General features: G+C 46.3%; 1 protein-coding gene across 1 annotated transcript; it reads right to left on the reverse strand.

The window, feature by feature from the left end:
* Positions 1 to 7,337: 7,337 nt before the first annotated feature.
* S100A5 (S100 calcium binding protein A5) lies at positions 7,338 to 39,787 on the reverse strand. The gene is made up of 3 exons (XM_048510122.1): positions 39,693 to 39,787; positions 9,173 to 9,330; positions 7,338 to 7,558 (listed from the first exon to the last, which is right to left on the reverse strand). The coding sequence occupies exons 2-3, from the start codon at positions 9,308 to 9,310 to the stop codon at positions 7,415 to 7,417; spliced, it is 282 nt and encodes a 93-aa protein (XP_048366079.1). The 5' UTR covers positions 9,311 to 9,330; positions 39,693 to 39,787; the 3' UTR covers positions 7,338 to 7,414.
* Positions 39,788 to 60,406: the final 20,619 nt, after the last annotated feature.

The following is a 60,406-nucleotide window of genomic DNA, read 5'->3' on the forward strand; positions in this document are numbered from 1 at the left end:
TGCGCCGTCATCCCAGCCAGTTCCCAGACAGTCCATGTGGACGGTCCCAGCATCGTCGAGTCGGCGTGGATTACGCCGACCCGACCGCTTCCGCCTCCGTGCGGAAGCGGCCAGAGAAAGGAACAGTGACACCAACATATGTCTTCAGTTTCAAACTATTTTCAGCCACAGATTTAGGGGCCATAAAATCCCAGGAAAATTCCCCGGGGTTCAGGGAAAAGTCTTATGAAGCAGCAAAATTCCTAATGGGCATATTTCAATCTCACCAATGTACATGGAAAGACATGACGATTCTAGATTCGGTGCTGACAGAAGGAGATAAAAGGTTAGTTTTGTCAGCTGCTAGAAAGAAAGCAGACTCAGAAAGCCAAGGGGCTTCAGGTGTAAAAGCTCTCGAATTGGATCCCCAGATTGGTTGCCCCGCCGGTTCTGACCCGAGATGAAATATTAATCACCCTGGGCAAGAAGAAGTGTTGTAAAAGTTTTATAAGTTCATCGAATATAGCCTACAGCAGGGGGTTCCTAAAAAAACCAATCTTGCAGCACCCTAGGACATCAGACAGAATTTTTAAAAGTCCTTTGGCGACTATTAAGCCAGGATTCAAATAGCTTTCAGAAATAATTCCGATATTGATCCTGATGATGTTGCAAATAATAGAACGCTGGTTAATTTGTTCATAGCAAACTGTGCTCAAGAGATCAAAAACTCCAGAAAGATTCTGGAAACCTGACTATTTATTTATTTATTTATTTATTTACTTACTTACTTACTTACTTACTTACTTACTTACTTACTTACTTACTTACTTACTTACTTACTTACTTACTTACTTACTTACTTATTTTTCAGACTTATATACCGCCCAACCCCCGAAGGGCTCTGGGCGGTGAACAACATAAAATTCAGATACAAAAAACAACATAAAAATCAAATAACACGAATTAAAACGCAGCAATTAATACATAATTCAACATAGCAATGCCCGCCAGTCCCTCTTAGACCCTCCCGAGAGGAGAGAGAAAAAGGGATGGGTCCTACAGATGGTAGTAGACCCTATCCATAAAAAGGAAAGAAGGGGGGGCATTTCAGCGGCTGGACACTCCAAAAGCCCGGCGGAACAACTCCGTCTTGCAAGCCCTGCGGAACTCACCAAGGTCCCGCAGGGCCCGGACAGCGGGAGGAAGAGTGTTCCACCAGGCAGGGGCCAGGGCTGTAAAAGTCCTGGCCCGAGTGGAGGCCAGCTGCATCATGGAGGGGCCAGGGACTGTCAGCAAGTTTGCCTCCGCTGAACGCAGAGGCCTAGTGGGGACATATGGGGTAATGCGGTCCCGAAGGTATGAGGGTCCCAGGCCGCGTAAGGCCTTGAAAGTGAGCACCCATTGCCCAAATTCTAGAAAAAGCATACATTACAGTCCATCCAAGGAACTGCAATGTATGCTTTTTCTAATTTTCTATTTTTTAAAAAGTTGTATCAACTTCTAAGCTTTAATGGCCTACCCTACTTTCAACAACTGCTAGCGAGGGTATGTTAAGAGACAGGGGCAGGGGATTTGCGGTTTCATCTCCTTTGTTTTGGAAACCCTTGCTCAATCTGGTGCTTGCTAAAACACACTAGTGTCCATTTTTTATTTTTAATAAATACTTTTAAACCTTAGATGTGGAGAACGGTTCTCTGAACCACGAATGCCCCACTGTCTTGATTGCGCTAGCTGAATAGGAGGGGAAGGAAGGCTGAGCAGCTTTTCCTCCAGAACCTCCAGCCTGTCCTGTGTACTCCAAGAGAGGGAGACCAAGGGAAACTGAGGCAGAGGCCTCACAGTTGGAAAGGAAGGTGGGGAACCCTGACCTTCCCCAGCGGACAATTCCTCTTAAGAACATAAGAACATAAGAACAAGCCAGCTGGATCAGACCAGAGTCCATCTAGTCCAGCTCTCTGCTACTCGCAGTGGCCCACCAGGTGCCTTTGGGAGCTCACCTGCAGGAGGTGAAAGCAATGGCCTTAAGAACATAAGAACAAGCCTGCTGGATGAGACCAGAACCCAAAAATCTCAGTCCAACACTCCTACTCACAGTGGCCACCAAGGTGCCTTTGGGAATACATGCAGGATGTGAAAGCAATGGCCTTCTGCTGCTGCTGCTGCTCCCGAGCACCTGGTCTGCTTAGGCATTTGCAATCTCAGATTGAAGAGGGTCAAGATTGGTAGCCATAGATCGACTTCTCCTCCATAAATCTATCCAAGCCCCTTTTAAAGCTATCCAGGTTAATGGCCATCACCCCCTCCTGTGGCAGCATATTCCAAATAAGAGCATTGGTCAGGTAGTGGCAGTGGGTTACCTAGAGAGGGTTACCTAGAGAGAAATCAAGCCCTCCCCAGGAGAAGTTGGCAACCCCTGGGAGAGTGCAGAGAGCAGAATAGGGCACAGCAGCATATTCCAAACACCAATCACACGTTGTGTGAAGAAATGTTTCCTTTTATTAGTCCTAATTCTTCCCCCCAGCATTTTCAATGGATGCCCCCTGGTTTTAGTATTGTGAGAAAGAGAGAAAAATTTCTCTCTGTCAACATTTTCTACCCCATGCATAATTTTATAGACTTCAATCATATCTCCCCTCAGACGTCTCCTCTCCAAGCTAAAGAGTCCCAAACTCTGCAGCCTCTCCTCATAAGGAAGGTGCTCCAGTTCCTCAATCATCCTCGTTGCTCTTCTCTGCACTTTTTCTATCTCTTCCATATCCTTTTTGAGATGTGGCGACCAGAACTGAACACAGTACTCCAAGTGCGGTCGCACCACTGCTTTATATAAGGGCATGACAATCTTTGCAGTTTTATTATCAATTCCTGTCCTAATCATCCCCAGCTTTTGCCTTTTTCACAGCTGCCGTGCATTGAGTTGACATTCACATGGAACGATCAACAAAGACACCCAAATCCCTTTCCTGGTCTGGTCTGTGACTGATAGCACTGACCTCTAGCGAGTATGTGAAGTTTGGATCATTTGCCCCTATGTGCATCACTTTACATGCATCATTGAACTGCATTTGCCATTTCTTAGCCCACTCGCCTAATTTATAAAAGTCTGCTTGGAGCTCTTCGCAATCCTTTGCGGTTCTCACCACCCTACATAATTTGGTATCACCTGCAAACTTGGCCACCACGCTACCCACCCCTGCTTCCAGGTCATTTATGAATTGGTTAAAGGGCACTGGTCCCAAAACAGATCCTTGGGAGACACCACTCCCTCCATCTCTCCATTGTGAGAACCTCCCATTTACAAAAAAAACAGGACGCTGGTTTTCGTTCAGCTTCTGGATCCCTCCCACCGGCCCGACACCGGCTTGGTTTCCTTGGACAAGGTTCCCAAACTTACAGCAGTGGCAAATATTTTCAATACACAAAGCGCATTGGGTGCTGATTTCCATTTAATCAAAAAGCCCGTATACGCTTCGGGGAAGTCATCTGTTTGGTTTAAGCAGGAAGAAGAAGAGTTTGGATTTATATCCCCCCTTTCTCCTGCCAGGAGACTCAAAGGGCTGACAATCTCCTTGCCCTTCCCCTCCCTAAACAATACCCTGTAGGTGGGGCTGAGAGAGAGCTACGAGGCTGTGACTAGCCAAGGTCACCCAGCTGGCGTGTGTGGGGAGTGTACAGGCTAATCTGAATTCCCAGATAAGCCTCCACAGCTCAGGCGGCAGAGTGGAGAATCAAACCCGGTTCCTCCAGATTAGATACACGAGTTCTTAACCTCCTACGCCACTGCTGCTCATGAGTGACTGAGGCTCTAACAGGGTGCTATAAAAGGAATCGTAGGCCGGTTTTTTCACAGCAAAATTGTACCGATGTTAGCACCGGGAATATTTCATGGTCTTTGAAGCTGCGCTGGGTCTGCCCCTGCGTTGTACCGCGATTGTCCCTTTTTGCACCACCATTTCCCCTAAACAACGCACATCTCCCTCCACCACCCCCTCTACCATTCTGCTGAAGGAAAACCCCAGGAGAAATCAGTCAAGGGAGTGAAGAAAATCCTGGTGCGGGGCAAAAGTTTCCGCCGAAATCAACCCTCTTTGGCAGACCTCAAGTCAGGCTGGAAGCCGCAGCCTTTCCCCGGCACTTTTCCATGGAAAGTCTTTCCTCTGCGCTCCATCCCACGGCTTAGTTGGCAGAAAAGCACTCTGCACATGCTCCATTCATTGCAGTGTTGTGATTGATCGGCTGAATTCTGGAAGAGCCTCCAGACTTAGAGGAAGAAGAGAAGTCAAAGAGGGCACAAGAAGAGATGTGGTTTTCACCCTTCATGGGGAGGCAATAGCCCAGACTCTGAAATGATTGTAACGCAACGTGGATGGGAGGGTGGAGTCTACTTGCCATAGAGAAGTTACTGGGACGCAATCAACCAGATGTTGTTTAATAAAGCAGGTGGGCTCTATTAAAGAGGCAGGACATTTTTTCTCCAGGTTTGTTGGCAACCTTAAGAACTATCCTCGGGAAGAAAGGGGGGGGGGTGAGAACCTTAAAAGTTACGCCAGGCATCAAGGAGTCGATTCCTCTGCAGAAGACAGGAAGAAGGCATAAAGGACTTACCAAGAACAGATCAAGAGGCAGGTGCTGAGTTCCAGAAGATGGAAGAGAAGTGCTTAAAGATCTGCAGCCGGCTTTTATAGGCCCGGACTCCCAGGAGGAGAGTCGATTGGAGTGGGGCTTCCAAGCCAGCCCCCCAACTCGTCACATTCTCCGCTCCACCTTAGCTGACCGCTGCTTACTCAGTCCCACACTCCCTCTCTTCCTGCCCAGATTCGATACAACCTGCGCCATCGTCGGCTTTGGCTCCCAGCCAATTCTGCACACAAAAGTGGCAATTCCAGCCGGCATCCCATGCCCCTGATGGCCGTGCCCTCTGACAAATCGCAATTAAAAACCAGGCACATGCAACAAGGCCCGTCTTCCCACCAAAGCCGGATCCGCCCCTCCCGTTACAGCACTTGGCTGATCTTGGCCTCCGTTACACACGTGTCCTTTTTTTTTTGGCTGCCGCAGCAACAGAAATAAATTTTGGGAAATATGTAATTGCCCTGTAAACCTCATAAAACAGTGATATATCACCCACTGTTCAAAGCAGGCCTGGCCAGGAGGGAATGCCATTCTTACTGTGGGGTTGGGAGATTACACACACGCACACGCACACGCACACGCACACACCCTTCCAGCTGCCCACCACCACTCATAGGAGCGGCAGGAGTGGGGAATTGTACAACTGTGGTTGCATGTGTGTTGCTATGTCATTTCCAGGGAAAATCCAAAAGTAATGTAGGGCACGTCTAGCAATATCCAGTAACAATATGGTTTTACAATAGAGTTGTGGCAATTCCTAGAGATGGCGATGTAGCAACTCAGTTGGTATGAGTGGGGGACTCACGTCCTTCTTTGTCAGGCTGTCAGGATGTGTTCTGCCATCCAAGAGATGGGCTTGAGTATGAGGACTCACTTTTGACTGTGGGGAGAGGGTTACTTTGATATGCTAATACAGCGGTTCTCAACCTGGGGGTCGCGACCCCTTTGGGGGTCGAACGACCCTTTCACAGGGGTCGCCTAAGACTGTCGGAAAACACATATTTCCAATGGTCTTAGGAACCGAGACCACCTATGTGGTACAGCAGTTTTATGGTTAGGTCACCCCAACGCGAGAACTAATATTTAAAGGTTCGCGGCATTAGGAAGGTTGAGAACCACTGGGTTAATAGACCATTTCCTTTCTTTTCCTTTTCTTTTGATGCTTGCAACTGCCTAAAGACTAGATTAGTTTTACCTTTCTGCATGTATTTTGAGATGAGCATGCTCAGAATCCGGCGAAGATCTAGGGTAGACTTTTCTTTCTTCAAGCCAATCTGTTCAGTGCCAATTTTCCTTTCCGCCGAGATCCGGGAAAGAAGGTGATTTAGTAGAAATTTGGCAGACAACTTGCCCAGAAATCACCAGAAGGCTGATTGGTCTATAGTTAGCTGGTAGATTGTGATCACCTTTTTAGAGCAAAGTGATAATGGTGGCCTTTGTCCAGGAGAAAGTGACCTGACCCGAGTTATTCACCATGGTGAATAGGACAGCTAATAGGGGAGACCACCAGCCGACGAACAATTTGTAGATTTCGGCTGGGATGCCATCGGGGGCCAGGTGCGTTGTTGGATTTAAGGTCATCAATTAATAACCTTATTTCATCTTCAGTGACTGGAGGCCAGTAGGGAACATCCCCGGTAAAAGGAAAGACTTTCCTATTGGTGGTGTCTGTCACATTACCAGACAGGTCACAGAAGTACTTATGCCAAGTTTGAGAATCAATGTTGGAGATAGGAGGAACAGATGTGTGCGTTCCGTTAGTGACTAGGCACCAGACCAAGGGCGTAATGCCCATTGGGCAAAGTGGGCAGTTGCCAGGGTTACTTACTGTGGCGGTGACGCCAAAATGCAGAAATTACGTTTGTGGATTTTGGGGGTATTTTAGTGGGTTTTGCGTTTTTGGCCTGCAGGGGGTGTGGTTTTTAGGCTAGCAGCACCAAACTTTCATGGATGTTTCAGGAGCCTCTCTCACAGTGCTTATCACCATGTTGAGGTTTGGTTCAGGCAGTCCAAAGTTGCTGGACTCCCCCCAAAGGGGTGCCCCATCCCAATTGTTTCCAATGGGAGCTAATAATAGGAGATCCGAGACTACATTTGAGGGGTCCATAACTTTGGACCCCCTGAACTCAAACTTCACTAGAAGCTCCTAAGGAGTATCATCAGAAAAATCTCTTGCTGACCACCACCCAGGTTTTGTGAAGTTTGGTCCAGGGGTCCAAAACTATGGACTCCCAAAGGGTGCCCCATCCCCCCATTTGTTTCAAATGGGAGTTAATAGAAGATGGGGGCTACACCTTTGTGAGGGTCCATAACTTTGGACCCTGACCAAGCTTCACCAAACATGGGTGGTATCGATAAGAGAAGTCTCCCTAAAAGGTACCCTGAGAAGTTTGGTGCTGCTATGTAATGCACCTGACATGCCAGCACCCCAAATTCCCCGTTTTTCCTTTTAACCCCCCCCCTTGCTGGCATGGATTTAAAGGAGGAGAATCTGAGGTCCCAATTTAAACATTGAAAGTGATGCTGTTTTGAAGGTGGGGAGAATCCACTTTAAAGAAATAAGCATCTCCTTTCCAATGTTTGAAATGTATTATTCAATCATGTACCACGATGTTCCACTTTAAATAACCACCACGTTTCCAACTTTTTTCTGTACGAAGGGGCAGCCGCCAGATTTGGAGACCAATGCATCCAAGCAAGGATCCCTGAGGAGAAAATAGCTTTCAATGTCACTGGAGAGAAAACTCTTTTATTTTAAGCTGCCGTCTTGACAGTGCAGGGCCTGAGAGAAAGGTACGATCTCCCCCTATTTGGCATCCTTCTGGAAGAAATCATTGTAGGTCATACAGAGGGCAGAGAGGAAGCCGGTATACTCCTTGAAGTCAATCTCGTCATCCTTGTTCTTGTCCAAGGTCCCCATAAGCTTGTCTATCCCGCCGTCTTTCATCTTCTGCAAAAAGAAGGTTGGACCAAAGAAAGACAATGAGAGAAAGAATGACATATAGAGGGGAAGAAGTCGTTCAAAAAAAATAAATCTACACTGCAAGATTCAACTGGTTTCGAAATTGGTTGAGGTAGAATCTGGGCTGGATTTGAACCCAGGGGACAGCCTCTCCGGGGAAACTAGACTGGAGGATTCTGGGTTTAGGGAGCCCCTGTCATGGATTATTTTCTCTACTACCCTGTTTCCCCTAATATAAGACATCCCCAAAAAATAAGACATAGTAGAGGTTTTGCTGAAGTCTTGAAATATAAGGCATACAAAGAAGTGAGACATAGCAAAGTTTTTTGTTTGGAAGCATTACAGATCGAGACAGACCTAGGGAAAAGATAAGACATCCCTGAAAATGGAGACGCAGCATCTTTGGGAGCAAAAATTAATATAAGACACTGTCTTATATTCGGGGAAACACGGTATCAATCAAAAGGAAATTATGTCATCTATTTAATCATGGTCACTGAATTTTTGAAAAACTGTTCAACTTGTTTCAAACTAGGAACTGTAGTAGTGGGGTACTCTGGAACAAGACCTGGGAGTCCCAAATTCAAATCCCCTGGAACTCCCAAGAGCATTTGGGGGTGGAGCAAGGGAGGGAGAATGTGTCGTGTGGACAAATACTTAATTAGCAGAGTTAATGCAATAATGAGGCACAGACCAGTTGCTTTACTGAAATAAAGTTTACTTACTACAGGGAAGGGAAACTTGGAAGAAAAACAATAAACATCTTTTCTTACTAGCTAGCTTCCAACAGCCAGCTTGCTGTAGACTGCTATTACATGGCTACTAAGCTATGGATAGAGTGAACTGAACTGAACACGTGCAGAGTGCAACACAAAGAACATATATCTAAAGCCTACGTGCAGACCTGCCTGTAGCCCACCCAACCAATAGGTATCAATTACCTGGTCACTGACTTCTGACCTCACTAACTAATTAGCATGCATGAACTAATTAGCATGCAACTTCATTACTGGATTGTGTGACTGGCACTAGGATGTTCTAGGAATTCCTACCCACCTGTACAGTAAAGAGCATAGAGATTGGGGTTAATGCCTAGAACATCAGGAATGTGGCAACAGGAAGTGATGTCACACACCCCATTTTTTCCGACTGCAAGGGGACACAGCAGAACAAAGCTGATGGGGGGCCACCTGTCAAATGTCCTAATCGGCTTTAAAATACAAGGGAAGCCATTGTCCTGGAGGAAAGAGGAACTGGCGGAAGCCTAGTGATGCCATAAAACCCGCCTTCCAATGCAGTCATTTCCTACAGGTGAGCTGATCTCTGTTGCTTGGAAACATGGGCATAGCGAGGGAGGCAAGGGGAGAAGCTGGAGCCCAGGCAAATGCAGGGCAGCAGTGCAGGGTTTAGGAAGCCCCTCGGCTTCCAAGTAGCTTCACCCATGAGCTCCCCATGGAGTTTGGGGCAGGGCACAGCTGTGGCAGGCACAGAGGTCAGGGTGAACCCCAGTCTCCATTGTAAACAGCTACATCCCTTCTCGGAAAGCAGTAGTGACCGCAAGAGGGCCCCAGAAACCCCGTCACCAATCTTCTCGCCACTTGCCTCCCCCAGAGCAAGCTCCTTCTTCACCAGTTCCTTCAACTCCATCTTGCTGAGAGTCAACTTGTCGCCTTCCTTCCCAGAGTACTTGTGGAAAGTGTACACCAAGGTGGCCAGAGCTTTCTCCAGGGGGGTCTCCATTGCACGCAACTAGGCCGGACCTGGAAGAGGCAAAAAGTGAGTGAGCAGCATTTCAGAGTTGCCCCAAAGGTCCGGCGGGCTGCCGAGTCAAACTTTCTTGAGGTGAGGCAGACGAGATGGCCAATTCCAGGTGAGGAAATGTCATGATACATAAAAAAAGAAAGGTTCACAAAAGGTTCATCTTCTAGTCGGCAGAAGTTTGCCCAACACAAAGGGCCGGAGACAGTCAGTCAAGGGGCAAGTGGCTACAGTTGACCTTTAACATGATTGGTGAATTCAACTGTGACTCTAGACCATAGGTGTCAAATTCGCGGCCCTCCAGATGTTATAAACTACAGTTCCCATAATCCCCACCAACATGATGCTTGCAGAGTTATAGAGGGCTAACTGTAGTTATAACATCTGGAGGGAACAAGGCTGACACCTGTTTACCTAGAACCAATGAAGGAGAGCCCCTATTCACAGGAAGTGGGGGGTGGGGAAGGTATCCTTGTTGAATGTATAAGGTTACAATGCATTGTGTCACGAAGACAAGGTCAAAGTTTAATCTCGTTGATTCTGTACAGCAACTTTGTTCTTGCTGAAAGAGTTCTGTATAGTCTTATAGTCTTGTCTGGGATAGACTTGTGTAACCTTGCAACTATGCTAAGTAAAAACCTTCCAGGATTTGGAAAGAACACATCTTTAGCATTGGAAGTAATTTTTTTCCCAAAGGTGCAAGGAGGGCTGCAGTGAAGTGCAAAGACTACTAGACATTTCCCTCATGCCCACCAGAGTGACTCCGCTTTTAAACTCTACTGATAGGAAAGTACTGGGAGGGAGTCTGTGGGGGAGGAGCCCATAGAACCCTCTCTCCCAAAGCCACTGTTTTGCCCCAGGGAAACTGATCTCTCTTGTCCAGAGAACAGTTGCATGTCCAGAAGATCTCCTGGTCCCAGTTGGTTGGAAACCCAGCAAGATGTAGTGGTTAAGAGCAGGTGGACTCTCATCCAGAAAATCAGGTTTGATTCCCCACTCCCCCGCATGACCGGCGAACTCTTATCTGGTGAACCGGATTTGTTTCCCCACTCCTACATTCCTGCTGGGTCACTTTAGGCCATCCCAGTTCTCTCAGAACTCTCTCAGCCCCACCTACCTACCTCACAAGGTGTCTGTTGTGAGGAGAGGAAGGGAAAGGAGTCAGTAAGCCGCCTTGAGTCTCCTTACAGGAGAGAAGGTGAGATTTTCTGAAAATCCAAACTCTGCTTCTACTCTTCTACAGCAGATTAGGCCTAATATCCATATTGCAATGTGGCACAAGAGGCAGGTAGGCACATAACAGCATTTACAGGACTACCAGGATTTGTAGTATAAATTGTTCCAGAGCCTCAGGCGATTCAGCAACTGTGGTATTAAAAAGAGTTCAGCCCAGTTCCTAGAAGAGGGGTACTGGCCCTGGTGGGAAGCCATTGTTTGTTCCCCACTACAACCAACTTTGCTCAGCTCAGAGGAGGCGGAGATCATCCTGTGCCTCTTAAGCGGCTCCGTTCGGATTGGCTACATTTCTCGGACATGTTACGTCTATCCCCACACCCGTTATTTAAAAAAACTGCCACAGAGGAATGGAGGGCAGACGAAGGTGGCATTTTTTGATTAGCCAGCTAATGCATGCCCAGAAACACTCAGCTTCCATGGTGGCTGGTGGGGGGACTCCTGGCACAGAGATTCCCCACTTTACTCAGAATCGAGCTGAAGTTCAGGCGTGGCTCCCCTGAAGAAAAGTGATGGATTCCCAACAGTCGGAGGTGGCTTCATTCCACCACTTGAAGTGACTGGTGCAAAACCCGCGCATTAGTCCCAGAGTGGTTGTCTCTTGAACACCTGCCTGGAATTGAGCAAACAAGACTTGGGTTAGATAGCTCAAGTCGCGAATGAATATAAGACTCAGGCCCTGAGCCAGGTTCAAATGTTCCACTTGTGGCCGAGGAGGCTCTGGAATATTCCTCTTCCTCACAGCTAACCCTATTTCTTTGGGTTCTTTAAAAGAGGCCCGAGGAAGGAAGGAGAACTTTTGCTCTGTAAGAAGGAAGGATAGGCTAAAAAAATGGATAGATTGATTCTGACCCAAGATCCACCCATCAAATTTCCCAAACCGTCTCCACCACTAGACTGCCCGATTCGACTCTCAACTGTAAAACTCCAAAGAAACCAATTATATATTATATTATATATTAATACCATGTATATTAATCACCAATATTATATAATATATATATTACCGTGGTGGCGAACATTTTGGCACTCAGATGTTATGGTTCATAATTCCAATCAGCCCCTGTAGCACATGGTCAAGTGGCCATGAGGCTGATGGAATTGTAGTCCGACATCTGGTGCCGAGGTTCTCCTACTGTCTCTGCCATATAGCAATGTTAATGCTTGACCAAGGAGTTCTGAGTGCCACATTTAAAGGATATTGAAAGAGTTAGAGAAATTACAGAGAAAGGCAACCTTGAGGATGGATTGAGGGACTGGGCGCCTTCCTTATGCAGGAGAGCTGCAGCGTTTGGGGCCTCTTGGTTTTGGAGAGGAGGCGATCTGAGGGGGGATATGATTGGAAATCTATAAAATTATGCATAGGAGGTAGAAAATGTTGATGAGGTGCCTACATGTCTACTAGAACCAGGGGCGTCATCTGAAAGTGTCTGAGGGTAAGAATTAGGACTAATAAAAGGAAACATTTTTCCCATAGCGATGTGTAATTCCAAGTGCAATTTGAAGATGCTGCCACAGGAGGGAACGGTGATGGCCACTGCTAACCTGGATGGCTTTAAAAGGGGGGCTTGGACAAAATTATGGGGGAGAAGTGGATTTATATTTTCACAATCTTTGTCCTCCTTGATCTCAGTTTACCAAAATGCCTTAGCAGACCAATTGCTCCCGGCAACTTAGCCATGTGAGGCATTACTTTCACATCTACATGTGAGCTCCCAAAAGGAGCACCTGGTGGGCCACTCGCGAGTAGCAGAGAGCTGGGACTAGGTGGACTCTAGTCTGATCCAGGTGGCTGAGCATTTCTTATGTTGTATGTTTGTGGGGACTTGCTTGCTTTACTCGCAGCAGGTAGGGAAAGGGCTTTATGGCTGGTGGTTTGTTTCCAACAGGTCCTGCCAAACCAGCCTACATACCGTCTTTGGATCTCCTCAGGATTGTAAAGCCTCGATCCTCTCTTAGGTTCCTCCTCCGCGATGACAGTAGGGATCTGGGCAGGATCTGATATAGCCATGTCGCCATTAAACAGGGCTGGAGCATGTCTAGTTTCCATGAATGGGCCGCTTGGTACAATCTGTGCAGTGTGTGACTTGATGGCTAATTAGGGACGTGCCCGCAGAATATTTGAACGGTTCCCAAGAATGTTAGTAGGCAGTTTACCCTGCAGCATGGGTTGTGGGATTGCGCTGTGCTTGGGCTGGGTGTCTCACCAAGTAAATCTTAACAGAGACAACCGGGAGGAAGCAGGGATGTGGCTATACCCTGCTGGAATGGGCTGAACAGAGATGTAGCGGGGGGAATGGGCCCAGCCCCAGCCCCAACTCCTGCACCCCGCTTACCTGGCTGCCAGCCCGGTGCCGGCTTCTGCCGGCCTACCGCAGGCCCACCAGGTGCCCCTCAAGGGGAACTTTGGTGGACTCACAGCAGGCTGCTGGTCCCCCCCCCCACACACACACACACACCTTTATTAGAGGCTGGCCTCTGATAGAGGTAGGGAGGCTGGCAGAAGCCAGCGCCAGGCTGGCAGCCTGCCATGAGCCCGCCGATGTGTCCCTCGACTTTTTGTTTGTTTGTTTGTTTGTTTGTTGTTTGTTCGTTTGTTGTTTGTTTGTTTGTTTGTTTGTTTGTTTGTTTGTTTGTTTTGTTTGTTTGTTTGTTTTGTTTGTTTGTTTGTTTGTTTTGTTTGTTTGTTTGTTTGTTTGTTTGTTTTGTTTGTTTTGTTTGTTTTGTTTGTTTGTTAGATTTTTTAAACCGCCCATCCCGAGAGTACTCTAGGTATTATATGGAGCCTGCAACAACAATACATAATAACATTAAACACAGCAGGCTAAAAACAACATTTTACACATAAAAACTAAGGTAATTTAAAACAATTTACAAATCTTGAGGGGCACTCAGGGACTTCCAGGGCTCTCAGCGAGGGCCTGCCCGTTATTATTATTGTGTCAGGCTGTTTTCCACTCCCCCGCGTCACGTTTGTCCCCAGATGGCCTCAATTGGCTCTGCCTCTAGGTAGGAAGCTGGATTCAAAACTCTGTCCGGGAATCTGATGCCATAAACCTGCATAGGAGCGTGTGTGCTGGGTGTCTGTGTAAACTACTGTCAATCACACAGCTGACTTAACAGCAACTCGGTTAGGTTTTCAACCCAGGAGGTGGTTTGCCACTGCCTACCTGTGCACACTTCCCATCCAAGTACTAACCAAGGCCGCTCCTGCTTAGATTCTATAATCTGATGAGATCAGATTAGTTCGGGCTATCCAGATTAGGCCAATGCATGTGCTGTGCACTGTTAAATAAAGCACATAAGTGAAAAAAGGGTGTTCCTTTTCAGGAAGCCTCTGGGATAATTCCTTTTAGATAATAATAAACCCATCCCCTACTGGATATTTGTTTATTTGGGTGCTGTGTGGTTTCCGGGCTGTATGGCTGTGTTCTAGCAGCATTTTCTCCTGATGTTTCGCCTGCATCTGTGGCTGGCATCTGTGGCTGAAGATGCCAGCCACAGGTGCTAACAAGCATGTCAGGAAAAGCAATACTACTAGAACACTCCTGTGTACAACCAAATACTACACATGAACCCGACCGTGAAAAGCAACCGACAATACATTTGTTTATTTGTTTGACTTACACACCACTCTTACAATGGAAGGTATCTGATGAAGGAAACTTTGACCCTCAAAAGTTCATACCTGGAAAATCCTGTGGCTGCTGGCCTCAAACTTTCCTGGGAGTAAGAACCACTGAGCTGACTTCAGTGGAAATCCATGTAGACCTTGCTTCATTTCTAATCTTTCTTTCTCGTGGACACTCTGTGAGGATTATGCCAGTGAAAAACACTGACGTAGGTTAGGTTGAGGGGACCTGGCTGACCTAAGGAGCAGCAGTGGCGTAGGAGGTTAAGAGCTCATGTATCTAATCTGGAGGAACCGGGTTTGATTCCCTGCTCTGCCGCCTGAGCTGTGGAGGCTTATCTGGGGAATTCAGATTAGCCTGTACACTCCCACACATGCCAGCTGGGTGACCTTGGGCTAGTCACAGCTTCTCAGAGCTCTCTCAGCCCCACCCACCTCACAGGGTGTTTGTTGTGAGGGGGGAAGGGCAAGGAGATTGTAAGCCCCTTTGAGTCTCCTACAGGAGAGAAAGGGGGGATATAAATCCAAACTCTTCTCTTCTTCTTCTCTTCTAAGGCAACTCCAGTGGCAAAGTGGGGAAATTAAAACCAGTTTTCCCAGATCTATCCACTACACCTCACTGGCTACCAATTTTGTGTCACTCAGACTAGTCTATTTCGCAGGGTTGATGTCAGTGTAAAGCCAGGTCTGATAGCTAGAGGGGAAGAAGAGGAAGAGGAGGAGTTTGGATATATACCTTTTTCTCCTGTGAAGAATCTCAAGGTGGCTTCCAAACTTCTTTCCCTTCCTCTTCCTACAACAGACACCTTGCGAAGTAGGTGGGGCTGAGAGAGTTCTGAGAGAACCACGACTAGCCCAAGGTCACCCAGCAGGAATGTAGGAACAGGGAAACAAGTTTGGTTCACCATGGAGCAGTGGGGAATAGAGTCCAACGCTCTAAACCACGATACCACGCTGGCTCTGAGAATGGTATATTAGACATATAACTACCAAAGCCAGAAAACTAGATTAAAAAAATTAGAGAAACAGCACAATGGTAAATGTGGTTACCAAAATGAGCAAAGAGATGAAAAGAACAGTGAGACATCAGTGGTGCCCCCCCTTCCCTTTTAGAAAGCCCCTTCCTGAACAATTCTGTTCACTTTGCTGGCTGTGATTTGTTATTAGCCAGACTGTCAGCTCCTCGGGGCACAGAGAAGCACAGAGTCTTTGCATAACAGAAAGTGGATACCTTCCCAGGTGGGGCCCAGTGGCAAAGGAAGAGCTCAGGAGAAGATGACATAAAAGAAGCTTGGGAAATTGACTTCACATAAGGAGGAGAGGGAAATTGCACAATTAAAAGGGGTGGGAGCGTGGATCAAGGATGGGCAGAGATTCCCTTGAGAATGCCCGCAATCTCTAAGGGAATGCACGCCCCGGCAGCATCAGCAAATTGTGGGTATCAGCCCTTAGAGCTCTCTGCTTGGGTAACATTCAGCTAAAGCAATATGCTTTACTTGGGACTGCCCTTCCTCCCTCACAACAAACACCCTGTGAGGTGGGTGGGGCTGAGAGAGCTCCGAGAAGCTGTGACTAGCCCAAGGTCACCCAGCTGGCGTGTGTGGGAGTGCACAGGCTAATCTGAATCCCCCAGATTCCACAGCTCAGACGGCAGAGCTGGGAATCAAACCCGGTTCCTCCAGATTAGATACACGAGCTCTTAACCTCCTATGCCATTGCTGCTCCCTGTAAGCGTATCCTTTACACTGTAAGAGTATCCGCACATGCGCAAACATCCTCGGTGTCCCGTGTTCTGATTGACTGTTGTTTCGAGGTGGCAGCTTGCATGAAAGTCTCTGCCCTGCCTTTCAATTGCTGGCACCCGACCCCTCCTTAACACTGAACTCAAAACTGACTGTTTCCCTCCCAAGGTCCATTTTGGGTTTTGGCCACACCCACAAAAAAGGCTGCACTTCTGATTGGTTGACCCACAGAGAGCGGGAAAACAAAGCCCCCCCCTGCCTTTTTCCCAGTTCTGGGTAGATCCCAGGGCCTCAACACAGCAAGTGGCAGCAAAAAACAACGGGGCACAGGATCACATCACACTGCCACTCACATTCTCATATTTTTGTGGAAAATGAGAGACTTCCACCTGCCCATGATATGCCCACTAACATTCAGCCCAAAGCAGAGCAAGGGAAAACTGCGCTCAGGGCACTCACGTGCTCTGCTTCCCTGTGTCAGCGCTGCCAGCCCTTGCCCCAGAATGGCCCCAGAATGCCCCGGCTTGCCCCCACCACGGCCCAGCCACGTCTCCACCACAGCTCCACCTAGGGCACCCCCAGAGGTGGGATCCAGCAGGTTCTCACCAGTTCCCGAGAGTGGGTTACTAATTATTTGTGTGTGCCGAGAGGGGGGTGGCTAATTGGGTCTGCTTTTCCGTTAGAAATTCCATTAGGTCCAAAAATCATAAAGTCCTGTTGTTTCCTTTGTGGCTGGTTAACGAAGGTAGAAAATGGGATAATTCTCCCCGTTGGGCTGTTTTAAAAACATGTTTTAGAAATATGGTCAAGTTCCTTGTTTAAGGAAAGTATCCTTCTTTTGATTTCTACAAACAAAATCAAGTATTTGAAAGTATTAAGTATTTGACAGGCAGTCAATTAGAGGAGAAGTAGTTGTTTCTGTTGGCAGTAGACGATAGGACTTGCTAGAATGAGTTTAAATTATGGGCAGAAAGATACCAGCTGGAAATTAGGAACTTTTTTTTTACAGTAAGGGTTTTTTACAGTAACTGAGAAATTATTAATGCCCCGCCCCTGGAATGCCCGGCTACGCCCCCGTCGTGCCCCACCCAGCCCCATTGGCGCTACGCCACTGTTTGAATCCCACCACCATGGGAACCTGTTACTAAAAATTTTGGATCCCACCACTGGGCACCCCCCTGCCCTGTGGGCACTATGCCACTGGCCCAAAGTGCAAATCTCCCTAGCTATGCACTCTGAGCAACCAGTCCATCTACAGAAAGGAAAATGGGGATATTTGGGGACTCCACTCCTGATTAACCCAGGAGAAAGGGCACCTGGTTGACGCCATGAGCAGAAAATGTACTCGGGGGAACATTTCAGGAAGGGCGGACTGCAATGGTCGGTGGCTCAGCAGGGTTTGAAAACTGAGTCAAAATGGGAATTAATACACACATATATATATGCTAGCTGTAGTTAGGTTTTAATTTAATTTGCTGCAAATTAATCTATTAAAGTTGTGGGCTTTCATAATGATCTCTCTGACTGGAAAACTTCAGGCAGACACACGGAGCAGCAGTGGCATAGGAGGTTAAGAGCTCGTGTATCTAATCTGGAGGAACCGGGTTTGATTCCCAGCTCTGCCGCCTGAGCTGTGGAGGCTGATCTGGGGAATTCAGATTAGCCTGTACACTCCCACACACGCCAGCTGGGTGACCTTGGGCTAGTCACAGCTTCTCGGAGCTCTCTCAGCCCCACCTACCTCACAGGGTGTTTGTTGTGAGGGGGGGAAGGGCAAGGAGATTGTCAGCCCCTTTGAGTCTCCTGCAGGAGAGAAAGGGCGGATATAAATCCCAACTGCTCTTCTTCTTCTTCTTCTTCTTCTTCTTCTTCTTCTTCTTCTTCTTCTTCTTCTTCTTCTTCTTCTTCTTCTTCTTCTTCTTCTTCTTCTTCTTCTGTGGTTATAAACTATTCCCCCCACCTTTGCAATGCTTCTGCTACAAGAGAAGAGCTAAAACATCAAAAAATTGGATTCACTCTCTGGGTTGTTTCCACATGTAGAGGAAACGGGCCTTTTATTTAGACAACATAATGAACAAGTGTTAGATAGAAACTTGCTTTCCCATGGTTTTTCCTGTATTAGGGGCTAGGAATGTGTAACCTCCGAGTTCCTCTCCGTCGCTGACAGTCACTCGGTCAGTTTGAATAGATTTGTTTACTTTTATCTCGCATCTCCTGGCTATTCCCTGTACCCAGCCTGGAGTTGGTAAGACACTCTGATACTTATACAGGCACTGTAACACCAACAACAACCTTTATTTGGCATTTAAAAATAGGTTCTAGAGCATTGCCAGACATTTTTGAAATACAAATCAAGAGTACATTCAAAGCGCAGACAGGAAGACTGTATAGAGCAGTATACATTACTTAGAAAGTTCGGTCACTTGTAAAAGAAATTTTGCTACTTTTTCCAAGAGCACGACATCTGTGTTGTTTAACAGAAGTTCCACAACAGAACAGTCAGAGTCACGTTCAGATTTGTCTAGGAGAGAAATTCCTAACGCCCACATATCTCGGACAGTCAAGAATAATGTGAGCAAGAGTCTCCACTTGATTTTTGCAGTGTGGACAAACCCGATCCTGAAGAGGTATGGATAAGTAGCGACCCTTTGTAATGGCCGATGGGAAGGTATTGGATCTGGCCCTTTACAGGTACTGTATACAGTACTGTGATACTGATACTGATACAGTGCTGTGACTCGGATCTGGGGATGCTCCACAGGCCATGATGGGGCCATCTGGCCACAGCTCAGGGGGAGCACCCCAGGTAGAAGGGTTCTCACCTCTCCTGGGCTTGAGTGTGGAGTAGGTCACCCATGCAGGGACTGCGGACCCAAACCAGGTCCTCCGGTCCAGTGGCTACCTTACGAGATGTATAGTCCGGAAATGGAGAGGAGCCCCGAAGATCTCGGCCCCGAAGATCTCGGCCGCATTGGGGTAGGTTTTAATTGGGGTTTCTGGACGCCTCTTGTTTATTTATTTATTAACTGTTATCCGCTGTTTTATAAGAGTTTGTAGGTTGTTTTATTGATGATTATGGGATGGAGCTTATGTATTTGTATTTTGTGTATGACCTGCTTCTGCTTGATGTTTGAATTGTGTTGTTCACCGCCCGGAGCCCTTTGGGGATTGGGCGGTATAAAAATTGAAGAAAGAAAGAAACAAAGAAACAAAGAAACAAAGAAATAAATAGATAGATAGATAGATAGATAGATAGATAGATAGATAGATAGATAGATAGATAGATAGATAGATAGATAGATAGATAGATAGATAGATAGATAGATAGATAGATAGATAGATAGATAGATAGGTAGATAGATAGATAGATAGATAGATAGATAGATAGATAGATAGATAGATAGATAGATAGATAGATAGATAGATAGATAGATAGATAGATAGATAGATAGATAGATAGATAGATAGATAGATAGATAGATAGCGACTCAGGCAGGTAGAGGGAAAGACCTCTGACTTAACAAAGGGCTGCAGTGGATTAGTCCCAGAAGTGTTGGTGGACACGGGGTACTGCTGAGGGCGGAGTGGAGAGTGAAAGGGACAGGACGTTCTGATTCGGCCTGTCGAAACCCGCTCTGCAGAGGGCAGTTGATAGAAATGGCATTCAGGCGTGGTATTTTCTCCTGTTCCTTCTAACTGCCCTGCCCCAGGGCTTGTATCTGTAGGGTCCCTCCCTCCGTGTTGGAATGTGTGCCAGTTGTAAATTTGGAAGTGGCTTCTCCCTGCCAACGGGCACAGCCCTGGCCTGTGCGTTCCCCAATTGGAAGAGTTTAAAACTCAAAAATCATTCAATATTTATAAACTGGTTTGCATTCCTTCGAGCGGAAATCTTCATATGCAGCATTTTTAATTTATTTTAGCAAATTATATTTTCTGCAATGATAGAAAGTCAATTTTAAACGTTTTGGGAACTTGCTTTACAGATTAAAAAAAGATATTTCGCTTCAAGTAAGGCGCTCACTGCATGTAGGAGTCTGCAATTTGGAGGTGCTTGATTTCTAGAAGGAGGAGGAGGAGGAGGAGGAGGAAGAGGAGGAGGAGTTTGGATTTATATCCCCCCTTTCTCTCCTGCAGGAGACTCAAAGGGGCTGACAATCTCCTTGCCCTTCCCCCCTCACAACAAACACCTTGTGAGGTAGGTGGGGCTGAGAGAGCTCCGAGAAGCTGTGACTAGCCCAAGGTCACCCAGCTGGCGTGGGTGGGATTGTACAGGCTAATCTGAATTCCCCAGATCAGCCTCTACAGCTCAGGCGGCAGAGCTGGGAATCAAACCCGGTTCCTCCAGATTAGATACACGAGCTCTTAACCTCCTACGCCACTGCTGGAATTGTTTTATTATAGAATGCTCCTAGAAGTCTTAATTGTGTTTCGTTTTCTTAAGAAACAATTTTGTAATGTTAGCTGTGTGCATGGAAACAAAATTAAAGTGCAACATTACTGAAGGTTAACAATTCTGAATGGTCAGGCATTTTGTTTTTATTATATGTTTTTTGTGAATGGTGCCCACATCCCATTTCCAAAGTGGCAGCTACTGTGCCAACCAGGGTTGTGGATGACCCCTCAAAATAAAACCTTTGTTCCCTAAAGCCTGGTTTTCTCCATTTTAAAGGTTCTACACAAAGGCACCCACATAGGTGGCAAGAGGGTAAGTAATTGGTTTGAAGTTGACTATATTGGTTCACAGGTCAGAACCCAGGCAGATGCTATCGTTGAGAACTGCTTGGTATGCAAAAAGTTAATGCCGCTTCGAAATGACAGAAAAGGCAGGGAAATATCTATTGTGGTCTGCACCCCGGCTCTCGTTGGCAATATGATTTTTCTGAATTGCTACCAGCCATGGGCTACAAATACCTCCTTGTGTTTATAGACACTCTGAGTGGCTGGCCGCTAGCTTTTCCTTGTAGGACTTGTAAGAGCTGGGAGGTGGTAAAGGTGCTGTTGAACAATATTGACCTTTAAGGCCTTACACGGCCTGGGGCCCTCGTATCTTCAAGACCACATCACCCCATACATCTTGGCACGGCCTCTCCGTTCAGTGGAGGCCAATTTACTAGTGGTCCTTGGCCCCTCGATGATACGGCTGGCCTCCACGCGGGCCAGGGCCTTTACGGCTCTGGCCCCGGCCTGGTGGAACACTCTTCCTCCGGCTGTCCGGGCCCTGCGGAATCTTACTGAATTCCGCAGGGCCTGTAAGATGGAGTTGTTCCGCCGGGCCTTTGGAAGGTGAACCAGCCGCTGATGGCGGGGGGACCCCCCCTGACCCTTTATATCTGGGCCTCCTGCCATCTTGGGACTTGCCATTCCTTCCGCTTGAGAGAGGATTTTAGAGATGGGATAGCTGGACGCCACTTTTACTTATCTTAGTTATTATGCTTAGTCTTCATTTTTATCGCTGCTTTTAAAGGTTTTAGCTGTTTTCTGTTATATGTGACTATTTGCTGTACGCCACCTGGAGCCCTTCGGGGACGGGGCGTTATAAAAGTCCAAAGTCTGTATGTATGTATGTACGTATGTATGTATGTACGTATGTATGTATGTATGTATGTATGTATGTATGTATGAATGAATGAATGAATGAATGAATGAATGAATGAATGAATGAATGAATGAATGAATGAATGAATGAATGAATGAATGAATGAATATATTGTTCCGGTATATGGGCTCCCATGGGAAGGATTAGAGTCTGATAATGGTCCGGCATTTGTGTCTGATATAGTTCATGAGATAGTCCAAGCACTCAACTTTCTCTGGAAATTGCATGGCACTTGGTACCCTCGGTCCAACTGGGTAGTGGAAAGAATGAATCAGACCTTGACGTCATGCTTGACCAAAATTATGCCAGAGACATCTTTGAAATGGCCCCAAGCTTTGCCTGTAGCCTTGCTGAAAGTCAGACCCACCCCTTAGGGAAAATTGAAAATTAGCCCCTTTGGGGCAAATGTTTGGCCATTTTTTCCCTGGGTCACAACAAGGGCTGGGAGATGCTGCTGAGTTTGGAAATGTTTTAACCTCCCAGTATTTGTGTCAGCTAGCATCCACTGTCTCCAATCCACACCAGGACCTAGTCGAGCAGATGGCTTGAAAATTCCGAGATGAGGGAAATATGTGACAAACCCGTTTTAGGATCGGGAAGCATGCAAACTTCTTGGCCAAACCGAGGCTCATTCCGCACATGCAGAATAATGCACTGTCAAACTGCTTTCAGTGCTCTTTGAAGCTGTGCGGAAAAGCAAAATCCACTTGCAAACAGTTGTGAAAGTGGTTTGAAAACGCATTATTTTGCGTGTGCGGAAGGGGCCCGAGATAGTTCCCTGGCTCAACCCGGCATATTTGAACAGTGCAGAATTCTTTGGCCATTAATTAGCAATGGTTCGATTAAAGTTTTCTACAGGGGTGTATAATGATCACAATGCAACAGTACCTGTTCTGCTGTTTCAGGCTGTCTCTGTGAACAGAACAGAACAAAGTACTTCTGCAGAAAAGGCCTCTGAGTTGTAACCAACACACGTCCCCTTAACACTTTGATTGCAGCAATGGGAAGTATACAGCCTCCAAATGCCCTTCTTTGCCAGGGGGAGTCCCTGTATTTTTACACCTTTCTCTAATAACAGACTTTATGACATTTCCCAGATGAAAGCAGAGATATGCTTTAAACACCCTGATTTTCATATCAGAGATCACTGAACAAGCCCTTTCTGTGCACAGGAGAACATTGCTGAGGGCTGGAAGGCTCTTTTGGTTTACCCTAAAAGATGTCACCTCCACTGACATCCACCATATTTTGATGACAGTTCCGGTATATGTCAGCTACAGGGAATGAAACAACATACATTTTAAATGCGTGTATCAGCAATCATGTGCTGAATTGCAGGCTCCTCAACCTATGTTGTGATTACTCCACGTGAGTCCCATGACCTGCAGAATAAACTTTCCCAGGGTTTGGAAATGGCTGCTGTGGAAAAGGGAAAGTTAGAAGGATCCGTGACCTTCACCACCGTCCCTTGATGGATCACAGAATCCAGCTCTATCATTGGTGATATACAGTTGGTGATATACTAGAACCAGGGGGCATACATTGAAAATGCTGGGGGGGAAGAATTAGGACTAATAAAAGGAAACACTTCTTCACGCAACGTGGGATTGGTGTTTGGAATATGCTGCCACAGGAGGTGGTGATGGCCACTAACCTGGATAGCTTTAAAAGGGGCTTGGACAGATTTATGAAGAAGTCAATGTATGGCTACCAAACTTGATCCTCTTTGATTTGAGATTGCAAATGCCTTAACAGTCCAGGTGCTCGGGAGCAACAGCCGCAGAAGGCCATTGCTTTCACCTCCTGCAGGTGAGCTCCCAATGGCACCTGGTGGGCCACTGCAAGTAGCAGAGAGCTGGACTAGATGGACTCTGGTCTGATCCAGCTGGCTTGTTCTTGTGTTCTTATGTTCCTCTTTCATAGATTATGAGGTCAGTATAGATCATTGGTAATGCTTTTAGGCTATGACTGGTAATTAGCAGGAGCTTTGGGGGAGGGACATGGGGGCATCAACATTACATCAGCTGTTGACATCATTTCAGTTAAAAATGGAAGCGACATCACATCATTCTAGGAATCTCTGGAAACTCTGTGGTTAAAGCACAGAATTTGAATGGAATAGCGTAGCCTTTATTGGCATAGCAAACAAAAAAACACAACTGACATTAGTGATATTTTTAAAAAGGCAATAAAACTCAGGTAAATATGAACAGGTTACAAACTCGGAATTATTTCCATGAGAAAAAGTATTTCCACAGAGAATTTGGAACAACTTCAGTCCACTGCTACATCAGCAAGATGTCATTGTTTAGAGCGGGTGGGCTCTAAATTGGACAACTGGGTTTGATTCCCCACTTCTCCACATGAGCGGCAGACTCTTATCTGGGAAGCCAGGTTTGTTTCCCTACTACTACATTCCTGCTTGGGTACTCATAATTTGTTTAGAACTCTCAGCCCCACCAACCTCACGAGGTGTCCATTCTGTGGAGAGGAAGGGAAAGGAGTTTGTAGACCACCTTGAGTTTCCTTACACGAGAGAAAGGTGAGGTATACATCCAAACTCTTCTTCTTCTTCTGATTCTACATACACTCTCTTTTCCCCCTGTGGACAAACCTTCTCAGCTACTTCCATTAATTAACCTTTGTAACAAATTAGCAAAGGCACTTGCAATTCTTTGAGGATGCAAATGTTTCCTTTGCTAATGAGCTAAGATGGAGAGTCTTGCAGCAGAGATAGGCTAGTCTTGAGAGAGACTGAGAGGGCAGGGAATTCAGCATCCACCTGTGTTTTCAAGGGAATTCTGCAGATTCTCTCAACCATTTTTGGGAGGCTGGTCTGGACAACTGCCATATTTTGTTCTTGCTTCTGTGAAGCCTCTCTTTGGCCCTTTCCACACTGCGGAAAGGGTGCCCCTGCACCGGGAGGAATTCTGCCGGTGGAGGGGTGGGGGCCGTTCACACGGGAGCGTGCAAGCGGCACCTGCAGAGGCCGGCGCAGTGCAAACAGCACCGCCGGGAACACGCTGTTTTCCCCATCCCTCTCCCACTCACCTCGTCGCCTTCATCACCCTGCTGGACTCCTAAGACCCGCCCACACTGCCCTCCGACCTCCAGGGGTCAGAGGACAGCGAGGGAGGGTCTCAGCAGTCCAGTAGAGCGACGCAGGACTACGAGGTGAGTGGGAGAGGGACAGGGAAAACAGCGTGTTCCCGGCGGTGCCGTTCGCACCGCGCTGGCGGGAACGCGCTGTTTTCCAAAAACCTTCTTCCAGGAGGGAGGTTTTTGGAGGCGGCCTGACGCTGCCCTGGGGGTGGTGGAGGGGAGCCAGGTTGGCACTGCTGCGATTTAGCAGTGCCACCTGTGCAAACGGCTCCCTGGGGATGGCGTTTTTGCCGTCCCCAGGGCGCTGTATATGGCCCATGCGGAACGGGCCTTTGACTTGACACCCAAGAATCCTCCTGACCTCATGTGCTGAATCCTGCTAGCTTTTCTTATCCAGTTCCTCTTTGCTGAATCCTGGTCCCATAAGTCCCAGCATAAAGTTTTTAGAGTGGGTTGTTGCCTAGCTTAACAGTTAGAATATTTTCTAAAGTAGCAATGGGGAATAACTCAGCTTGACAGAGAGATAGACTAGCAGTGTGATCTTTAGAACAACTATGCCAGAAATATGGCTTGAAACATTCCACAGAGAATACAAAAGAGACCAAATTGAATTTAAATACCTTCATAAGTTTTTGGTGCAACACATTCATACAGTGAGACATAGAGAAGCTTACACACACAGTTCCTAAGATATAAAAAGGGTGGAAAAATAAATTTGGATGAAAGATTGGGAAGGGAACAGCAGGGATTTATACGTTAAGAACATAAGAACATAAGAACAAGCCAGCTGGATCAGACCAGAGTCCATCTAGTCCAGCTCTCTGCTACTCTCAGTGGCCCACCAGGTGCCTTTGGGAGCTCACGTGCAGGAGGTGAAAGCAATGGCCTTCTGCTGCTGCTGCTCCTGAGCCCCTGGTCTGCTAAGGCATTTGCAATCTCAGATCAAGGAGGATCAAGATTGGGAGCCATAGATCGACTTCTCCTCCATAAATCTGTCCAAGCCCCTTTTAAAGCTATCCAGGTTAGTGGCAGCATATTCCAAACACCAATCACACGTTGCGTGAAGAAGTGTTTCCTTTTATTAGTCCTAATTCTTCCCCCCTAAGTTTAGCTGAGTTACCTAAGTTTAGCTGAGAAGTTCTTGGAGAAGGCAAAAATTCAAATGGCCAGCAGCAGCAGGAGCTGCTCTTGGGCGAGCTTGGAGAGCCAGCCTGTAACTTGGGGTGCACTGTATTTTTATACCCCATAGTTTAGTTTGAGGTGGGCTTAACAGGGTGGACAAAGAGGCAGTCTTTCCGCTTCCGCAAAGTAAATGCATAGCCCCACGTTAGCCTGATCTCATGAGATCACAGAAGCTAAACATAACTGGCCCTGGTTAGTGCAAGGACAGGAGACTGCTAAAGAGTACCAGGGTCATGACATGGAGGCAGGCAATGGCAAACCACCTTTGAATGTCAGTTGCTTTGAAAACCCTATGGGGTTACCATAAGTCAACTGAGACTTAACTTCAACAAAATGCATATACCCAGGGATTAAATCCACAGGCTTCACCCCCTCAACTTTAATTCCACCTAGCTCTCATGAACCACAGAGAGAGAGCTCTGGTCCTATAGGGCAAGGTTGTCCAACATGGGACCCTCACAGGTTGCCGAGGATGGCTGGCAACTGTATCAGCCCCTCATAGGGTTGCCAGCATCAAGTGGTAAAATTCCAAGATATTTGGAGGTGGAGCTTCAGAAAGGTGGATTTTGGGAAGGTGTAATACCATGAAGTCCACCCTCCAAAGCAGCCATTGTCTCCAGAGGAGCTCATCTCTGTTGCGTGCAGATCAAATGTAGTGCCAGGAAACTCCCAGGCCATACCTGGAGGTTCCACCATAGTAACTGCTGCCCTGAGCCCTGTAGGGAACGGCAGGATATAAATACAAATATAAATATAAATAAAGTAATCAAGGCAGCAGCTTTTGATTTTGAAAACTGTAAGAATAAGTGGAATGCATTTAATTTATATAGACTGATATTTGAATTTGTACATTACAGATTGGCTTGAGACAGAATTGTTAGAACATTTGGTGTCTCTCATGTTTAAGTTATTGCAGGAGCAAGAAAGTCGCACCTTACTGTGTGCTAATGCAGGGCAGCTGGGCAGTTAACTGGTTGATTGTGGTTGACCATTAAGGCTGTATATTATGGTGTAGCTTCCATGCTCCTTATCTCCTCTCTCTTTTACTCTTTGTCATGTTGTGTGATTGAATCAGAGGTGGGATCCAGCAGGTTCTCACCAGTTCCCGAGAGTGGGCTACTAATTATTTGTGTGTGCCGAAGAGAGGTTTACTAATTGGGTCTGATTTTCCGTTAGAAATTCCATTAGGTCCAAAAATCATAAAGTCCTGTTGTTTCCTATGTGGCTGGTTAGCAAAGGTAGAAAACGGGATCATTCTCCCTGTTGGGCTGTTTTAAAAACATGTTTTAGAAATATGGTCAAGTTCCTTGTTTAAGGAAAGTATCCTTCTTTTGATTTCTAGAAACAAAATTAAGTATTTGAAAGTATTAAGTATTTGACAGGCAGTCAATTAGAGGAGAAGTAGTTGTTTCTGTTGGCAGTAGACGATAGGACTTGCTAGAATGAGTTTAAATTATGTACAGAAAGATACCAGCTGGAAATTGGGAACTTTTTTTTTACAGTAAGGGTTTTTTACAGTAACAGGGAAATTATTAATGCCCCGCCCCTGGAATGCCCGGCCACGCCCCCGTCATGCCCCACCCAGCCCCATTGGCGCTACGCCACTGTTTGAATCCCACCACCATGGGAACCTGTTACTAAAATTTTTGAATCCCACCACTGGATTGAATGCTATGCTGTGTTTTTCCTTATTTACTTAACATGTGAGCTTGCTTGCTTGTTTGCTCGTGTTTTTTGGCACAGGACTATTTTGTCTTCCTCTTCTTTGGTAAACCTATTTATGTAGCCTTTTTATATTTAGAACTTCATGAAAACTTATTTTTATATGATTGCTGAGTTTTCTCTGCTAAGGAGCTGGGTAGTTTCAGTTCTTCTATCAAGAAATCGCCAAAATAAAACCAAATCTGGAGGTTTTGAAGCCAAATAAGACTTTATGCTTACCTGTTGGACTATTTTGAGAACATCTGGAGTTGTCACCGGGAAACAAAGACAGAATCATGTTTTATGTATCATTGGTTTAGATATTACTCACTTTGTGAGTTTTAAGTACGCATTGGTGTAACTTCTTTTGTCCATACCTGGAGGTGAGCAACCCTAGCTTACCTGCACATTTGGGACAAAACATTCCTGGGGCTGCCTTTTGTTTTGCCAGCTTCCAGCAGCCTAATTCATTTTGTAAGTTTTTTACTAGCCTTTGTTCCTCTATATTTAACACAGGCATGGAGTTGCCAAGTCTGAGTTGAGAAATACTGTAAAATCCAACTGCAACATGTATCAAAAGTGGATTGGAAGTGTATTATTCAGCATGTGTGAAAGTGAGAGATCTCTGGGTCTCACCTGAAGGACATAAAGCTGACTACAGATAGTAACAAAAAACAATGACCATTCATTCACATGTGTTCTGCTCCACAGGGAATATACATTCCCATTGGGTCGGATTCTCAGTAGTGCACAATTTGCTTGCTCTCAAACTCACCGCGCCACAGATGAAAGAATCTCCGTGGTTTCTGAAAGTACGTAAAGTGAGGTGATTTTTTTCCCTGCCTTCACAAGGAAAGTGAAGGAGAGGGTCACATGTTACGCTCTCATTGGTTTTTTTTACTAGTCCCTGCCTTTCCCACCCACCCAACAACTCTTCCAGCCATGCCGTTCTTTTTATTTTCTGGTCTACTAATAATTCAATAGACCAGTGGAGTTGACAAAGAGAAGAAGAAGAAGAAGAGTTTGGATTTATATCCCTCCTTTCTCTCCTGCAGGAGACTCAAAGGGGCTTACTTGCACACAATTGTGTGCAATTGTGTGCAAGTGGATTTTGCTATTTCACACAGTGAAATCCAGCTGCATTGAAAGTGGATTGAAAGTGCATCATTCTGCATGTGCGAAAGTGCCAAAAGCCAAGGGAGAGAGTCTGAGTTGTGGTCGTTCCAGGATCAGGTGTTAAAACAGAAAGAGGAATGGTAGTCACACACAGTTGCCAACCTCCAGGTGATAATAATAGACAGGGGTGTGGTATCTATAGATCAACAACAAACGTAACAGTACTACTAATTCATAGATGATAGTAGTTATTCACTGCTCAAGAAGAGAGGAAGAAGAAGAGTTTGGATTTATATCCCCCCCTTTCTCTCCTGCAGGAGACTCAAAGGGGATGACAATCTCCTTGCCCTTTCCCCCTCACAACAAACACCCTGTGAGGTGGGTGGGGCTGAGAGAGCTCCGAAAAGCTGTGACTAGCCCAAGGTCACCCAGCTGGCGTGTGTGGGAATGCACAGGCTAATTTGAATTCCCCAGATAAGCCTCCACAGCTCAGGCGGCAGAGCGGGGAATCAAACCCGGTTCCTCCAGATTAGATACACGAGCTCTTAACCGCCTACGTTGCTGCTGCTCCAAAGATGGCACTCTCCTCAAAAAAAGGTGACAGGCAAACTCCACAGAGACTTCCCTTTTAAATGGAAAACGATGGAGAAACCCCCTTGCGAAGCACACGGCCAGGCCACAAGCAGTAAGTTCACAAAAGCCCAGTACTTCCTGCCGATTTCTGCAGACTGAACTATCAGCAGAGGGAGGGGATTTCTGGTCATTTGGCGACTGTGGTCCCCAAATGGTGCCTCCCTAGTCACAGTGGTGGTCACAGATGGTGCACGCCTAGCTTTTGTATATAATGTTCACTCATGCGGCTGAAAGAGCTAATGCTTCTCCACACAGTGTCTATGGGATTGTGCGCAATGAGTCATCCTGCTGATCGATGTGACCAGGGCATCACCTCAACGCACCCAAGGAACAATGAACGCACTAAGCTTGTAATTCAATGCAAAGTTTAAAAGGCTATTGCTATTTGCATTGGCAAACGCATGGCTGGGCATTGAGCCCTATAGGCACTGGATAAAGGACTGTAACAAAAAGCCAGTCAGCTGTGACCAAGGAAGTGTAGGGCTAGCCTTTAAGGAACCCCACCCATGATTCATCCCAGGAAATGGACTCAGAGTGGGGTTGCTAGATCATATGTGGCAGCCAGTGGGACACTTCTCAGGGAAAATCAGAACTGATGTCATGTCACTCAAAGGTCAATTCCGCACTTGCGTTATCAACCTAAGTTCGAGCTGCGTTCGACCTAAGTGCTCCGCACAACCACTGGGATCGATGTGGTTTTGTACCAGCTTCGCCCCGTGTTAACGGTCAAATTTCCGACTCCAGTTGGGAACTACTACTTTTTCAGGGAACCACGCTCGAACTCAGCTCGATTCCAGTAAAGTGCAGAATCTCTGGTGCCAGGAGTCCCCAGTTCAGCCAATCACAGCTGAGTGTTTCGGGCATGCGTACAGCTGGCCAATCAAAAAATGCCACCTTCGTCCCGCCATTCCTGTGGCAGTTTTTTTATAATGTGTGTGGGGATAGACAGAACATGGCCGTAGAACAGTAGCCAATCGGAACAGAGCGGCGAAGAGGCACAGGATGATTCCGCCCTCCGAGCTGGGATCAAGCTGGTTGCAGTGGGGAACAACAATGACTTCGACCTAGGTCAGTACCCTTCTCAGGGAACTGGGTCGAACCTATTTTACTCATGTGCGGAATCGCACAAAGAATCACCAGAAATGCTATGCTGAATCCATAGGGTTTCCAGCGATTCCTAGAGCTGTATGATGTCACCTCCAGGTCTTCCCCGGAAGTGATGTCATGGAACACTTTTTAAAAAATCTCCCTTCATTCACCTGCGCAGCAGCAGACAATGAAATTTGCCAGTGGAAGATTTAGCAGCCCTAATTATGAGTGGCACATTATGGGTTAAGGTTGCCAAGATTATGAATGGCAAATTATGGATTATCGTTGCCAAGACTCAATTTCAGGGAGTCTCCAGTATCTTTAATAATTCCGCAGACCTGAGAATTACATTGTGTGGATTTTCTCATTACAAAGGCACAGGGAGAAGTTATACTTGGTGGGATTTTTCTCTTTTACATGCAATCAAACTACCTGGGTCGAACTATCCGCTAACATTGGTGTTCCGTGATTTTTACCCTAAAGAACATCCCTGGGGAGAGAGTTAGATCAGGGCAGCAGCAGTAGGCAAGTGGATAATTATTCAACCAATTATGAGCTTGCAGAACTCACAGCCACAAGGTGTAGTGGCGGCCACTAGTTTAGTTGGCTTAAAAGGGGATTAGATCGTTTCATGGAAGGTTTTGCGAGATTAAATGGATCTTCCAGGTTCAGAGGTAGTATACCTCTGAATATCTGTTGGCGGGGAGCACCAAGAGGTTGAGGCCTCAGCCTTGCTTGTAGGGCTTCATGGGTCTCCAGTTAGCCAACATGTGAAACAGGATGTCGGGATAGATGAACCAAGGATCTCGTCTAGCATGGTTGCTCTTGTGTTCCCATGGGGGTTAAGTCTTTCCCTGCTGCCCTGTTTTCTCACCTGTAACCAAAAGGTTAGTGTCCTGTCTTTGCTTGTGTGCTTTCCCAAAGAGCTAACTGCATTTGCAATTGGAGAAGATGCTACAGGAGGAAGCAAGTTAAACCGTCCTGACCAAGCACCAAGAACCCAATCTGAATTTGCCCTCTTGGTTGCTATTCAGGGACCGGCCACAGACCTCCAGTGCATAGTTTGGTCTTTAAAGGTCTAGGAGAATGTAGGTGTGGGTTTTGACCTTTAAGGCCTTACGCGGTCTGGGACCCTCGTACCGCATTACGTTCAGCAGAGGCCAATTTGCTGGTGGTTCCTGGCCCCTCAATGATGCGGCTGGCCTCCACATGGGCCAGGACCTTTTCGGCCCTGGCCCCGGCCTGGTGGAACACCCTTCCTCCAGCTGTCCGGGCCCTGTGGGACCTTGGTGAGTTCCGCGATGGAGCTCTGTAAGACTAGAAGTTGTTCACGGCTGGGCCTTTGGAGTGTCCAAGTCGCTGAGTGGCTCTGCTATATATGCTTTATGCACTTATTTACCATCTTAATTTTGGTTCCATCTATGTTACCCTCCTAGAGAGGAGTCTGGCCTCTCCTTCTTTTTGGGGAGATTTTAACGAACTGGGTTATAGGACGGCCATCATTGTTATGTTAACCGCTGTTTTAATAGATTTTAATGGATTTTAGCCACTGTATTGATTGTTGTGTGGTCGCTATTGTGAACCTTTATTTATCTGTATATATATTGATGTTGTGCACCGCCCAGAGCCCCTTGGGGATGGGGTGGTTTATAAATCGAATAGATAGATGGATAGATAGATGGATAGATGGATGGATGGATAGATGGATGGATGGATGGATGGATGGATGGATGGATGGATGGATGGATGGATGGATGGATGGATGGATGGATGGATGGATGGATGGATGGATGGATGGATGGATGGATGGATGGATAGATGGATGGATAGATAGATAGATAGATAGATAGATAGATAGATAGATAGATAGATAGATAGATAGATAGATAGATAGATAGATAGATAGATAGATAGATAGATAGATAGATAGATAGATAGATAGATAGATAGATAGATAGATAGATAGATAGATAGATAGATAGATAGATAGATAGATAGATAGATAGATAGATAGATAGATAGATAGATAGATAGATAGATAGATAGATAGATAGATAGATAGATAGAGGCACAGGCACAAACCTTTATGAATTTTGTCTACTTTTTGAAAGCCACCTAAACTACTATCCGCCGCTATACCTTGTGGCAGTGAATTCCAGATGTTAACAAACGCAAATTTAACTCCCTCCATTTCATCCAAGTAACAATCCAACTCGATCCAATATAATTTCTGGTGTAAGCTCCAGACTTAGAAGTACAAAATGTACCAAGATGAGGGTCCAGGAGGAGGAGTCAAATGCATTTTCAGAATTGCTAGTGTTGTGTCCAGTTTTCAAGCGACGTTTTACTAGCCTCGTTCCAGTGCCTCTCATAACAACCTCAGGTTTCCAGCTGGCCTAGAGAAAAATTTTCTGGTCCTCTGACCAAAATCTCCTGGGTCCCAAGGATGTGCAATTGGTCTCAACCAGAGCCAGGGCCTTCTCAGTCTTGGCTCCAGCCTGGTGGAACTCTGTCAGCTGACACCACAGCCCTGCAGGATCTTAAGCAGTTCCGCAGGGCCTGTAAGATGGAGATTGTCATGCCCCCACAGAGGCTTTTGTTATTTCCCCACTAAGCTTTAGTTTCCCCATAGTTAGCATGGTTTTAGGTCTTTGTTAAGTCTTCAAAGGGAGGGTATTTTAGTTAGCCCCTGCCCCTTTGAGACATTTCCCAATAGGCAGTTTCCTTTCTTTACCCAGCAATCCCCTGTTTTAGTTCTAGTCAGTCAGTCTGAGTGAGGTGTTAAGGGTAGTTTGGAAACCAGAATATTCGTGACGTCTACATGATTATATGGTGGTCCATAGAGTACAAGCCAAGTTTAATAGCAGTTAGAACTAGAAAATGACTGGAAGAACTGAAAGGAAGCAAGACACAGTGGACTTTCTTGAAAGCAGCCAAGAGAAGACCCAGTCGACAGCTTCAAACCTGCTCAAGACAAGCAAGTACTCTGACTTAGATAGACCCAAGGGAGGAGTTAGGGTCTTGTTTCTCTCCAGCAATAAACCCATTGTAAGAACTGTTGAACCTGGCTTGTGTCTCCCCCACTCTGTCCTAGCCAAGTACAGGGCACCTCAAACAGATTCACTTGGGGGCAGAGGTGGGATCCAGCAGGTTCTCACAGGTTCCCGAGAGTAGGTTACTCATTATTTGTGTGTACCGAGAGGGGGTTACTAATTGGTGATTTTGCCACGTGATTTTTGCCTTAGTTACGCCCCTCCTCTCAGCAGTAGTGCGCAGAACTTGAAGCAGTCTAGCAGGAGGTGCTCCGGCATGCATGGCAGCCTGCGCCTGCGTGCATTCGTTTCCCGCCCAAGGACCGGCGCAGCTGCTGCGTCCTTGCCACAGCCCCGCCCAGCTATTCCCCGCCCCTGAATGCCCGGCCATGCCCCGTCGTGCCCGACCCAGCCCCATTGGCACTATGTCACTGTTTGAATCCCACCACCATGGGAACCTGTTACTAACATTTTTGGATCCCACCACTGCTTGGGGGGCAAAACAGAGATGTTCCACCAGGTCTTCGGTTGAGGGCAATCGGGTGTCTCAATCTCATCTGTCAGTCTCCCTATAACAACAGTAAATCATCAATGGGTCCATGATACCTCTCCCTTGACTTCTCCCCCCTTAACTTCTTTCATGCTCGGACAGTTCTTTAATGGGGGTTTATGTTCAAATTGGGCTGGATATTTTCCCATAGGCTCTAATGCTCTTACCATCTTGAATTTTTAATAATTCATCGGTGGACTGCTTTAAATATGTCTGTCTGGTGCCCTGATTGTGGCTTTGGTCGGGGAGGGTGGGATATAAATATAGTAAAATAATAATAACGTGCGCCAATACATTAGGACATCCTAGGCCTCTGGGTGGGGCTCTAATTGGAATGAAAGGCCAACAACCAGCTAAAGAACTGGCAGCTGTGACATTAAACATAATAACAGAAGCTTACTAGGATATTATTTTTCTCTGGGCCTGAGAAGCTTCAATTGCTCGTTTCCACAAAGGAAACTTCTATTCAAAGGACAGAAAATGTTTCTCCAGGCCAGTTGGCAGCAGCCTGATACAGATTTCATTCCCCTGTTATTTGCCACTAAAACCTGCCCTCGTTCCATGACTCAATCCAATAGTTTCTTTTTCTTTTTCTTTTAAGTGTCTGGCTATTTCCGCATGGGGGGGAAACAGCGCCTCAGGGACGGAAAAAAACCAATTCACGGGGCGCTGTTTGCATCGCAGCAGTGCTGACCTGGCTCCCCCCAAGCGGCGCAAAGACGCCACTTTGAAACCTTGCTCCCTGAGCGAGTTTTTTGAAAAGTGGTGTCTTCCCACCAGCACGGTGCGAACCGCGCCAGCGTGACGGCGCCTCTTTTTGCCCCTCCAGTGCCTGCAAGGGACTTACCTTGCATCCCTCTATAGCTCCAGGTGGCTGGAAAACCATGCCTGCACTGCCCTGTGACCCCCGAGGGTCGGACGGCAGCGTGGGCATGTCTTTCCAGCCACCCAGAGCTGCAAAGGGATGCAAGGTAAGCCCCTCACAGTCACCTTGGGCGGCTCCGTGAAAGCCGCCCCTGCGGGCAGCGGCAGCATCGGGACTGCCCGCATGGGACCATGCGAATGGTCCCAACGCTCCACCGGCTCCATCAAAGCCGGTGGGAAGCCGCTGCCTCTGGCCGTACAGAAACGGCCTTTGTGTCAGTGGTTTCCATCGGCACATCACATTTTCACCCTCTCCTTCTTCCAAGGGACTCAGAGCACCATACGTTTGTTCTCCCTGCCCCCTTTTATGTTCACAACGCCCCTTGAGGTAGGCGTAGGCAAATGGAAGTGACTAGTCCTGGGATCCTCCAGGAAGCTTCATAACTTAGCAGAGATTTGAACCCGGGTCTCCCCAGTCCAAGCAAAATACCATCTCACTGACTATTTTTCATTCTTCACTTTTTGATATTGGGTTTTTGTTTTTGTTTTTTAGATCAGGGCAGACTTCCAAAAGTGTGGCACTGTGGTTTAAAGCTGCGGACTCTAATCTGGAGAACCAGGTTTGATTCCCCACTCCTCCACCTGAGCGGAGGACTCTAATCCAGTGAACTGGATTTATTTTTCCTCACTCCTCCACATGAAGCCTGCTGGGTGACTTAGGGCCAGTCCCAGTTCTCTCAGGACTCTCTCAGCCTCACTGACCTCACAAGGTGTATTTTGTGGGGAGAGGTGGGAAACAAGTTTTCAACCTGCTTAGAGACTCCTTATAATTGAGAGAAGTGGGGGATAAATCCAAACTCTTCTTCAAAAGTGGATGCTAGGGACCAGGTGGGGTTGCCAACTCCAGGCTTGGAAATTCCTGGAAATCTGGAGGGAACGGACCCTGGGGAGAGAATCTTAGTGGGGATGAGTTGTCATAAAGTCTGCCCTATGGAACTGCGCTTTTTCTCCAGGGAAATTGATCTCTACAGCCTGGATATTTGTTGTAACTTCATGAGATCTCCAGCCCCCTGCTGGAAGTTGGGAACCCAGGGGTGAATGCATGGCAAACTGTCACTCAGTACAAGGAGGGTAATCAAATGCGGTTGCCTCTACAAGTGCCTTAGGCTGGTCACGGAGTGTATCCAACTTAAAAGTGTACTGTTTGTTCACAAATTGCATCGGGAAAGGTACACAGTTACAGGAAGGATGCAAACATGGAAACAAAACAGCCCAAAGAGAAAGAATCGCTGATCGGATTTGCAAAGGGGAAAGGGAGCCATTTCCTCCAGAAGAACCCATCCCTGCATGGAAGTCAGCTGTAATTCTGGCGGAGCTCCAGGACCGGCCTGGCGGTTGGCAACCTTAGCAGGAAGTGGAATCAAACAGGGGCTTGAAGATGGAAGAAGCAGGGGGCGCTCTTAAAATAACAGAGCAGGGCTGGTAATAAAAGCTGGGCCGGCCTCAGCCTCCGGACACTGCAAAAGCAACCCAGATTAAACTATTCGTTTTGGGACGACTGAAATAAGATCCTGTGCTTCTGACTGAATGCCAAGGCATTGCTCAAAATGGGGTGTTCGGAGCCAGAATCAAGTGGGTCCTCTGGAAAATCTGAGCCAGGCGCCTTCTCTGAGTCACAAAGCTGCTATTCTTGGATGAGAAGGGTGTTGTCCAACCTACAGCTTAGAGCTACGAAACTGCATACAGCTAATTCCAAACTCTGAACTCTCAGATGGCTGAAATGTCAACATGTGGATGGGTTAAGGTCCTAAAGGCCCCTGAACATCTGGAAGCCAGTGAACAGCTGGGTTTTTTTTACTGATTTATGTATTTGATAGCATTTATTCCTCACCTTTTACCATGGCCTCTGGGTAGGTTGCAATAAAAACAGAGACAGATTTTAAACAGAAAACCTCTTGGGGGCTGGACTCAGAGCCAGCTGTCGATTGCACTTTTACCTTGCCCTTCTTGCAGTGAGTATGCAAGCGGCTTCTCTGGCCTCACACCAACCCTGTGAGGGAGGCCAGGCTGAGACCGAGCAATGGTTATTCAGCATGCAAACCGTGATATGGTGGGGAAGGCATTTGAATATATGGCTGTCCAGAACTGCGCTGTCCTGACCACCACACCAACTTGAAACAAGACCTCAGAGAAGGAAATAAACATGGAGATAAGCTACTCCCAGTATGTGACGGAAGATTTATCTGAAAAAAGAGTGGAAACTTTATCAGTCAGGCAGAAGCCTGGATGAAGCACATTGTTTAGCTAAGGAAATCTGAGCCACTGGGCACCAGCATGTGTGGGAGAGCAGCAGTGATGGAAAAAATATTCTATCCATGCTCAGAGACATTTTCATGGCCCTGGGATGCAAATTAGGGTTTGAGGTAGCCATTCATATCATAAGGCAGCCCAGAGGGCTTTCATTTATCTGTCTGGTGTATTTCTATCCCCACAAGCTCAGTGGTACACATCATGCGTTGCCCTCACAACTTCCCTGTGAAGTAGGCTAGGCTGATATATAGAAGTCAGCTGAAGGTCATTCAGGGAGTGTCATGGCAGAGTGGGGATCTGAACCCAGGTCTCCCAGATCCTGTGCCAACTAGGCTTGGAGATTCGGGTGCAACAGATACCGGATTCGGACTGAATCTGGGTGAATTCAGGCATTTTCGGGCCAAAATCAGCCTGAATATGTCCTGCCCGAATATTCAGGTATATCCGAATATGTTATTTGTCTTATTTGTCTTATTTGGACATACAGATAATTTTATGCCCAGATAAATCCAAATCCGAATTTTACTGAATTTCTACGGTATTGACCAAGCCTATGTGTGCCAACCACACTGCAACCGCTATATCACACACACATCTACCTCTGAGTTTGTATATGCCTCATTTAAGGAAATATCCAAGCAAAGAGAGATTCCTTTCCAGCTCCTTATTTTGCCCTTGGACTCCCAAAATGGAAGTTATTTCCTTTGCTTGATCAGATGCAAGGGGCCACTGAATGGTCATCTAGATGTCCCCGAGTCAGATCCCAGAGACCTGGGTTTGAATCTCCACCCTGCCACAGAGGCTCACTGGGTGAGCTTTGGCCAGCCATTCTGCCCCAGCTTAACCTATCTCACACTGATGTTGGGAGGATAGAATAGAAGGGGTGAGAAAATCCTCTAAGCCATTGGGGTCCCCATTTAGGAGAACAGAAGGCTATAAATATGTAAATACAATTTCCCTCCCCCAAGTTTTGATACTCAGAAAGGCGCTTGTGAATCACCACGAGGCGTGATTGCTGCAGGGGATGGGGAACAGCGAGGCCAGTGATGCCCCCCCCCATTAAAGGAGGGGCAGAAGGGAGAAGGAGCCATGCTAGAGAAGGGCTAGCATCACCGGAGGAAAGGAGGGGCGAGCGAGACTTTAAAGTGGCTTCCCCTCCTTTGTCTCGGGCCATGTGCTCGTCGGCTTACGATTTGCCCACCCACCTCTCCCTAAACTTTTTATGTTGATGCATGCTTATTTTGTCATAGCCCTGATGATTGGCGGTTTGACACATGGGTATGGCTCTGGAAGGGAAGGGGAAGGGAAGGGAGCTAGGGAGCTATGCCTTCCCCTTGGGAACGGCAACAGCAGCAAGAGGCGACCGCCCCTGTCGAACCGGGCCGAAGGGGAACATCTCTGGCCAGGAGCGTCCACCCGGCAGAGCCCCACAACGGAACGAAGCTCAGGACGAGGCATCCGCCCCGCTGAGCTGTCGCACGTCACCTATATGACCAGACCCAGATCCATGCTTAGCCTCATGCTTCTGCTCAATAAAATGGCTACGGCCAATTTATTACCCCTGCAATTGAGTAGTGTGTATTATTGGTAAAGCGACTCACACAAAAAGAGATCCACCCTCGGACAGCAATAGACTGCTTTTCAAAATGGAAGTTCCATTTATCTATGACAGCTGATAGCCAGGAAGAGATGAGCTCTTCACAGCGGCTTAAGCATCACGCAGCTGCTCTTCATTCTTTGCTGGGCACTCTCTATATGAGAAGTCTGTCCCAATCCAGCCTATGATTGAACAAACCCCAAATGTATGAGAAAAGAGGAAGGGCACCACAAGATCACTCCAAATGTTCCTCCTGCCAGCATCATTTTCCCGAGATGACTTCCAGAAGTCCCACAAGCAGAACATGATGGCACTACCCTTCTAGTTTTGTCCACTTCCTCCAGCATCTGATAGATTGCCTCAGTTCATGGAGGCTCCGTTGAATAATCATTGCTAAAAGCAGCATTAAAAACTTCATTCTATGAAGAAGGTTTGATTTTTTATATCCAGCTTTTCTCTCCCTTTAGGAGTCTCATAGTGGCTCACAATCACCTTCCCTTCTTCTGTCCAAACAGACAACTTGTTAGGTAGGTGGGGCTGAGAGAGTCCTGAGAGAACTACAACTAGCTTAAGGTCACCCAGGACTCTAGGAGGCTTCATGTGGAGGAGCAGGCAAACAAACCTTTAGAGCAGGGGTCTTCAAACTATGGCCCTCCAGATGTTCATAGACTACAATTCCCATGAGTCCTACCACTTGGCCATGCTGGCAGGGGCTGATGGGAATTGTAGTCCATGAACATCTGGAGGGCCATAGTTTGAAGACCCCTGCTTTAGAGTCCACCACTCATGGGGAGAAGTGGGGAATCAAACCCGCTTCTCCAGATTGGAGTCTACCGTTCTCAACCACAACACACCGGCTTAGCCGCTCCACCACGATGAAACCAGCCATCGTGACCAGTAACCACAGACACAGTCCCCCAGCAAATGTGCAGCCATTTCAGAAAAGAATTTTTTTAAAAAAATCATATAAGATCAAAGCAACTCACCGGATGAAAAACAAATGCGGACCGTGACTTCGAAAGGCAAAGCAGAGTGTGGTGTGTTCCCTCCCTTCGATACCTTGTTGGTCCCCAGAGACAGATGCAGGCAACAAGAACTAAAAGAAATTGTTTGGTCCCGGGGTTGCCAGGATCCGTCCCAGAAGACCATTTTGCCTGCTCCGCCCCCACCCCTGCCTTCCTTCGGGTTATTTTCAGCCTTGACACAGCCAGGACTAAGATGCGACATCCTTTGTTTCAGGGCCTTGGATTTGATCTAAGGTAAACCCACGGTCCCCACGCGAGCAGGGACCCTGCGTGTAGCAAGCAGAAACACAACAGTTAAAGCAAAACTGCAGGACAGACTTCTATCTGTCATGCCTGTTAAAGATAGAAGTTCCGCTGGGCCTTTGGAGGGACCAGCCGCTGAAATGGTCCCCCCCCCAGTTGGCTCTTTACATCTGGGCCTATCATCTATTGGGACTCGCCCCCCCCTCCCCCGGGGAGAATTTTAAAAACGGGGTTGGCTGGACGCCTCTATTATTATTATTATTGTTATCGCTGTTTTAAAGGTTTTAGTAATCTATTTATAATTATATTTTATGCTGTACACCGCCCAGAGCCCCTCGGGGATAGGGCGTTATAAAAGTCCAAACAATGAATGAATGAATGAATGAATGAATGAATGAATGAATGAATGAATGAATGAATGAATGAATGAATGAATAAAGAGTCTTGCCAGGAGGAAAACACATTAAATTATCCAGAAATCGTGGCGCCTGGGATGTGAACCCCAATATTTGTTCCTGCCGAGGGTTGCACAAAGACCCGAACCCACCTGGTTTCATTGGGGGACCTCAAGTCCTAGAGAGGTTGTTTTTTGGAGATAAATGAATTTCTCCCATTCATTTTCTGCATTCCGTTACGAATTTCTGTCTTTTCACTTTGTTCTATTTCCTCCCCCCTGCCCCGCAGACTCATTCACACCAGTGCTGCTAAACCAGAGTGACTCAGTGGTGGGATCCACAAATGTTAGTCACAGGTTCCCATGGTGGTGGGATTCAAACTGTGGCGTAGCGCCAATGGGGCTAGGCAAGGCACGACGGGGGTGTGGCCGGGCATTCCGGGGGCAGGGCATTCCTGGGCGGGGCTGTGGCAAGGACGCAGCCGCTGCGCCGATCCTTGGGCGGGAAACGAATGCACGCAGGCGCAGGCTGCCACACACGCCGGTGCACCTCCTGCTAGACTGCTTCAAGTTCTGCGCGCTACTGCTGAGAGGAGGGGCGTAACTAAGGCCAAAATCACGTGGCAAAATCACCAATTACCCTCTCGGCACACACCAATAATTAGTAACCTACTCTCGGGAACCTGTGAGAACCTGCTGGATCCCACCTCTGGAATGACTCCTTTCATTTATGGTGTTTGTTTCTAAAATGTCTGCCCCACCTTTGGGCAGACACCAGCACGAAGCCAAATACATGACAGGGGCCGAGTGCCCCCACAGAAAACGAAAACCAAAAGATTTTAAACACCATCATAAGCACTAAAAGAGTGACTCAATAAACAGCCAAGACCGTTTCATCATCATCATCATAATAAAAAACAACAAGAGAGGCAGCATGGTGTAGTGGTTAAGAGCGGTGGGTCTGGAGAACTGGGATTGATTCCCCACTCCTCCACGTGAGGAGCAGATTCTTAGCTAGCGAACTGGGTTTGTTTCCTTGCTCCTCCACATGAAGCCTGCTGGGTGACCTTGGGCTAGTCACAGTTCTCTCAGAACTCTCTCAGCCCCTCCTACTCACGTGGGGTCTGTTGTAGGCAGAGGAAGGGAAAGGAGTTTGCAAGCCACCTTGAATTTCTTACAGGAGAGAAAAGCAGGGTACAAATCCAAACTCAGCAGTGGCGTAGGAGGTTAAGAGCTCGTGTATCTAATCTGAAGGAACCGGGTTTGATTCCCAGCTCTGCCGCCTGAGCTGTGGAGGCTTATCTGGGGAATTCAGATTAGCCTGTACACTCCCACACACACCAGCTGGGTGACCTTGGGCTAGTCACAGCTTCTCGGAGCTCTCTCAGCCCCACCTACCTCACAGAGTGTTTGTTGTGAGGGGGGAAGGGCAAGGAGATTGTCAGCCCCTTTGAGTCTCCTGCAGGAGAGAAAGGGGGGATATAAATCCATACTCTTCTTCTTCTTCTTCCTTGTACCCCTCTGGAAATGAAATAGCTATCAGACCTGGCTTCATGCACTCACCAACCTTGCGAAGTAGACTAGTCTGAGTGACCCAAAATTGATAGGCAGCTAATGAAGTGTAATGGATAGGGTGTCGAACTAGATTCTGGGAGGCTAGAGTTCAAATTCCCTACTTTGCCACTGATACTCTCGGAGCGGCTTTAGGTCAGTCACGTACTCTCAACCTAATCGACTTCACAGTGTTTTGTGAGGAAGGAAAGGACAATAGTAAATATTGCTTTGAGTCCCCCCATGGGAAAAATAGTGGGGTGTAAATAAAATGAAGTCACCAAGCGCAGATCTGAATCCAGGCCGATCCTACGTGTTTACCCACACCACCACACTATAGCATCTCCAAATTTTACCCCATTCGGCATGACCTGACCCACATGTCTCTGTCTAAAGGCAGGAACACCTCACCTTCCACTCGCCTTGGCGCAGGTAGAGGAACAAACAGGATGCTAGAATGCAGCTGGGGAGGCGGTTGCTTAGCAACGGGAGGCCAGGGACCTCTCTGAGGGACAGAGGAACTAGGAGATGATGCAAGCAGAGCGAGGCCAGGTGTAAAAAAGGAGCAGGTGGAGAAGCCATGGAAATGTTGCCGAAAGAGGAAAGGAAAGGACCAGGCAGCTTAGTTTGCCTGTTTCTACTGCAGTCTCCGAGCGAGGACCGGAATGTTCCGAAAGAGAGAATTCTCCTTGTAGGCTGAATAATTGAACTCATTGTATGTGGCACAGAGTAATGCTGAGCAGCGAGGGTGGAGTGGGAAGGAGAAAGGGAGGGAAAGAGCCATCTTTGGGGGCGGGGAGGAAAGCGCATTGGAAAAAAACAAAATCCATTTATAGAAGGTCAGATTTTTCCCCCCTTTATGAATTCTGTGGTCTGTGCATTTTCCAGAACCCTGTTGTTGTTGTTTTTTTGGGGGAGGGGGGGTTGTCCCCAAACTCGTGGCATTCTTAGAGATTGCCAAGAGGCCTACAGAAAAATATCCTGTCTCATTAATAGGGACTGTCTGGGTGGAAATGCAGAAGCTTTTCATGATACGAAGGTAGAACCATAGAACCAGGGGGCATTCATTGAAAATGCTGGGGGGAAGAATTAGGACTAATTAAAGGAACCCTTCTTCACACAACGTGTGATTGGTGTTTGGAATATGATGCCACAGGAAGGGGTGATGGCCACTAACCTGGATAGCTTTAAAAGGGGCTTGGATAGATTTATGGAGAAGAAGTCGATCTATGGCTACCAATCTTGATCCTCCTTGATCTCAGATTGCAAATGCCTTAGCAGACCAGGTGCTCGGGAGCAGCAGCAGCACCAGGCCATTGCTTTCACCTCCTGCCTGTGAGCTCCCAAAGGCACCTGGTGGGCCACTGCGAATATCAGAGTCTGGACTAGATGTACTCTGGTCTGATCCAGCTGGCTTGTTCTTATGTTCTTATGTTCTTAAGGTAAATAACATCACACTGGTAGAGCTGTATGCTCTGGGTTCAGAAATGCCTCGTGATTTTGGAGATAGGACCTGAGGAGGGCGGAGTTGAAGGGACCTCAGCAAGGTATAATGACATATAGAGTCCAACCTCCAAAGTGGCCATTTTCTCCGCATAAATTGATTTCTGTTGCTTGGAGAGCAGCAGTAATCCCAGGAGATCTCCAGCCACAAACTGGATGTTGGCATGCCCATTAGTTAAAGGACAGGATCTTTTTTTCTACTGACAGTTGGTAATCCTAGGTAGTAACAGTTACCAACAGTTGGTAATCCTAGGTAGTTGGTCATCCTAGGTAGCTTGCAAACAATATCTTCCTCTAAGCAAGGGGGTGGGGGGAAGGTAGCCACTTTATGATTCACGGCAACGAAAGAGGAGTGTCTAGGTTGCCATCTCTGGGCTTGGAAATTCCCGGAGATTAGGGGTGGATATCCTGTGGAGGGTGGTGTTTCAGGAGGGGAGAGATCTTAGCAAGGTAACCAGAGGTGGGATCCAGCAGGTTCTCACAGGTTCCTGAGAGTAGGTTACTATTTCTTTGTGTGTGCCGAGAGGGGGTTACTAATGGGTGATTTTGCCACGTGATTTTTGCCTTCGTTACGCCCCTCCTCTCAGCAGTAGCGCGCAGAACTTGAAGCAGTCTAGCAGGAGGTGCACCGGCGTGCGTGGCAGCCTGTGCCTGCGTGCATTCGTTTCCCGCCCAAGGACCGGCGCAGCAGCTGCGTCCTTGCCACAGCCCCGCCCAGGAATGCCCCGCCCCCGGAATGCCCGCCCCCATCGTGCCCCGCCCAGCCCCATTGGCGCTACGCCAGTTTGAATCCCACCACCATGGGAACCTGTTACTGAAATTTTTGGATCCCACCACTGAAGGTAACACAGAGTTCATCTTCAAGAGTAGCCATTTTCTCCAGGAAAACTGATCTCTGTCAGCTGGAGATCAGCTGTAGTTCTGGGAGATCTCTAGCCATCAAACAAAAAGGATCACTAGTGCATAGATGAGAGAGGTTATTTATTGCTCAAACTATTTAGTTATTTCATTAATAGTAGAAGACTGACTGACTGACCAACAGACAGACAGACATGCACACACACACGCTCATATAAAACATATTAGAGGAAGATCTGTGATAGCAATTGTTATTTGTGTATCAAACACCATTTTGATTCATTGTAATCTGTACTAGTGTACTAACTAAATAACTTGAGCAGTGAATAACTACTATCATCTATGAACTAGTAGTAGTAGTAGAAGAAGAAGAAGAAGAAGAAGAAGAAGAAGAAGAAGAAGAAGAAGAAGAAGACGAGGAGCAGGAGGAGGAGGAGGAGGAGGAGGAGGAGGAGGAGTTTGGATTTATTTTATTTTATTTTATTTATTTTATTTTATTAAACTTATAGGCCGCCTTATCCTGCAGGAGACTCAAAGGGGCTTACAATCTCCTTGCCCTTCTCCCCTCACAACAAACACCCTGTGAGGTAGTAGGTGGGGCTGAGAGAGCTCCAAGAAGCTGTGACTAGCCCAAGGTCACCCAGCTGGTGTGTGTGGGAGTGCACAGGCTAATCTGAATTCCCCAGATAAGCCTCCACAGCTCAGGCGGCAGAGCAGAGAAACAAACCCGGGTCCTCCAGATTAGATACATTAGATAGTACTGTTATGTTTGTTGTTGATCTGTAGATACCACACCCCCGTCTATTATTATCACCTGGAGGTTGGCAACTGTGTGTGACCACCATTCCTCTTTCTGTTTTAACACCTGATCCTGGAACGACCACAACTCAGACTCTCTCCCTTGGCTTTTGGCACTTTCGCCCATGCAGAATAATGCACTTTCAATCCACTTTCAATGCACTTTGCAGCTGGATTTCACTGTGTGAAATAGCAAAATGCACTTGCACACAATTGCAAAAGTGGACTGAAAATGCATTATTCTCCATGTGCGAAAGTGCCCTCTTAGTAAAGACAAAGTGCTTGAGAGGCTCCCTGCAACCCAGCCCGGCGCGCCTCTTCCTGCGGGCTCCTGATGACAATCGGCTGAGTAGGAAGGAACCGGTTGGTCCTGAATGGGGTTCCTTCCCAGAGGAGAGCATCCCAAGCAGGCAGGGAGAAGCCGATTGGTCCCGATATAAGCCTCAGACTTGGCAGAAGCATCCCAGATTACCTGGGAACCAGCCCCAGGTCGCTCCGAGAAATCCGGGCCGGGCTCGCAGGCCCGAGGGAAGCGGGGAGGGAAATTCCCCTGCGAGTGGAAAATTACTTGCTTCAGCAAATCATCGACGTCCTGCTGGAAATGCAGCTGCGGCAGTTTCATTCAAAGGCAAAACTTGGCACATTCCGACCAACGCAGGAAAATCCCATCAGGAGCCCGGCTTGACGGGGTGGGCTGTAGCATCAAACCGTGTTAATCTTTGACCGTGAGGGTCGTTGTGTGACTTCTTTATTGGAGAATTGTCTCACTTTTGTTTCGACGGTTCTCAGATAGAACGTTTCCATTTTCCCCTCCAGGATAATGTGGTTACGGCCCTGCTGGTCACCAGCAGCGTCTGGGCAAGCCGTATTTGTTTGTCTCCGCTATTTGTGGCCCACCTTTCTCACTTGGGCTCGAGGCAAATGACACAAAATGAGTCAATACAGTCGACAGGATGGAACAATGAACAGCGCAATAGGAATTAGGGTTTTAGCACCAGCCAGAACTGGAGCAAAGGCTTTGGATTAACTGTTGAGCTATACAGGACACATTGAATGATGCAAGTTTCCATGGTGGGATGGGATCCTAGTTTTCAGCAGTGTATACCCAGTAGTATACACCGCAGTCACCAATAATTTTTTCCAAGTATCTTTGTGTATCATCTAGAACAGTGCAGCTCTATTGCCTGCAAAGAAAAGGCCTCTTGAGTAGCACAGCACAAATAAGACTACTAGAGGACGTTTTAAAAATTATCATTATTATTATTATTATTTATTGGGTTTATAGACCGCCCTCCCCCGGAGGGCTCAGGGCGGTGTACAGTACAGATAGAGCATAATCAATTTAAAATACAATAAATATGAATTAAGATGGCTCTAATAAAAATAAACCCTACCCCATTAAAATGCAGCTTACAGATAGAGCACAATCAATTTAAAATACAATAAATATTAATTAAGATGGCTCTAATAAAAATAAACCCTACCCCATTAAAATGCAGAGACAACTTCTTTTTTGTGTGTGTCCAGACAGCACAAATAAGACATCCTGGGAATGCCTTTAAAAAAGCTGCCCCTTATTTTTCTTGCCAGACAGCACAAACATCACAGGAGAAAAGAGGCTATTTCTTGTCTAACTATTAAGCTCTCTTGTAAGTTTCCATTTCAGCTCTTGTTTGCTCTGCAGGCTCCGATCCTGGACGTCTTTTCAGCCTGAAGAGTGCATAGTGGTACTCAGCCCATCCTGCCGATTCTGTCAATATACAGTTTTCCTTTTAAAAAAATAATCAATTAGGTGTCTGCAAAGAAAAGCAGACATGCTATGAGCAGCAGTGGCATAGTGGTTAAGAGCAGGTGTACTCTAATCTGGAGGAACCGGGTTTGATTCCCTGCTCTGCCGTTTGAACTGCGGAGGCTTGTCTGGGAAGTTCAGATTAGCCTGTACACTCCGACACATGCCAGCTGGGTGACCTTGGGCTAGTCACAGTTTTTCGGAGCTCTCTCAGCCCCGCCTCTTGCCATGGATCCTTGGGATGGGCCAGGAGACAGTGGTGTGGGAAAATCCAGACTTATTTTCCTTTGGGCACAAAATCCTTTCTCTCCCTGTTGCCTCGCAGCACCTGTTAATATATAGTTTAATGTGCCGTGCTAATCATTTAACACGTCATTTGCATCATTTAAGGTGTCGTGTTGATACTTATGCTTTGCTTCAGTTCTGGGTTATCTCTGGGGCAATCTTGAAGATCCTGCTAGCTTGGAAGGCTTCTGGTTACTTTGGCTTACTTACTGCCACCACCTCGCCTTTGTAGGAATTACCCACTGAGAGGGAAAAGGCTATCAGGTTCCCTTCTCTCTGCTGCCATCCTCTCACAGTCATTGTGTCTCCTGCAACCCGGTATAGCTTCATTACAGGGATAGTTTTCTGCATTTGTGTACTCGTGGAGGATGAGCAGTTTGCCAACTGATTGCCCCCCCTTTCCCAGTCCCCATTTAAAACAGCGTGCTTGAATGGCGGAGAGGAAGGAGAAGTTGATGTTGGTCACAGTTCTCTCGGAACTCTCTCCGCCCCACCAGCCTAACAAGAGGTCTGTTGTGGGGAGAGGAAGGGAAGGAAGGAAAAGTGGTGTTGGATTTATACCCTGCTTTTCTTTCCTATATTCGACACTCAAGGCAGCTCACAAACTCCACAACAGACATCAGATCCTCTGAAGATGCCAGCCACAGATGCAGGCGAAACGTCAGGAGAGAATGCTGCTAGAACATAAGAACATAAGAACAAGCCAGCTGGATCAGACCAGAGTCCATCTAATCCAGCTCTCTGCTACTCGCAGTGGCCCACCAGGTGCCTTTGGGAGCTCACCTGCAGGAGGTGAAAGCAATGGCCTTCTGCGGCTGTTGCTCCCGATCACCTGGACTGTTAAGGCATTTGCAATCTCAGATCAAAGAGGATCAAGATTGGTAGCCATAAATCGACTTCTCCTCCATAAATCTGTCCAAGCCCCTTTATAAAGCTATCCAGGTTAGTGGCCATCACCACCTCCTGTGGCAGCACAACCATACATCCCGGAAACCAGACAGCACTCCACAACAGATACTTTGTGAGGTAGGTGGGGCTGAGAGAGTTCGGAGAGAATTGTGACTGACCCAAGATTACCCAGCAGGCTTCATGTGGAGAAACAGGGAAACAAATCCAGGTCACCAGGTAAGAACCTGCCATTCATGTGGAGGAGTGGGGAGTGATTCTCCATTCATGTGGAGAATCATACCCGGTTCTCCAGTTTAGAGTCACCGCTCTTTACCACTACACCATGCTGGAGTTTGTAAATTGCTTTGAGACTCCTTATAGTTGTGAAAAGTGGGGTACAAATCCAAACTCTTCTCTTCCTCTGTTTTTAGTCTCCTACTTCACCTTTAAGCAGTCTCAAAGCGGTTTACAGCCACCTTCCCTTCCTTTCCGTACAACTGACATCTTGTGAGGTAGTTGGGGCTGAGAGAGTTCTGAGAGAACTGTGACTAGCCCAAGGTCATAAACAAATGAGTTAGGGATGCCAAGTCTTGGTTGGGAAATACCTGAGGATTTTGGGGGTGGAGTCTGAGGAGGGCAGAGTTTGGGGAGGAGGGAACTTTAATGGGGTGTATAATGCCGTGTAATCTACCTTCCAAAATGGCCCTTTTCTCCGTTTTGAAAGATGGATCACCTGGATCACCTGGAGATCCGTTGTAATAACAGTAGATCTCCAACTACCACCAGGAGGTTTCTGACCCAAGTGGCAGAGCATTTAGGGGAGCTCTTGTGGTGCGATTGCAGAGGGATGCTAAGAGAAGTGCCATGCCCCTAGAGACACTCTCGCTTGACTGTTTTTGTATAGTATTTTTGGGGAGGGAACTTTAGTTAGACCCTGTCCCTTTAAGAAGCCCTCTAGAGGCCACAGCACTACAGCATCTTTATTAGCAAGCAGTCCTTTTGATCCAGTTTGTTTAGTCTCAGGTGCCTATGGAAGCCTGGAGACAGCAATATCCCAGATGTATAAGATGTCAGAGCTCCACAGCATTTCGAGTAATTAAATTCCAACAGATTGCAGGAAAACAAGAATCCAGAAGAGGGAGAAGTCGGAAGAGTCACAAGCAGAGCAGACTTTCTTAAAAACAATCAAGAAAGAATCGGTGCCTGCAAGTTCTTCAAGTGCTTTCAATCTCCATTTGTTTCCAGCAACACAAGTTTTCTTTATTAGTCGGACTTCCTGGGAGGAGATAGAGTCCTAAATTTTCAATACAATTAAACCTTTTTCTTTTCTTTTCTTTTTTGAACTGTTGCTCATTTGTCTATGGGTCTTACATTCTGTTCTGGCTAAGTGCAAGGAACCTGTTATTAATTCACTTGGGGAACAGAACAAGAAGTTACAGGAAGGGAAGGAAGGGAAGACCTTTGCCACATTTGCAGAGTCCAGCAGCAGAGAAGGCCGGTATCACCCTGAAAAGGCCGCAGAGCTGCCACAAGGATGACCACAGGCAGGGACCAAAAAAGGTTGAGAAGGCTAATGGATACCTGTCAAAATATATTAAATATACGTTTTATTTTATTGCATTGTGCTTTACTCTTAAAATAAAAAGCTGCACCATGAAACATCTCAATAGAAAACGTGCATCCATATGCAAAAACACAAATATCGCAATAACACGAAATAAACCACCAACAACAATTGTTGGGATCATATATCAAATATTGCAGAATTTCAGTATGTAACCAAAAAAAAAAGACCTGATGTGTTTCAATCCCATTGGATCTTCTTCAGAGGACAATAAACAACCCAAATTAGTGGAACTAATAACAATCCGTGCAATATTATTTTTAGCCCAGTATGGTTGATATAGGTCAGTGATGGCGAACCTATGGCACGGGTGCCAGAGGTGGCACTCAGAGCCCTCTCTGTGGGCACACGCAAACACAGTGTCCCCCCCAAGACACCTAGGCTGGTCTGGGCCGCTGGGCTCAATTATTAGCATTAAACCTAAGACCCGGGTTTTTGGGAAGTAGTGTAGGTAACCCTGTTAAGTGCTGTTAAACCCCACGGATTTCCATGCGAAGAACTAAAGCGTGATCGTTTACCTGGAAGTGAGCTCGGTTGCGGGCAATGGGGCTTGCTTCTGAGTAAACCCTCCTAGGGTCGTGATTCACCCGTTGGAAGAGTTGCATGGTTGCTTCAAAGCAAAGCCATCGACTACCACCAAGCTTACTCCTGAGTAACGCACGCCTCAGAGCCAACCATTTTTTCTCAGCGAAAACCTTAGTATTCAGGTTAAATTGCCATGTTGGCACTTTGCGATAAATAAGTGGGTTTTGGGTTGCCATTTGAGCACTCAGTCTCGAAAAGGTTCACCATTACTGATATAGGTCCTAGAAAAAACAGAAACAACTACACGTTGAAAATAATAAATTCAAATAGATCTTCCAGTGAAAAATTTCGAAATAAAAATGATGGGTCTAATTACTTGCAAAAAAAACAAGAAATCCATCCCCCCTTCCTGAGGCTGCCATTATTGGTGGTTTGTCAACTGTTCACATTCCACAGGTAGCTGAGGCTGGGCCTAGGCCTAGTGGCGAAGCTGCAATGGGGCAGGGGGTGCCACGCTCCAGGCACACACCATTGGCATTGTGTGGGGGCAGAAAATTGCCCCCCAGATGCCCCCCTCCCAGGGATGGGGCATGGGTGGATTGGGGTGGGGTATGGGTGAATCGGGGCAGGGCACGGGTGGATTGGACCTGGGCAGAGGTGGGTGAGGGGTGGGGCAGGCGTGCACGCACAGACAGGTTATGCCCTGGGTGCAATTCTCTCTCCCTTCATCCCTGCCTAATCATGCTGCTTCCATTCAGCCCAAAGCATTTATTGTAACTCAGCAGCAGTTAACAAAAGCAGGAGTCCATGTGGAACATCTCAACTGAAAGTCTGTTTGTTTGAGCTTGCAGGCCACTTCCTCATATGGGCTCACAATGGCCAGCAACATCAATTCAGCAATAACATTCATAAATACCAACCACATTTTGGTCCAATTACTCTACTAAAGGGAATCATTATTAAACTTCATTTTTATTGTCGAAGGCTTTCACGCCCAGATTCAACTGGTTGTAGTGGGTTTTCCGGGTTGTGTGGCCGTGGTCTGGTAGATCATGTTCCTAACATTTCACCTGCATCTGTGGCTGGCATCTTCAAAGGTGTATCACAGAGAAAAGTCGGTTATACACTGTGTCCAGTGAGAAGGGTGTAACAGTGTGCAATAATTTTATTGGCACTCCATTTCAGAATATTGCCGTTTTCAGTCGATAACTCGAAACTAGCATTGATTTCTGTACTGATTTTGTCCTTCTAAAACTTTATTGAAGGGAAGTGGACTCCTATCATAATTCTTGATTTTACTCAGTTTTGTTTGAAACACACTTTTTTTTCCAGAATGAAATTTTATTTCAAATTAACAATTACAGATCAATAATAGCCTGATATAATAATCTGATTCATACCACAAAGTCAACTCTCATCATAACGTTATGTATCCAAAGCCCTATCCAAACAAAAAAGAAAAAGAAAAAGAAAAAGAAAAAAAGAAGCGGAAAAACGAGAGGAAAAAGAAAAGAGGAAAAATCAGAAAGAAGAAAACAACTAAAGAAACAAAAGAAAATAAGCCACTTCCAGTTAAAGTATATTTTTAAAACTTAAACTCCAAACATTATTTCTTGTTTTAATTATTGTTATTGACCAAATTCTAGCACCAAAGGTATGTTAACATATTTTTATATTCTGTCTTAGTTTGTAGATATTCATTAAATAGTAGTTTCCAAGTTCTTCTTTTTTAGTGTATTTGATAGTTTATCAAAAGAGACAAATTCCGTGAGAAGCAGAGTCCAGTATTTTAGCTGAGGTCTTTTCCAGTTTCTTGCGATCTGTAATCTGGCTGCTGTAATCATATACAGAAGCAAAGTCTTGCAATGTTTCTTTGTTGTGATATCAACCATATTCAACAAAAACAATTCTGGTGGAAAAGGTAGATTAATACTTAGAATTGTTTAAATTCAGAGGTAGGATCCAGCAGGTTCTCACCAGTTATTAATTATTTGTGTGTGCCGAGAGGGGGTTACTAATTGGGTCCGCTTTTCCGTTAGAAATCCCATTAGGTCCAAAAATCATAAAGTCCTGTTGTTTCCTATGTGGCTGGTTAGCGAAGGTAGAAAATGGGATCATTCTCCCTGTAGGGCTGTTTTAAAAACATGTTTTAGAAATAGGGTAAAGTTCCTTGTTTACGGAAAGTATCCTTCTTTTGATTTCTAGAAACAAAATTAAGTATTTGAAAGTATTAAGTATTTGACAGGCAGTCAATTGGAGGAGAAGTAGTTGTTTCTGTTGGCAGTAGACGATAGGACTTGCTAGAATGAGTTTAAATTATGGACAGAAAGATACCAGCTGGAAATTAGGAACTTTTTTTTTACAGTAAGAGTTTTTTACAGTAACAGAGAAATTATTAATGCCCCGCCCCCGGAATGCCTGGCTACGCTCCCGTCGTGCCCCGCCCAGCCCCATTGGCGCTATGCCACTGTTTGAATCCCACCACCATGGGAACCTGTTACTAAAATTTTTGGATCCCACCACTGTTTAAATTGTATTATAAATTTCCAACCAAAATTCTCTGATTATTTCACAACTCCATCACATATGTTATAAAGATTTTTTTTTTCCTTTTGACAACTCCAACATTGAGGAGATACTCCCTTGGACATCAAAGCTAATTTACTAGAGCTTAGGAACCACCTGTGCATCATCTTGTGGATTTTTTTTAACCTAGTGAAACAGGTAAATTTTAAATCCCTCCAAGCTTTTTCCCAGCATTCTAACCACATCATTTTATTCAAATCCTGTGCCCATCTGATCATGCAAGTCTTAACTTGTTCCATTTCTAGTTCTTTTTGTAGCTGTGAGGGTGGAGATTGGGAGGGGCCTTACGAGTGGAATAGCCAAGGCCTCCCTTCATCTAAATCCAGCACTAACCACGGATGTTTTCGGAGGCAAGCAATTGGCCACCATCTTCTGATGAAAGGGAAGAAAGATGAAAGAACAGAGAGTTTACGACTGAACCTAGTACCTTGAGATCTTGTGAACTGGGGGTTGGAGGAAGGTTACTTAGCATTTCTAACGCCCAGTCCAATGACGTCTGTCAAGAAAGAAGGCATCTCCTGAGAAAAGTTCCATTTAAGGCATTTGTTTTGCTCTGGTCTGTGAGCAGCAGGTGTCAGTCACACACACTCCATGGATGGTTGCAGTGGTGGGATCCAAAAATTTTAGTAACAGGTTCCCTCGCCAGCCCCCCCCCTCCAGCAAAGGGGGCAGAGGCGTACCTAGGCAAACCTGAGCCCTGGGCAAAACCTGAGTTGGATGCCCCCCCACACACACACATGGGCAGCCACCCCACCACGACCCCAAACATTTTTTGTACCAGGTCATTTCTAAATCATCATCACATTATAGAAAATGCCCCAACTCACAAATCTGAGCACAGCAATGGTGAAACACACAGGTTCTTTGATAGAGACTGGTGAGATAAAAGGCACGAAAGGCTGAGAATCAATGAATTGCAGTACCTGAAAGGGATTAACCCAGTTCAGGGAGTTACATTATTAGTTGCAATTGCTATATGGAGCCTTCACGTTCAAAGGCAGGATGCCTCATGGGGAGGCAAGGGCGTGGAGGCGGAAAAGCGGACCCAATGAGTAACCCCCTCTCGGCACACACAAATAATTAGTAACCCACTCTCGGGAACTGGTGAGAACCTGCTGGATCCCACCTCTGGATGGTTAGTTTATCTGAGTCAGGAGTATCAAAAATGCAGCCCAGGGGCTCAATCCGGCATCAGAAGCAGGGGGGAGGACCTTAGCTGGCTTGCAAGCCTGATAAGCCCTCTCAAGGTACTCATCCACCTTGCTTGCTAGTCCAGGAATGCACACACCTCCAGCAGAGGCATCCACTCCCTCCCAGGCCTGGTCCAACCAAGTCACATTTATGTCATATCTGGCCCTTCTAACAAATGAGTTCAACATCCTTGTTCTGGGTCATGATTCAGGCCTACTAATTAGCTCACCAGTTGCAGTTGTGTGAAGAGGGGAACGGGGAACTTGCTCTTCTTCCAGAAGATTCCTCAAAGACAGTTCAGTTATTGGTCGGAGAGAGCTAGGAAGTTTATGACTCGCACCTCCATAAAATGTAGTCCATGCTATTCGGCCATATTGCTATCCAGTTCCATTCTACTTGTCTTCCCCCATGCCTATTACCTGGATTGCCTTATGAAATGGCTTCGTAGAACCGTGCTGCCAAGTAGCGCAGGGTCTTGCGGCACTCCCCACTACAGGGGCGGCGACAACGCAGCCGCCCCGACGCTGCCGCTCTCGCACCCCCTCGGCACGTGTCATTCCTGGCGCTCCTCAAAATGGTGCCTTTTGATGACCACGCTCTGCGTGGGGTCGTGGGGAAGCCGGGAGCACGCCAGAAATGACGTGCACTGAGAGTAGTGCACAGCAAAGAGTGGTCGATGGTAAGTGGGGAATCGACCCTAGACAGGTTCTCCATGGCACAGCCATGCCACAGCCAAAAAAAAATTTTTAAAAACCTCCAAGAAGATTTTACAAGAAGTGTATCACTCTATAGCCATTGGATTATTGTCACTTTTCAAAGGCCAACAGTCCTTAAAGGTAACCCCAAGTTACTGAAAAAAATCAACAGAGGGATCAACAGAAGAACAGAAGTTGAAACAGCTTGTAATCAATGAAGGGACGCAGAAATCAATGAACGTGTTAGATGGGAAGATTGTAAGAAAGACAAAAGGACTATATCTCTTAACTTACTCAAGGGTCTTCCTCTGACTCACCCTCCTTGTGACTATCTATGTCACCATTAAGAGCCATTACCTGTTTATTGTCCAACAAGGCAAAACCAATCAAGATAATGGGTCGGTCATTAGGTCAATAGTCTGACATTCAAGACCATAAACTCACCTGGAGCTGCAGGGAAAATCCTTTGTTAAAGGATTCCCTTTGCCACAAGACATGTTTTTCCCTATAAAAGCATGTCTCAGACCCCAGTTAGGTGTTCAATATTATCACACACCACCATGGTGTTCGATAATATTGTTCCATCAGCCCTTAAACATTTCAGAGCCTAGTGCTGGCCCATTATGTCTCTGTTTCCTGGACGTCCACTGCAAGATTTGTAAATAAAATCTTTGATTTCCCATCCCTTCTATGTATATATATATATATATACATATACATATACATAAACATACACATACACATACACATACACATACACATACATACATACATACATACATACATACATACATACATACATACATACATACATACATACATACATATTTGGATAGATAGAGATAGAGGTGGGTAGGTGGGTGGGTAGGTAGGTAGGTAGGTAGGTAGGTAGGTAGGTAGGTAGGTAGGTAGGTAGGTAGGTAGGTAGGTAGGTAGGTAGGTAGGTAGGTAGGTAGGTAGGTAGGTAGGTAGGTAGGTAGGTAGGTTGGGATAGATAGATAGATAGATGGATGGATGGATGGATGGATGGATGGATGGATGGATGGATGGATGGATGGATGGATGGATGGATGGATGGATGGATGGATGGATGGATGGATGGATGGATGGATGGATGGATGGATGGATGGATGGATGGATGGATGGATGGATGGATGGATGGATGGATGGATGGATGGATGGATGGATGGATGGATGGATGGATGGATGGATGGATGGATGGATGGATGGATAGATAAAAATATGAATATTAAAGTAAATATTATAAGTTGTAATTGATATAATTAATGGTGTAGTCAGCTGGAAGTTAAATATAAGAAAACAACATAAAACCTTGTATGTGTGCATTTTTACCCCCAATAATTGAGTGATTGCAAGTGTGATTTCATTTTATTTCATTTTCTTATTTTCTCAATAAAACCATTAAAAATAATTTATTTTTCTCTGCTGTTGAAACCCCTATACACAGGCAATATATATCAATCAAGCTACCCCACGCTCTTGTGCTCTACAGCTAATTTCCCCAACCAAAGAGGGTCATTACATCCCACCATTTTGGGTAACAATACCCTGCTTTTTCTCTACCATAAAGTGTCTCAAAGTGACTTATACTTGCCTCTCTTCCCCACAACAGGTGTTAACCAAAGTGGTGGGAGTCTCTCCCTTTTAGAGTAGGGCATTAGCAAGAGCAGATGTAACCCCCATGCTCAGAATGGGTTGACCCAGAAAGGGGTAGAGACTCAAAGCAGCAAGAGGCTGCAGAGCTCATGTAGTTTGGAGGAGACAAGGCTACCAGACCTTGATTTGTATAAGCCCTTAACACCTTGTTAAGGGTTTTTTATGTTTGTGATGGGTGAAAGTTCTCCTGGAAACCTTCATCATGTTGAATCCTGTTCACCAAGCCCTTGGAGTCTTCGGGAGCCAACCCACTTGCAAAGAAGAATTGGACTTGGCAGTATCAGTAGACTGTAAATATAAGGACTTGAAAATGCAACCTGAACAGGACCTTGAAGTGTGATGTTAAATGTTGATGTTATATGTTAAGAAAGTAAACCATTTTGTTTTTAAAATTTGTTGTTGCAAACTCATTCCAAGTTCTGCCCCACAGAACCCACAGATAGAGGTCACACAGACTTTTGGCTTAGCAAAAGGTCAAGGAAGCTTGAGATCTCGTTAGCCTATGTCTTACAGAAGTCAGCTAATGCAAGAAATTCTACAGAAGAGCAAATAAAGCGTAACAGTTTTATTTAGGGATAACGGGGTACACAGGCATTCAATTGTTAAAACAGCAGAACATCCATGGAATCATAGAAGAGACCCCAAGGGCCATCAAGTTCAACCTCCTTCAGTGCAGGAACCCACAATCAAAGCACTTCTGACAGATGGTCATCCAGGCTCCGTTTAAAAACCTGCAAAGGTGACTCCACCACACTCTGAGGTAGCCCTAGGGTAAGAGCAGTTATGAGAGGATAGGTGTGGAATAGATAAGGTGATTGGGGAGGAAGGGTTATAGTCACCTGATCGTGGAGCAGAATGGTCCAAGGAGCCGACCTGAGCAACCCATGCTTAGCTCTGGAAGAAGAATAATGAGTCGTGAAACAATATTACACAGAGAGAGGTAACCAGAGATATTGAACAAGGGCTACTGGGCAAGAGGGTTTCTTATAGGGAAAAAATGGACCCTGAGGGTTATGCAGAGCAACCCTTAATTTCCCTTGCCAGGAAAATACAAGAGACAAACATCAACCTTAATGGTTGGGTCATTAATCTAATGGGTTCAGGCATAGGCTTGATATTCCAAGTTTGGGAGTGCCTGTTTCCCCGAAAATAAGCACTGGCATGATTTTTCAGGATTTGTGGAGGATGCTTGAAGTATAAGCCCTACTCCAAAAATAAGTCCTAGTTGCAGTTTCCCCGGCGCAGCTGATCTTTTCACATGGGGGGGGGCACAAAATCATTTTCACCCCCTGAAAATAAGCCCTAATGCATCTTTTGGAGCAAAAATTAATATAAGATCCTGTCTTATTTTCGGGGAAACATGGTAGCTGATGAAATTAGAGCTAAAGAACACTGGCAATGAAAGGGAGCTGGTTGTTAGAGAGGTCTGTCAGAGGAAGAAGCATTGAGTTAATACAACACTGGACAGGCAAGCATGTTAACAAATCCATTGTCTTTGCAGGATGTATGCGCCAGGGTTGGAGATGGGAACCCTCCCCACGGCAGGGGTATTGTGTTCTCTTAATCTCTTCAGGATGGGTGTCAGGAAGGCATTATGCAAAGCTGATTAGGAGAGGGCAAGTCCAAACAAGTTTGTATTTACTGTATGCGAGGGCTAGTGAAGGTACACTAGCCAACGCAGAGAATGGGCTCCCAATTTCGTCAGTCTGGCAACACAGACACCTTGTGAGGTATGTGGGGTGGGAGAGTTCTGAGAGAACTCTGACTGACCAAGGTCACCCAGGTTGATTCCCCACTGCAGAGTCAACTAGATTCAACCCGGTTCCCTGAAAAGGAACTGACCTAGGTTGACTCCATTGTTACTCCCCACAGCAGCCGAGTTCGTCCCACCAGAGCTGAGCTCAGAGGGCGGGATCACCACAGTGCCTCTCCTGCTCTTTGTTCCCGATTGGCTGTCGTGTTACCACAGGAACGGGAACGTGCGTCCGGGTTTTTTTTACATAACGGCAACATAGCCACAAATCAGTGCTCTATGTAGCTAAAAGCAGCGTGTAAACGTGTGCTGTTTATATGAATGGCCATCGCTTCATATACAAGAAGGATTTTTTTAAAGAGTGCGTTTTTACCCGCGGATATGAAGTCTTTTCATTTCTGGAGCATGCCCAAAACACTGAACTGAGATTGGCTGACCGGAGGGAACAGTTCCTCGATGATTCCCCACTTTACCGGCTTCGACCTGAGTTCGACCTAGGTTCACTGAAAAAGTTGTACCTCCCTGATGGAGTCTGAATTTGACAATTTGAGGGGGTGAAGCTGGGATGGAACCATGTCAAACTCAGCGGCTGTGGGGAATACCTAAGTCAAACCTAGGTTGAACCTAGGTCAAACTTGCCAGTGGGGAATCGACCCCAGTAAACTTCATGTGGAGCAGTGGGGAATCAAACCCCATTCTTCAGATTAGAGTCTGCTGCTCTTAATCAGCACACCCCACTAGTTTTGAAAGAAGGATTCAGCATCCTTTCTGCAACAGCTGAATTATTTTACTGATCAATCAGATTGCTGTAAGAAATCCAGTAAGACGATGAATGAGAAAGCATTGAATGTCATAAAGTACTGTATAAGTTCTAAGCATTTCGAAAAGAGAAGGAGCCGATATTCAGACAGAAAGAGGGGTCACTAGGGACATATTCAAGAAACATTGCAAGACTTGGATTGTGTCACCTATCAGATACTCGGGGGAGAAGTCAAGAAAGGCTGGAAGGAGCTGTTGTGACTTGCTAGCTGTGAATTAAATAGCTGAAGGGTTGTGGCTCATTATTGGGCATCACGAAATGTACAGCAAGTCTAAAACACCCTTAATTATTGTACTAATATCAACCTTTGTTCACTTCCAAACACCCCGTCACGTACCTGCTAGATCCTTTCATTTTAGAAGACTAGAGCTCTCCTAGAACATTGTGCCCACCTTATGGAATATTAACATCATTCTTTTTGTTTGCATCATCTTGGTTTTGTGTTATTTTCATAAAAGTCTTCCGCATAACTCTGCTTTCATTAAGCTTCTGGGTCTATTTCCTCAGTTATGTCACTGACTGTACAGCAGAATGTAGAAAATGAGATGAGTACTGTGCTTGTCGTTTAAAGGATGCATTTGGCTGCACAAAGAGGCGAGCAGCTGGAAGTGACACCATCTTGAGGAAGCAAGTCATTTTTATGATTCCTCTGTGAATCTGCGAGAGGAGTTTTTCTGCATTTCTTTTGACTTTTTAAAAAGCTTCTGCAAGTGTTCTGCTCCCTCTAGTGGTCGATTTGATATCACAGCAGTTATGTAGAGTACAAAGCTGCTCCATAAATCAGCAGGGAAATAAACTAGATTTAATCTTCTGGTGTATTGAATCAACTACTAGGAGTAAAGCATTATTGGTGCCGGTGGCAGCAAGTGTGGTGGCCAAGTTTGTGGATGATACCAAATTATGTAGGGTGGTGAGAGCCACAAAGGATTGAGAAGAACTCCAAGCAGACCTTTATAAATTGAGTGATACACATGTGGCAAAAAATCCAAACTTCACATACACGCTACAGGGGTCAGTGCTATCAGTCACAGACCAGGAAAGGGATTTGGCCGTCTTAGTCGATAGTTCCATGGGAATGTCAACTCAATGCATGGCAGCTGCGAAAAAGGCAAACTCTATGCTGGGGATAATTAGGAAAGGAATTGAGAATAAAATTGCAAAGATTGTCATGCCCTTATATAAAGCAGTGGTGCGACCGCACTTGGAGTACTGTGTTCAGTTCTGGTCGCCACATCTCAAAAAGGATATCGAAGAGATAGAAAAAGGGCAGAGAAGGGCAATGAGGATGATTGAGGGATTGGAGCACCTTCCTTATGAGGAGAGGCTGAAGCATTTGGGACTCTTTCATTTGGAAAGGAGACGGCTGAGGGGGGATATGATTGAAGTCTATAAAATTATGCATGGGGTAGAAAATGTTGACAGAGAGAAAATTTTCTCTCTTTCTCACAATACTAGAACCAGGGGGCATACATTGAAAATACTGGGGGGAAGAATT

The sequence above is a fragment of the Sphaerodactylus townsendi genome, linkage group LG01, assembly GCF_021028975.2.
Source record: "Sphaerodactylus townsendi isolate TG3544 linkage group LG01, MPM_Stown_v2.3, whole genome shotgun sequence".
NCBI lineage: Eukaryota > Metazoa > Chordata > Lepidosauria > Squamata > Sphaerodactylidae > Sphaerodactylus > Sphaerodactylus townsendi.

Excerpts from the sequence above, each read along its gene's own strand:
- S100A5 (XM_048510122.1), bottom strand. The coding sequence starts at position 9,310 with ATGGAGACCCCCCTGGAGAAAGCTCTGGCCACCTTGGTGTACACTTTC. Across the intron at positions 7,559-9,172 it reads AGGAGCTTGCTCTGGGGGAG|AAGATGAAAGACGGCGGGAT; the intron begins GCAAGTGGCGAG and ends TTCTTTTTGCAG.